This window comes from Xyrauchen texanus, chromosome 23 (genome assembly GCF_025860055.1).
Source record: "Xyrauchen texanus isolate HMW12.3.18 chromosome 23, RBS_HiC_50CHRs, whole genome shotgun sequence".
NCBI lineage: Eukaryota > Metazoa > Chordata > Actinopteri > Cypriniformes > Catostomidae > Xyrauchen > Xyrauchen texanus.
Genome location: NC_068298.1, coordinates 3,988,866 through 4,060,954, shown reverse-complemented (window position 1 = coordinate 4,060,954; position 72,089 = coordinate 3,988,866). Strand labels below are relative to the sequence as shown.

The 72,089-nt window shown below is 40.2% G+C and overlaps 4 protein-coding genes and 1 pseudogene across 8 annotated transcripts in view; 2 read left to right on the top strand and 3 right to left on the bottom strand.

Annotated features, from left to right (window-relative positions):
- The window catches only part of LOC127663372 (protein transport protein Sec24B-like), a 37,481-nt gene extending 36,731 nt beyond the window's left edge, over positions 1 to 750 (top strand). For both annotated transcript variants that reach the window (XM_052154928.1, XM_052154927.1), the window contains one exon: positions 492 to 750. In XM_052154928.1, the coding sequence (XP_052010888.1) occupies positions 492 to 606 (115 nt within the window). In that variant the 3' untranslated portion in view covers positions 607 to 750. The remainder of the gene's footprint in view (positions 1 to 491) is intronic.
- An 18,745-nt stretch (positions 751 to 19,495) lies between these two features.
- On the top strand, positions 19,496 to 30,693 carry LOC127663386 (homeodomain-only protein). The gene is made up of 3 exons (XM_052154948.1): positions 19,496 to 19,541; positions 19,721 to 19,987; positions 28,137 to 30,693. Exons 2-3 carry the CDS (start codon positions 19,826 to 19,828, stop codon positions 28,212 to 28,214), a joined length of 240 nt encoding a protein of 79 aa, XP_052010908.1. The 5' UTR covers positions 19,496 to 19,541; positions 19,721 to 19,825; the 3' UTR covers positions 28,215 to 30,693.
- A 3,052-nt stretch (positions 30,694 to 33,745) lies between these two features.
- On the bottom strand, positions 33,746 to 42,915 carry LOC127663380 (testicular haploid expressed gene protein-like). Of its 2 annotated transcripts, none has more exons than XM_052154940.1 (8): positions 42,846 to 42,915; positions 42,734 to 42,764; positions 42,457 to 42,513; positions 42,163 to 42,279; positions 38,502 to 38,729; positions 37,576 to 37,717; positions 35,467 to 35,601; positions 33,746 to 34,303 (listed from the first exon to the last, which is right to left on the bottom strand). In XM_052154940.1, the coding sequence occupies exons 1-8, from the start codon at positions 42,862 to 42,864 to the stop codon at positions 34,190 to 34,192; spliced, it is 843 nt and encodes a 280-aa protein (XP_052010900.1). In that variant the 5' UTR covers positions 42,865 to 42,915; the 3' UTR covers positions 33,746 to 34,189. The 2 variants fall into 2 exon arrangements, with proteins under 2 accessions (XP_052010900.1, XP_052010901.1); XM_052154941.1 differs by having other exon boundaries at positions 38,502 to 38,630.
- Positions 42,916 to 46,004: 3,089 nt separating this feature from the next.
- On the bottom strand, positions 46,005 to 53,710 carry LOC127663382 (ADP-ribosylation factor-like protein 9). Of its 3 annotated transcripts, XR_007972980.1 has the most exons (5): positions 52,955 to 53,710; positions 51,863 to 52,031; positions 49,112 to 49,287; positions 46,833 to 47,194; positions 46,532 to 46,674 (listed from the first exon to the last, which is right to left on the bottom strand). XR_007972980.1 is itself a non-coding variant. In XM_052154944.1 (4 exons), exons 1-4 carry the CDS (start codon positions 53,147 to 53,149, stop codon positions 46,498 to 46,500), a joined length of 663 nt encoding a protein of 220 aa, XP_052010904.1. In that variant the 5' UTR covers positions 53,150 to 53,708; the 3' UTR covers positions 46,005 to 46,497. The 3 variants fall into 3 exon arrangements, 2 of the variants coding, with proteins under 2 accessions (XP_052010904.1, XP_052010903.1); XM_052154944.1 differs by lacking the exon at positions 46,833 to 47,194 and having other exon boundaries at positions 46,005 to 46,674; positions 53,009 to 53,708; XM_052154943.1 differs by lacking the exon at positions 46,833 to 47,194 and having other exon boundaries at positions 46,005 to 46,674; positions 52,955 to 53,707.
- A 2,378-nt stretch (positions 53,711 to 56,088) lies between these two features.
- LOC127663376 (signal recognition particle subunit SRP72-like) lies at positions 56,089 to 69,123 on the bottom strand (annotated as a pseudogene).
- Positions 69,124 to 72,089: the final 2,966 nt, after the last annotated feature.

Sequence of the window (72,089 nt, the reverse complement as noted above, 5' to 3'; positions counted from 1 at the left end):
CTAAGGGTATTTTATTGTTTACCACGTTATGTATTCGCGGCAATGAAGTTGTACAATTGGCTATAACTTTACACAGAAAATGTTAGTAAGTGGTTTTATCACTAAAATCATATTAGCATGCAAATTGGCCCCATTCGCTTCCATTGTAATCTATAATTTATTTATTTTTATTTATTTTGTTTAATAGAAGAGGATCAAGTCCAAATAAATTTTAGTGGTAATCAACATTATTCCACAAATGTTGTGTGTGTTTTTTTTTTAACCCAGAATATTCCTTTAAACACATTGTGAATGCTGTTTCATGTTGTTTTGTTGTTAAAGTCAACATAAAATGTGCTTCGCAACCCATTTTACTTCCGTAATGCGCCATCATTCTGAGTGAAGCGGGATATTCAACAAGAAAAAGTCGATTTTTATTTCATGTTGACTTTGAAAAGACTAAATGTTGCTGCTTTGTTCTCACCTCTCTATTTTTCCGTCTTTATTTCTAGGGATGACACTTCAGCCAAGACCAGTTTTTTCCAACACCTGGTGGAAGACCGAACTGAATCTGCCTTCTCTTATTATGAGTTTTTGCTTCACGTTCAGCAACAGATGTCGAAGTAGAGTCCGAGATCCCTGTAGAACCAGCCCTAGATTTATGGATAGCTTCTGTTCCGTGGCTCAACTTTAGCAAGGAGCTCCTTGATTGGACCGCAGAGAGGCGAAGACACGCCCCCTGGCCAGTCGCAGCCTGTGGCTCCTCGGGTGGGGGGGGTCGAGGGGGGAGTGGGGTGGGGGGGGTCGGGGCAGTGCTTAAAGACATTTAAGAATAAAAGATGTTAAAAAGTGAAATATTAGTGGACTGTTATGGCAAAAAAGAGCAGAGGACAAAATAAGATATGCAGTCGAGCAGATTGCACATAAGAGACACACTGAACAATCTGTTTTCAATCATTTTCACATTCAGCTACTGTGTGTAGCCCGAGTCAAACACAGTGGTTTCTAACTATTGACATAACATTTCTCCCATTGTCTGTGTGTTTAGTTTCTGCTTTCTCACGCTGTGGTCCTGTTTTTGTTTTGTCACAATCATAGAAAGCATTTATTTGTTTGTTGTTTTTAATACAATCACACGTCAAAGCTCCATGTTGTGTATTTTATTATTCCTCAACATCTGCTCGTATACATTGCTTTTTATTACTTTATTTACTTGTATTGATTTCGCTTCAGTTTTCCCAGTGTCCTCCGCTTGTGCCACCTCCTCTTTCATTGTTGCTTCCTTTTTCCCTTACAGTTGAAATCAGACGTTTACATGCACCTCACCCAAATACATTTAAACTCCCAATTCCTGACATTTAGCCATAGAAAACATTCCCTGTCTTAGGTCAGTTAGGATCGCTAGTTTATTTTAAGAATGTGAAAAGTCAGAATAATTGTGGAGAAATGTATATATTTCAGCTATACATTCTCAGTGGGTCAGAAGTTTACATACATTTTGTTAGTATTTGGTAGCATTGCCTTTAAATTGTTTAACTTGGGTCAGATGTTTTGGGAAGCCTTCCTCAAGCTTCTTAAGGTGTAACGGAGTCAGGTTTGTCGGCCTCGTTGCTCGCACACGCTTTTTCTGTTCTGCCCACAAATTGTCTATTGGATTGAGGTCCGGGCTTTGTGATGGCCACTCCTATACCTTGACTTTGTTGTCCTTAAGCCATTTTGCCACAACTTTGGAGGTAAGCTTGGGGTCACTGAAGAACATTTGGAAGACCCATTTGTGACAGAGCTTTAACTTCCTGTCTGATATCTTGAGATGTTGCTTCAATATATCCATGTCATTTTCCTTCCTAATGATGCCATCTATGTTGTGGTGCACCAGTCCCTCCTGCAGCAATGCACCCCCACAACATGATGCTGCCCCCCCATGCTTCACAGTTGGGATGGTGTTCTTCGGCTTGCAAGCCTCACCCTTTTTCCTCCAAACATAACGATGGTTATTATGGCCAAACAGTTACATTTTTGTTTAATCAGACCAGAGGAAATTTCTCCAAAAAGTAAGATCTTTGTCCCCATGTGCACTATTTTATGATGGTTTTGGAGAAGTGGCTTCTTCCTTGCCGAGCAGCCTTTCAGGTTATGTTGATATAGGACTCATTTTGCTGTGGATATAGATACTTGTCTACCTGTTTCCTCCAGCATCTTCACAAGGTCCTTTACTGTTGTTCTGGGATTGATTTGCAGTTTTCACACCAAACTATGTTCATCTCTAGGAGAACGAATGCGTCTCCTTCCTGAGCAGTAAGATGGCTGTGTGGCCCCTGATGTTTATACTTGTGTACTATTGATGAACATGTGACCTTCAGGCATTTGGAAATTGCTCCCAAGGATGAACCAGACTTGTGGAGGTCCACTGTTTTTTTCTGAGGTCTTGGCTGATTTATTTAGGTTGTCCCGTGATGTCAAGCAAAGAGGCACTGAGTTTGAAGATAGGCCTTAAAATCCATCCACAGGTACACCTCCAGTTGACTCCAATTAGCCTATCAGTAGCTAATTGCCAAAAGCTTGTCATCATTTTCTGGAATTTTTCAAGCTGCTTAAATACCCAGTTAACTTGGTGTATGTGAACTTCTGACCCACTAGAATTGTGATATAGTCAATTAAAAGTGAAACAATCGGTCTGTAAACAATTGTTGGAAAAAGTAGATGTCCTAAACGACTTGCCAAAACTAGTTTGCTAATAGTAAATCTGTGGAGTGGCTAAAAATAATTAGTTTTAATGACTTCAACCTTAGTGCATGTAAACTTCTGGCTTCAACTGTATTTGTCCTCTTGCCTGGTCTTTTTCTTTTCCTCTTCCATTTTCCTTTCTCCTTTCCTTCTTGCTTTTCCTTTCCCTTTGTTTCACTTTCCTTTTGCCTGTTTTCCTCTGCTCTCCTGATTTTGTAAAGTGAACTGTGAAACTATGTCTCTCATGATGGTGTAATGGATCTGTTTTCCTTCAACATTATGACTCAACAGTGGCTGCTCAAAATTCCCTCTCCTGATCCTCAGCTGCTTGAAACTGTTTCATGAAGCTACAATGAGATTCCTCACTGACAAAACTCATTGTTTTCTTTGAGAAAACAGATCAGGCTAACAAGAAATGTTGCTATCCAATTTGTAACGCTCAACAAAATATATTTTAATGTGCTATAATTTATGACAAGCTTATTGAATAAAATGTATTGATAATTCTTGCCTTGGCTGAGCTTGACTTCATAATGTTTGAACAGTGATAGCCATCTTGTTCTTACTCATTATTAACCAACGTTTCTCTAAAATGTAACAGACTTGTTTTGTTCTTTATTTATTTTAATTTTTTTTAAGAAAATGTGAGTGGAGCACAAGTGGTCATGCATTATTTTCATCCATAGCACAAACAGTCAGAGTAAGGGGCCGTTCACACAGAACTCGTATTTGTGTTTTGTCTGCACAGTGTTTTTCTTAAATATGCAACATCATTTTAAGTTTGTGAAGTATCTATATTTAGACCATTTAAAGGGAGTTTGCCTCCTGAGGGTGTGAGAATGATGCTGAATTTGTACAAATATTCATCAAAGGAGAATTAAAGGAAAACACTTCATGTTTTTTGCTCTTAAAAGCCTCTTAAGAATAGAGCAACAATGTAGAGAGGAAAATCAAACGTTGTAGTTTGGAGGAAACTGAGCACATGGTTGTTATTGCTTACATTTTCGGTTAATCGCTCCATAATTAGCTAACCAAAGACTATAAATACTTGCCTCTAAACTAAAAAAAAATAAAAAACTATTGGGGGGGGGGGGGCTTACTTTAAAAAAATAAAACCAGGACCTTTCCACACAGAAAATTCGAATAAAATCAGCAGACTATATTTGCAAGTAAAGGCTACTACACACAAAGTTTGGTGTCTTTAATTAGAAATTCTCAGTTTAAGTTTACTTTGCAGTACTAGTCAAATTTACTCACTATTTGTACAGATTACTCAAGCAATCTAGCACTAAATTATGCCACGCTTACAGTACTGGCATTTTCCCTTCCCCTACAGTAGGGTAGCACCTATCTGACAGGCCATGGACGGCGGTCCGTGGATGGCCCACGTCATCCCCAGGCGGACCGTGCCCCCCGTCAGCTGCTCTAAAAATCGCCAAAGCCTCCCTTGCGGAAACCCCATTCTGTCGCAGTTCGGTGCTGTCCTGTGGGGTAGCGTCAACGAGTGACGCCGTGGATGCTTTCTTGGACAGGGAAGGATGATGGTGGACCTTCTAAACGTCCATCTACTGCCTATCTGTGGGTGCCACCCCCCAACTGAGGCGTACGGGAGGGGCGGGGCTGTCCACCAACAGCTTATACTGTCCGATTACCACATATGCTACGTCACTTTCTCCCTGAGGTCCAGGGGGCCCACATCCCACAGACAGTCTATACGATCCCATATAGACTATCTGTGGGACTGGCCCCCAACCAAGGACTTTGACTTGCCGACCCAAGGGGCGCATCCTGGAGAGGGGGGGCTGTCCGCAAACAGCCTGTTGTGTCCATTTACTGCCTTTATTTCTCTTATTGTTCTCACAGTGAGACAAAGCCCAAATTTAAACATATTTATTACTTTAATTACAAAAATGTAAACGATTGTTTGAATAATTTGCAAATATAATTGTGAAGACATTTTTAAACAATAAAAATAATATATAAATCTGGACTAGATCTGGACATCCCACTTACAATCTATCCTATTAAAAAAAATAGGCTGTTCATGGACAGTGTAATTTTGAGGTTTTGATGGACGTACATGCTTCAGGAGAAGGTAGAGAGCCACCTAAATATGTTTTTAATATTTTTTTGATTACGGAGCTTAAACAATGTGTCAAAAACACCTAGCACTTACATAAAAAACGTAAAAAAACAGCCTATCTGGAACCTGTCAAATAAGTTGCAGGTGGGCACTTCTTGTATGAATAGGCAAAAAAACAGGAAGTACCCACCTGTAACTTATTCAATGGGTCTTGAATAGGTTGTCCTTGGACAGTTCATTTACAAGACATATTTCATAATTACACTGAATTGTATTGATAAAAACACATGTACAGTACTCAAAGACACCCCGCAGAACAATTTGCAATAGCTTGCAGGTCAAAAACACCTAAAACTTGCATACAAAATATTTCCATGGACAGCCTATCTGAAGCCTGTCAAATAAGTTGCAGGTGGACACTTCTTGTATGTCTAATCAAAAACACAGAAAGTGCCCACTTGTGAGTTATTTGGACCATTCGGAGTGCTGTACATGAAAACCCTATGGAAGTGAATGGAATAAGCTGCAAGTGGGGCACGCTCCCAAGTCACACGTCCTACGGGCCCCAAGTTTGACATGGTGTTGCGTCACGTGCCCCTTAATGACGTACTAAGGACCGAGCCCTTGAAAACAAGTATTTTTCATATATCTCGATCTCCAACTTAGGACGCTATGAGACAGTCTGTCTGGCAGGCCCATTTGCAGCAATATATTCAATGGAGGCTAGTAGACTTGGCAAGCGTCTACAGCCTCTGAACTCTGGGACTGGTCGGGGGCCCATGATGGTCGAGGGTGCCGAATCTCAAGGTCCTGTGACCTTTTGAACTCACTTTTCTAGATGTAGAGGAGTTTGTTGAAATAACTAAGCCTAAGTATTAGCACCGTTTGTACATGAAAGACACTAGAAGGTGGGCTCTTCTGACTTGGACCAGTAAGAGAACAGCTAACAACACCTTAGCAACCTTATCAAACCACACTGGCATTGTGGCAGTGAGTTTTGTATAAGCAACAGTCTCATGTTTTCTTCAGAATATGTTCTGTTTACTGTGGCTTTTACTGTATAAAGGTCTTTTCATATGCCACGTCAATGTCGCATAAAGACCATCTTGTGAGATTGTTTGCGAAGAGTGAGATAAGGGTCTCCATTTGTGTAGTCATGGGTAATGCACCATAAACAAATAATCATGTAATGAGCTTTCTCACTCTCTTTCAATGCGCCATTAGTAATGAAAAAGGCCGTTCATACCCCCACAGGCTCTCAAGAGTTGGTGTGTTGTGGTTTTCTTTTTAAATGCAATCCATGTTCTCATGGAGAAATGGAAAGAATGTAAAATGTGGGGGGAAATAAAGGGCTTATGTCTTGTTGAAGACACAAGTTGACTATACATTGACTATAGTGCACAACGGTAGGGTTCCAGAAGTAAAAGAATAAATCCTCACCATCCGAGATAAGTGATGGGATCAACAATCTTCCTGAGGAATCACAGGATGGCTCCATGATGATTCTGATTGCCGCTGGACTGTTTTCTGGTTCTGGTCTCCATAAGAAGCAATATATAAACGACCTAAACGAGAATGTAAGAAGCATGGTCAGAAACCGTTTTCTGCCGCTGGAGAGCAATTTCGCGTAAATTTCCCGTCTCCTTCCAAGGAATGCAATTTGAAAATGGTACAACATATATCTTTAACAACACTATCAAAGTGAATGGCAGGCACAACAACGGCACTAAAACTTCGGCATTGTTTTGATTGTTTTGGGTTGAATGGATCACGTGATGGCATTATTTTCGAAAATGTCCTTTTCTTTGATTTATCCATCGCGTTTTCGAAAAGCTCAGTTTTCACTTGATTAAAACGCTGTCTCGGTGTGAACAGCAGGCCAAAACATTGAGGAAAAAGATGCATAAAGGTCTTACTGTTACCACTGTTTTTGCTTATATATATAAAATCTTTTTTTTAAATAAATGAGGGACATTTCAAGAAACTTTTATGGTAATCAATATTCATTGCTGTTGATTATGCTTAACTTATATCAAGCCTGGAACGTTCCTTTAAGATATCACCACACTTACAAAGTAATCTAGAGTCCTGACAAACTTTTCCAATCATTATTTTCACATGCAAATGAGCTTGCGATTCGCCACAGTTGTTTGCCAGAGGTTTGCAGCTCTTCGCCGTTAGTGGTGAACCTGCAGCAAAACTTTAGCAACAGTGGACAATTAGCCACAAGTTTGCCACAAAGCTCATTTGCATGTGATAATAATCAGATGCGAATTTGCCGAAAATTTGCTATGAACTCTCGATGTTTGTAAGGGCACAAATCGGAAGTTGCTGTTACCATGGAAATGGGATTCACAGTGAAAGACCTCAGCAGCAACCACCCACTCCCAAGCATTACGAATGAATTGAGTTGGTCTCCCTTTGCTGTGAAACAACTATACTATCTATATATATATATATATATATACAGTGAGGAAAATAAGTATTTGAACACCCTGCTATTTTGCAAGTTCTCCCACTTAGAAATCATGGAGGGGTCTGAAATTGTCATCGTAGGTGCATGTCCACTGTGAGAGACATAATCTAAAAAAAATCCAGAAATCACAATGTATGATTTTTTTACTATTTATTTGAATGATACAGCTGCAAATAAGTATTTGAACACCTGAGAAAATCAATGTTAATATTTGGTACAGTAGCCTTTGTTTGCAATTACAGAGGTCAAACATTTCCTGTAGTTTTTCACCAGGTTTGCACACACTGCAGGAGGGATTTTGGCCCACTCCTCCACACAGATCTTCTCTAGATCAGTCAGGTTTCTGGGCTGTCGCTGAGAAACACGGAGTTTGAGCTCCCTCCAAAGATTCTCTATTGGGTTTAGGTCTGGAGACTGGCTAGGCCACGCCAGAACCTTGATATGCTTCTTACAGAGCCACTCCTTGGTTATCCTGGCTGTGTGCTTCGGGTCATTGTCATGTTGGAAGACCCAGCCTCGACCCATCTTCAATGCTCTAACTGAGGGAAGGAGGTTGTTCCCCAAAATCTCGCAATACATGGCCCCGGTCATCCTCTCCTTAATACAGTGCAGTCGCCCTGTCCCATGTGCAGAAAAACACCCCCAAAGCATGATGCTACCACCCCCATGCTTCACAGTAGGGATGGTGTTCTTGGGATGGTACTCATCATTCTTCTTCCTCCAAACACGGTTAGTGGAATTATGACCAAAAAGTTCTATTTTGGTCTCATCTGACCACATGACTTTCTCCCATGACTCCTCTGGATCATCCAAATGGTCATTGGCAAACTTAAGACGGGCATTGACATGTGCTGGTTTAAGCAGGGGAACCTTCCGTGCCATGCATGATTTCAAACCGTGACGTCTTAGTGTATTACCAACAGTAACCTTGGAAACGGTGGTCCCAGCTCTGTTCAGGTAATTGACCAGCTCCTCCCGTGTAGTTCTGGGCTGATTTCTCACCTTTCTTAGGATCATTGAGACCCCACGAGGTGAGATCTTGCATGGAGCCCCAGTCCGAGGGAGATTGACAGTCATGTTTAGCTTCTTCCATTTTCTAATGATTGCTCCAACAGTGGACCTTTTTTTCACCAAGCTGCTTGGCAATTTCCCCGTAGCCCTTTCCAGCCTTGTGGAGGTGTACAATTTTGTCTCTAGTGTTTTTGGACAGCTCTTTGGTCTTGGCCATGTTAGTAGTTGGATTCTTACTGATTGTATGGGGTGGACCGGTGTCTTTATGCAGCTAACGACCTCAAACAGGTGCATCTAATTTAGGATAATAAATGGAGTGGAGGTGGACATTTTAAAGGCAGACTAACAGGTCTTTGAGGGTCAGAATTCTAGCTGATAGACAGGTGTTCAAATACTTATTTGCAGCTGTATCATACAAATAAATAGTTAAAAATCATACATTGTGATTTCTGGATTTTTTTTTTAGATTATGTCTCTCACAGTGGACATGCACCTACGATGACAATTTCAGACCCCTCCATGATTTCCAAGTGGGAGAACTTGCAAAATAGCAGGGTGTTCAAATACTTATTTTCCTCACTGTATATATGAGTATACTTAATACCAAAAGTCAACAGTTTTTATATTGTATATTTATATTTGTATTCATTGTTTGCTTATGTCATTCCTAATGCTTCTTGGGTCCTCCGATATCCAAATACTTCTTGCTTTAAATATCAATGTTTATAAAGTTGTAATTTACAGTATCGTTGAGCTGGTTGGTTTCTGAATGGGAATCAAGGCTGCTGTAAAAGTGGATTGTCACTGTTTTGCTCTATGAGGGTGGATTCCAAAAGTAAAAGGTTAGCAGAATCTGGGAGCACGCACACGAGATTCATGGTTGCCCAGTGTAGTTTAAAACACATTTCCCCAGTTTTAAGAGACTCTCTGCGGGCTTGTTCATTGACGGAGCACAATGTTCAAGGCTCAGCCACCAACAAACAAGGTATTTAGAAACGGGTAGGCCGTTCTCACTCTGTCCCACTAACACACACACACACACACTGGTTCTTTCTGCTGTTGGCGTAGCCTCTTTTCCACTACAAAACTCTTTGATATTTCATGGCAATGATGTCACATGTTTCCTCTTGCCCAGATAAATGATCACATTTTCCCTTTTCAAAACCCAAGTTTTTCCCCCTCTGTCTGTCCGGGTTTGTGCTTTGTGTGCAACATGACCTTTACAAAGATGTTTTATCCAGTGCAACATTTTGCATAATCTCATAAGCTTGAAAACTGGGGGCACTTCCTGTTTGGGCACAATATGTATTGTTTAGCAGGATACGGCAGAAGATTGTGGTATTCCTCACAATGGGCAGATTCAGTAAAAATGGAGCTGTTTCTTTAAACAAACATAATTGTCAGATTACAATATGATTACAGTCTTCACATGGCCTGGACTGCGGTAAAATTGGATTGGTCATGAGTGTTCTGGATAAAATAACAAGATGAACGTATCTGGTTGAGTGTCAATTAGAGCAGCATCCAGACCAGTTCTGCTCTGAGAAAACAGTGGTTTAGATTCACTACAATTTAATGGGATGGTTCAAACATCATTTACGGACCATCATGTCGTTCCAAACCTGTATGAATTTCTTTTGTGAAACACTAAAAGTAAAGTAGTGAAAGACTTCTAAATCCTTATGGTTGCTTTGTTGAGGAACAGACCAAAAGTTGTCATTATTTACTGAAAATATTCCCCTCTGTGATATGTCTACAAAAATTAGGCTATTCTAGATATAACCCTTGCACTTATTACAGGGACAATCCCCCTGGAGCAATGTGTCTTGCTCAAGGACACAATGGTGGTGGCTGTGGGGGTTGAACCGGCAACCTTCTGCTTACCAGTTGTGTGATTTTTAGCCCAATACGCCACCACCAGTTTAATATGATATAATACAAATTTTAATTATTATAATGAGACCCAGTCAAGTTAATCATTATAATATATACAACAGTTCTTACAAGACTCACGTCATAGACTTCAATGTATTCTGCAGCGCTGACGCGAGTCATGTGATGACCATTAACGCCTATAAATATCACTCACTTTTACACATTAATCATTGCTCTGAACAATCACAAAAGTGACCGATTATGCTTTCATAATGAAGAATTTCTCCCAAAGGTGAGGAGTTTGGATCCCTGAAATTATTATTATTATTTTTGGAATTTGATAATTTTCCACGGCACACCTGACAATCTTTCACAGCACAGTGGTTGGGATGATGTTCCAATTGCAGTGTTGCCAGATCTCACAAGAGAAACATGCGTCTTGGTTTGTAAATGATTTGTTTTAATTACAGATCTGCTTCTCGGTCAGAACCCAGCAGCATCAGATCTGTATTAATGCATCATATCTAACAATAATTCAGTGAGGACTTGGAAACAACTGAGAAATTGTGACATTTTACTTGAATATTTGTCCTTGTATCTGGATTAACTGTGCATGTATATGCAGTAATTATATATAGTTGTCTGAAAGGTCCTCTGCATGTCACAAAAGGCTTCATCCACAATGTGCATTCATGCAAAGAAATGCGTAATGCAGCGGTTTCCTTCAGTATCAAAGCACATGCTCATCATGTTCAACTAATGAGAGAGAAGACTAGCAGGAAGTGCTGCATTTCTGGAAATGTATTGTGATAAACAGTTTAGACTTTGGTTTCATGACAACAATTATCGGAACAAAATTTGCCAACATTTAAAAAATAAAAATGTCACTCTGAAAAAATCGAATAGGGCCTTTTTAGTAATGTTCTGCACAAAAATGTGTCTGTTTTCATTTTTGTTCCTTGGAACATTTTCAGTCCCTGCTTATCACCATACAGACTGACTCATGGGTCACTATCGGTAGAAATACACAAAGGAAGCACACGGTACAGTGTTATTTCTACAGCAGCGGAAACATTTAACACACACACACACACAAAGATAGGCACACCTGTGTGTACACACAAGTTTATTTATGCATTAAGAGTCAATTACGAGATCAAAGATAAAATGTTTACACGGCTTTCTTGCTGTCCTGAAGAGGAACGACGAAAGAGAAAACATGACGAGTGTTTTTAATGAGCAGTCCTTTTAAAATGAGAAGCATAAGAAGAGAGGAGAGAATAAGAGATGATGAGATTGTTCAAATAAAGCCTATTTATATACATTCTGGCATTGATTTCATGACAATTAAGCACATTTTCCACATATCTGGAATACAAAATCATCCTGTTTGTAAACAACAATAATAATAATAATAATTAAATTCCATACAGACAACAAATGTGCGACTATACGTAAGTACTTAAAATAAAATAAGCAAATCAATAAATAATTCAACCAATAACAGACCGATTTATTTTGAAATAATTGAATAATTAAATAAATCAATAATTAAAACACCCATTTATTTTGTAACAATCTACGAAAAAAAAATGCATTTATTATTTAACACATTTTATAATATACACTTTCAAAAAATCTCTATATTTTTCATCATTAAAACTACTAACAATTTCCAAAAAACGTATTTAATAATAAAAGGCTGAATTTTCGGACGAATTCAATCCCAATTTCTCCAAAGATTTTTTTTTTTTTCACTTAAATCCGTATGAATCCATACTAATATTGTGACGTATACTTAGTTATTTATAATTGAATTTAATTGTATTGTAAATTGTACAGTTCTACAGTACTCTCATATTATCTGTTTACACCCCATACGGTTAATAAAAGCTAATAAAAGTTTAACCAGAATTGTAACTATCCCGAATTGATTGTCTGACACATATAGTGCTTGCTATACTATAGGTACTATTACATGCATGTCAATAAGTGACAGTGTGTACTAATTTTTAGATGTTAATTTCTCTCTCTCTCTCTCTCTCACTCTCACTCACTTTCTCTCTCTACCGCTCTCTCTCTCTCTCTCTCTCTCTCTCTCTCTCTCTCTCTCTCTCTCTCTCTCTCTCACTCACACACACTCTCTCTCTCACTCTCACTCCCTTTCTCTCTCTCTCTCTCACTCTCTCTCTCTCTCCTCTCTCTCCCTCTCTCTCTCCCTCTCTCTCTCTCCTCTCTCTCTCTCTCTCTCTCTCTCTCTCTCTCTCTCTCATTTCCTCTGTTTGGTTCTGGTCTGTGTTCCAGATGTGTTCAGTTGATCAGTGGAGTTATGTAACAGCCATGTGCCGTTTCTACACGTCCTCCTGTGTGCCAGTCTCTCTTTCTTTTTGCTGCTTACACGATTCTTCCACCAGGATGTCAACCACCAGATTTTCATCAAAGGTGTTAGAACTTAAAGAAGGAGTGCATGTGTCTGAATATGCCTGGTTCTGTCCGGGGCCTCTCTGATGCATTGAAACTGGGCTGAGTGTGTGCAGTAAATCTTTGCATTTTCTGATGAAGAAGACTGATGCTTGCCTGGGCAAGACTCTGCGGCCAACGGGGTGCAGAGTGGTTTTTAGCTCATTGAAATGCAGTTACTAGGGCGTTTTGGGTGGGTCCTTACTGGTCCAAGTCAAAATATCCCACACCTAAGTTTCTAACATAAGCCCAAATTATACTTCTGTTTGATGCAAAAAAGTTTGACAGTATGCCAATAGAGACATACTATATACATACTGTATATATATATATATGTATGTATGTATGTGTGTGTGTGTGTGTGTGTGTGTGTGTGTGTGTGTGTGTGTATAAAATATTATGGTGGAAACACACATTTCAAGAGTGTGGTCCATCAATAGACAAAGGTGATGCTGGTATAGATCAATGAGGTGCATCACAGTTCAGCCTTGGCCGGTAATTTCGGTGAGGTCTATCCTAAGTCGTTCATAAGCACCTGCACCATTACTGTAACATAATGAGGAAATTGTCTGTGTCCAAACAAACCGTGTGCCGTCATTTGATCTGGTTAAAAGCACACTGAATTCCTGGCATCAGCGAACCTATTTTCTGATGAGTCATGCTAGTCACTCTCTTTCTTTTTCTCTGTATCTCTCTTCTCATTGGTAATCAGGGGTCAGAGAATATTTCAAACCACAGATTCACTCATTCTTGTTAAATGCATGAACTTTGGCTCTGTCGAGTTATGAAGCTATGCTGGTACTGTATGACCATATACTGCAACTTTATCACACGGCAAGTCGGCATGTTGTTTCCGAGAGTTCCAGTACTCAATGATCTGCCAAATGATGCCGACTCGCCAACAAGCCGCACCTACTATCAGACATTTTTGCATTGGCTCCAACGCCTTTACCTTCCCGTGTGGTGCAACTGGAAGCGCGGTGCTTCAGTAATCGCATAATCAATGCCGAGCATGATTCGGAGGTTGCATTTTCCCCACTACCATAACATTTTACTCCACTGATAGGTTTAAGTTTGAAGTTTAGGTTGGGTGTTTAGTTTATAAAATATGCATTCCTCTTCACTGTATTGCAGCCTGAACCGCTAAATACAACTTGCTTTACAACTCTCTTTTGGCGCCCCCCTGTGGACATTTCACCTGAAAAATGGAGCTCACTCGTGCTCATACGCTCAACAACACTTACCGATTTGGCCACCGGGGGCAGTGTTTCGCATTTTGATAAGTACAGACCAATTTTAGTTCAAGAAATGTCGATCTACTTTTTCCAATTTCACAGTGTATCTTTCATGAAAGGAGAAAAAAAATGAAATAAAGGGCTTGTGCTCGCAGGAGCAAGTGTGGGCACTGGGATCCACACCTTTAGAAATCTGAGTCATTCAAAACACAACATCGTCTCCGAAGGCAATGGAAAAAACAGTTAGGGTTGAAGGAGGTGTAGACAATAAGGCGAAAAAGAAAAAGGTAGGAATGAACGTCATTAATGGTGCTTGTTAAGGCAAGCATCATTGTTACTCTACAGAATATCATAGAGACTTGGAGATGTTTGGACTTGGGCCAGTGAGTAACCACCTAGCCACATAGCAATGCCCTGCCAATCACAAACAACACTCTAGCATCATGGTGGGGAGTTTTGCCTGAGACTATTTAGCCAGCGACAGAGCACTTGTATTAAAATGAATGGGAGAAATGGGAAAGCTCAATATGGCGGATGTAGAACAGGACCTTTTAGATGCAGACATCGCCTCCCTTACAAAATGGCAAACTAGCCATAAACTCTTTCGAAATTTTCACAAGCAAATGAGCTTATGATTCGCTGCCAATGTTTGCCATAATTTTGCAGCTCTTCACTGGTAGTGGTGAACCTGCAGCAAACCTTTGGCAACAATGAATAATTTGCTGCAAGTTTGCGGCAAGGCTAATTTGCATTTGAAAATTATTTGTGGCACGTTTGCAGCATGGTTTTTATAAGGGCTGTCAGTCAACTCGAGAATGCGCATTAGATGTACCGGCCTGAAAATGAGCTTTTTAGTATCATCTCTGCTACAGATGCACAATTTATGACGCTATTGTAGTTCGATTTTACTGCTAATTTGAAATATGTTCTTTGATCGTAATCTTGATCAATCATTTTGAATATTTCAGTCTTTCCCCATTCAAGTATATAGGAGCTGTACTTTATGCCACTTATAGAAAATAGCTGCCCGGAACCGCTTCAAAGTCGTGGGTAGAGTGGACTGACTTGCCTTGAAAGAGGCTTTGGTTTTGCACAGCCAAGTAGTGCTCACCAAATCTATTTATGGCAACAACAACAACAAAAAAGATAAAAAGAAATGCCTTAAATAACTGCTCTGGTAGCAGTCAATGACACACAAATTTGCTTTCGTAAGTATCTGCTATGCTTTAAATAAAAATGCAAACGTTAAAAGCAATAGAAAGTGAGATGCAATGCCTAAAACAATAAGATTCACTTCTTCATGGGTGCACAAACAAGCATGTGACATACTCTGCCTTCAAGTGGACCTGGAAAGAGTTGGGCATTCGTTACTATGACATCACGTCACGCATTCAAGTGAGAAAAAAATATGAAAGAAGCCAAACTTACACAACTGCACAATGGCAAAAGCTCCTTTTTTCTGTTGTACCTGTAAAAACAAATGTGAATAAGTGAATAAACCTGTGACACTTATACACTACATAAAGTATCTCACAAAAGTGAGTACACCCCTCACATTTATGTAAATATTTGATTATATCTTGTCATGTGACAACACTGAAGAAATGACACTTTGCTACAATGTAAAGTTGTGAGTGTACAGCTTGTATAACAGTGTAAATTTGCGGTCCCCTCAAAATAACTCAACACACAGCCATTAATGTCTAAACCACTGGCAACAAAAGTGAGTACACCCCTATGTGAAAATGTCCAAATTGGGCCCAATTAGCTATTTTCCCTCCCCTTGTCATGTGACTCGTTCGTGTTACAAGGTCTCAGGTGTGAATGGGGAGCAGGTGTGTTAAATTTGGCGTCCCCTCAAAATAACTCAACACACAGCCATTAATATCTAAACCGCTGGCAACAAAAGTGAGTACACCCCTAAGTGAAAATGTCCAAATTGGGCCCAATTAGCTATTTTCCCTCCCTGGGTCATGTGACTCGTTAGTGTTACAAGGTCTCAGGAGGGAATGGGGAGCTGGTGTGTTAAATTTGGCGTCCCCTCAAAATAACTCAACACACAGCCATTAATGTCTAAACTGCTGGCAACAAAAGTGAGTACACCAATGAATTTGTACGAGATGGTGAAATCTTAAGATATCGTTTGACTTTGCACGAAAAGGTCTGACTTTTCATGGTTGGGTTTAGGGTTTGGGAAAAATCGTAAAAAACATTGTTGATTTGGGATTGAAAGTCAAATGTGTTTGTATGAGCCAACACATACGATTTCGCCATGTTGTAGCCGACTATTATTATTACGACTTTTCATGAGGCCAGGTTGTGACAGACCTACACTATTTAAATGTCTAAACCGCAAGCATTAAAACAAACAATTTTTACTGTGAGGGATTATTGTTCTTCCCCTAATAGCCTGCCAGGGGCAGCACTCTTGTGTTGAACCTCACATTGTGTTTCAATCACCTGTGCAGTTGACTTAGGCAGATATACATTAAGTTAGGAGAATATATATGTATATGTATATCACAACTTCTTAAGCTAAACCACAATTCCAATTGTTATATAACATATCCACAAACCTCAAGTGTTACTATAGTTGCACAAGTTAAGCTATAAATGCTGAAAGAAACTCTTTCACTTTGTGTGTGTTGCAAGTCTGTAGGCGGTTCTGTAACATTAGTGATATATGATCAGACCAGAGGGTCCAGTACTGTCTTTGTGGGGGTCTGGAATCTCCTCCCCAACTTCCTCTCTTCCTGTCATGTCCAACCAACAGCCATCTTTTACCGCTGCTCCCCCAAAACCTCCCATTCCCTTCAACTCCCCAGTCAGAAATAGTCAGCAGGCTTCTCTTAACTATGGCACACGTGTTAGTTCAGTACATGACAGAGTGATGTATCTGTCCTTAAAACTCACCGTTCAGCGTTCTTTCAAAGCTTGACAATCCATGAACAAACACAAGAGAAGTGCTGTAAACTGGTACGTTTGCATTATTGACCATAAGCACTGTGATGGAGGAAATGTGTTCAAACATTCCAAGGAGTTTCGTTCCAGTCTAAGCACCTGGAATGGAGAAGAGATACTCAATGGAAGAACTCATGAGTCTGTATTTGTACAAACCGGACTGTATTGCTGACTGGACAGTCGAAGCCTTTATCTTTGATTACAGCATGCATTCATCAATTCATCATTGCATTGTGATGCAATGTCACAATATTTATTCCCGTCCAGAGTTGCATTAATTTTTGGACAAGATTTGTATCATTTCTTCAGATAATCATGTACGGTTTATTTTCATTATGAAAGTAACATTAGATGTCAAATCAAGTTACCAAATGTAACAACAAAATCAACAATAACAATTGTGTAAATAAACTTGTGAAAGCATGCAAGCTCAATAATTAAGCCCAGTGCATGCTGGGAACCAGCCTCCAAAAGTTAAGTAAAATGTACTTATTTTATTTACCTGTAAAATTGAATCAAATTATCAAATAATATGACAAAGTTTTCTAACATGGTGATGCGTTGTAAAGATAACAAACAATAATAATATAATAATAATATATACTTATAAGCTAATACATAAATGTTTATAAAATGAGTACAAATGTAGAATTGACTCAGTATATTTAAGTTCATGTTTAAACTAACTTATTCAATGTAAAAGGTTCTTCATCTTTTCTGCTAAATTTACTTCAGTACAAAATTATATTTCTGTTCAGTGTAGGCCCCTTATCGTAAAGAACACTCCAAAATAAACATTTTAAGATTTATGCATTTCAATTCCATTGTAACCCGCACACACACACACAAGACGAGACAGTCACAATGTGAACACTGCTTTTATTTAAAGAGCAGGCGAAGGTACAGTAGGGAAAATCCAGAGGGAGAATCGTCGGGGTGAGTGTTGGGTCAAAAGCCGGGGAATCAAGATACAAACAAGGGGCAAATCCGGGAGAGAGTGGTCAACGAGAGCGGGAGGTCGAAGCCGGGAAACAAGCACAACTAGACGGGACTAGCGGGATGAAAAACAAGGGGACTAGGCGAATACTAGAGCTGGCAAAGCGAGGGGGAAAGCTAAACACAGTGGAGATCAGAACTAGATGAGACTAGCGGGGGGCAAAGACAAGGGGAACTAAACACAATAACCAACCAGCGGGAGACGAATGTGCTGTGATATTTATAGAGGAACAAACGAGTGGTGCAGTGGTGGTCAATGGGCAGTTTCAAGGCAAGGTCAGGGGGGACATAGCGGACAGGCGGGTGGTCGGGAGATCTAGGGGGCATCAAAAGGGCAGAGACTGGGTCAGGGGGTCTGGAAGGCGACTGGAGGACAGGGACTGGGTCCGGGGGTCTGGAAGGTGACCACCGGACAGGAATAGGGTCCAGAGGCCAGGGAAGAGGCCACAGGACAGGAAGGGGGTCAGGAAGTACGGGCTGAGCCGTGAAAGGCGGTGCCGTCAGAGGCGGCACTGTAGGCGGCTCTGGAGGTGGGGTTCTGGAAGGCTCTGGAGGTGGAGCCGAAGGAGGCTTTAGGGGCGAAGGCCTGGAAGGCTCTGGAGGTGGAGCCGAAGGAGGCTTTAGGAGCGAAGGCCTGGAAGGCTCTGGAGATGGAGCCAAGGAAGGCTTTAGGGGGGTAGGTCTGGAAGGCTCTGGAGGTGGAGGCCTGGAAGGCTCTGGAGGTGGAGCCGAAGGAGGCTTTAGGGGCGAAGGCCTGGAAGGCTCAGGAGGTGGAGCCAATGATGGTGGCGCCGTGGGAGGCTCTAGCGAGGTAGGCCTGGAAGGCTCTGGAGTCTCGGGGGGTAGAGCCGTAGGAGGCCCGAGAGGCGGAGCCATAGGAGGCTCGAGAGGCGGAGCCATAGAAAGCTCTGGAGTCTTTGGGAGCAGAGCCGTGAGAGGCTCGGGAGGTGGAGCCGTGGGAGGCTCTAGTGGCAGAGCCCTGGAAGGCTCGAGAGGCTTGGGGGGCGGAGCCCTGAGAGGCTCGAGAGGAGGAGGAGCCCTGAGAGACTCGAGGGGAGGAGGAGCCCTGAAAGACTCGAGAGGGGAAGCCCTGAGAGGCTTGAGAGGGGGAGGAGCCCTGAGAGACTCGAGAGGCGAAGCCGTGAGAGGCTTGAGGGGTGGAGCCCTGAAAGACTCGAGCAAAACGAGCGTGCGAGCTCGGAGGGGCAAAACGAGCGTGCGAGCTCGAGGGGGCAAAACGAGCGTGCGAGCTCGAGGGGGCGGAACGAGCGTGGAAGCTTGAGGGGGCGGAACGAGGGAGCGGGGTTCATGACATCCATATTAAAATTACCTCAAATTGAATTGATTAATCTTTTAAACAATAAAAAAAGCAAAATATTTAATTTTTTTTAATTTTGTTTCAATTTGATAGAATTTTTTGTGAAATTGAAATGTGTAAATCTTACAAATAAGCTAAAATATTATTATTATTATTATTAACAACATGAGCATTAAAATGTCACACACACACACACACATATATATATATATACAGGTGTGTGTGTGTGTGTGTGTGTGTGTGTGTGAGACACATAATTATTACATGTTAATGCTCATGTGGTGATTAATAGCTTCTTTCAAAGGTACACACCTGCTGCAGGTAAACACTGCTACACTTAAGCCCCGCGTGATGTCAACTGCATTATATAAGGGTTAAAATGATCGAGACAGAGCAGCTGGAGTTTGAACACCATCGCAGCAGGTACAGTATGTACACATGTTGTGTTTCCCTTTAAAGATTCTGCGGGGCTGTCAATGAATTGTCTTTAGAAAAGGGGCGTTCACTGTTGTTGAACTTTCACTGTTGGTGCAGTTTCACACGCATCAGTGGACTGAAGTTTGTGTGTCTCACACTGACGTTTCTGTTCCCCCTTTCTACAGCATTTCCTCGCGGAGACTGGTGTTTTTAAAGACGTTGGAGTTTATTTGCATGGGACATTGTGACTGTGATTGTTTCAGTGATATATCTGTGTTTGGAGTTGAAACATGACAGCGAATGGAAACGCGATGGCGATGCTTGGGATGCATTTAGCGGAGGATCAGATTAAAGTTCTGGAGGAGAATTTCACCAAAGTCAGCAAACATCCCGACGAAACAACGCTGATGCTGATCGCGGCGGAGTGCGGGCTGAGCGAGGAGGAGACAGCGGTGAGTTTATGGAGAGGTGCTGTTCACACCGAACGCGTATTACGTCCGTCCGCGCAAGAACACGTTCGGTCTGAACGGCCCCTCAACATAATAACACCACTAAAACCTAACATAACACAAAACAAAGGCTAGATCTTTAAACGAAAATCCTGGGTTTAATAAATTCAGCTCAGTCGACAGAATTGGTGGCATAATGCTGATTACCCAAAAATATTTTGGCTCGTCCCTCTTTTCTTAAAAAAACAAAAAAACAAAAGAAGAGGCAAAAATCGAGGTTTGACTGGGGCACTTCCAACAGAAGTGAATGGGGTCAATTATTGTAGGGTTTAAAGGCAGACAATTTCCCTCTGGGTTTATAAAAGCACTTGCATTAATTCTTCTTTTAAAACATTATTTAAGCTGCAAAGTTGTTTAAATTGTAATTTTACAGGGTTTTCATCTATACGACATTGTGGCAACAAAGTGGTACAATTGGCAATAACTTTACACAGAATTAGTTAGTAAGTGATTTTATCACACTAAGATCATGTTTATACGCATATTTGTTTACGTCTTGTGAAACAGTATTTTAACATATACAGATTGACCCCCATTGACTTCCATTGAAGACTTTTGCTTTATTGTTTTCTTTTCTCTTTTTAAAGAAATTAGGGCAAGTCAAAATATTTTTTTGTTGTAATCAATATTATGTCACAAATGCTTTCAATTGAGCTTAACTTGTATTGAACCCCGAATATTCCTTTAAGAATGCATTATGAATATTCCTTTGAGAAAACATTCCAAATATTCCTTTAACAACACATTCCAAATATTCCATAAAGAACACATTCCGAATATCCCTTTAAGAACACATTCCGAATATCCCTTTAAGAACGCATTCCGAATATCCCTTTATTAATGCATTCCAAATATTCCTTTAAGAACGCATTATGATTATTCCTTTGAGAACACATTCCGAATATTCCTTTAAGAACGCATTCTGAATATTCCTTTAAGAACACATTCTGAATATTCCTTTAAGAACGCATTCCGAATATCCCTTTATTAATGCATTCCAAATATTCCTTTAAGAACGCATTATGATTATTCCTTTGAGAACACATTCCGAATATTCCTTTAAGAACGCATTCTGAATATTCCTTTGAGAACACATTCCGAATATTCCTTTAAGAACACATTCCGAATATTCCTTTAAGAACGCATTCTGAATATTCCTTTAAGAACACATTCTGAATATTCCGTAAAGAACACATTCCGAATATCCCTTTAAGAACACATTCCGAATATCCCTTTAAGAACGCATTCCGAATATCCCTTTATGAATGCATTCCAAATATTCCTTTAAGAACGCATTATGATTATTCCTTTGAGAACACATTCCGAATATTCCTTTAAGAACACATTCTGAATATTCCTTTAAGAACACATTCTGAATATTCCGTAAAGAACACATTCCGAATATTCCGTAACAAACAGATTCCGAATATTCCGTAAAGAACAGATTCCGAATATTCCTTTAAGAAAACATTCTGAATATTCCGTAAAGAACACATTCCGAATATTCCGTAACAAACAGATTCCGAATATTCCGTAAAGAACAGATTCCGAATATTCCTTTAAGAAAACATTCCGAATATTTCGTAAAGAACACATTCCGAATATTCCGTAAAGAACACATTCCGAATATTCCTTTAAGAACAGATTCCGAATATTCCTTTAAGAACACATTCTGAATATTCCGTAAAGAACACATTCCGAATATCCCTTTAAGAACACATTCCGAATATCCCTTTAAGAACGCATTCCGAATATCCCTTTATGAATGCATTCCAAATATTCCTTTAAGAACGCATTATGATTATTCCTTTGAGAACACATTCCGAATATTCCTTTAAGAACACATTCTGAATATTCCTTTAAGAACACATTCTGAATATTCCGTAAAGAACACATTCCGAATATTCCGTAACAAACAGATTCCGAATATTCCGTAAAGAACAGATTCCGAATATTCCTTTAAGAAAACATTCCGAATATTCCGTAAGAACACATTCGAATATTCCGTAACAAACAGATTCGAATATTCCGTAAAGAACAGATTCGAATATTCCTTTAAGAAAACATTCCGAATATTTCGTAAAGAACACATTCCGAATATTCCGTAAAGAACACATTCCGAATATTCCTTTAAGAACAGATTCCGAATATTCCTTTCAGAACACATTCTGAATATTCCGTAAAGAACACATTCCGAATATTCCTTTAAGAACACATTCCGAATATTCCGTAAAGAACACATTCCGAATATTCCGTAACGAACAGATTCCGAATATTCCGTAAAGAACAGATTCCGAATATTCCTTTAAGAAAACATTCTGAATATTCCGTAAAGAACACATTCCGAATACTCCGTAAAGAACACATTCTGAATATTCCTTTAAGAACAGATTCCGAATATTCCTTTAAGAACAGATTCTGAATATTCCTTTAAGAACAGATTCCAAATATTCCGTAAAGAACACATTCTAAATATTCCTTTAAAAAAACATTCCGAATATTCATTATGCTTGACTATGGCAAGCATAATATGTTATAAGTGATGCAAAAGTTTATTCTTTTGTTCACGTCACGTTGCTTGGTCGAATGGGAGTGTGTTTTTCCCACATTTGTCGTGTCAATTGCAGTGATGTGACAATAAATATGATTTATTTTTATATATTGTATTTATATGTAATATGGTATTGACATGGTATTTTGATAGGCTGCAGAATAATTACAAGGTCCATGTACCATAGTATTTACATGCAACACATAGTGTAAAGAATAGGCCTACCATGATGATACCATCGTAAATAGCAATGGGAGTAACAACATCAGGACATAGTTTATGAGCCAACGGGGAATTATTGCAATGCAACCTGACTGACTTTATTTGAACAAGGAATGTTTTTATGATGATAATACATGTTAAACTACATAATAATCAAAAGTTAATGGTGAGTTACTATTACAGGTTCAGTCTCATGTAGGAGCGTCTTACTCAATAGTACAGTGGAAATGCATAGATCAGCCCTTGTTGGGTTTGAACCTACAACCTTTTGGTTTCCACCAGCTCAGTCTTTAACCACTAAACCACACCACCCCCACAGCATGCAAGCTCTCTTCCCCGTCTCATGGATTGTTGTCATTCTTGTTTTGTCACTAGCTCAAAATAGCACGATGACATCATTAAAAGCTGCTGGATCTGTGCTTTTGTGAATGGGAGAGCTGACACTGACCATAAACTAAGTGTTCAAGCACAATAGGTGACCCGGAGCGCCTCCGGACGCACCTTTCCTCGAACGGATAAGGTTGACGTGTTCAAACACATTGTGTCTGATTTCTAAACACACTCCTTTAAATTGCAAACCCATATGGGAGGTGTAATAGAGCGAGTTGGTGTATGTTGTAATGTCTACATTACAATGCATATTTCAGGGCTGGTGAGCAACACTTCTAGTGTGAATTTTGGCAGAATGCATCTGGAAACACATTCCATTTTGAGGCTGGTCTGTTTCTGTCTCCATGACTGTGAAAAACTGAGTGCATCTACCCAAAATGAAAACTCCTTTTTTAATAATTCATCCCACAGAATAGAACAAGCTCAGTTATTCGTAATTTAAGGGGTGTGTGATTCTATACAAAAAAAAAAATAAAGCCTATTTTTAGGGATAAGATTTTTTGTATTGCAACATTATTTTCATGGATAATTATGCAAATTATTTCCAGATTCTCATTATCATAATGCATTGGGATGTTTTATCCAATATTTATTATTATCAGTGTTGATTCTCATTAGAATGTCCTTTTCTTTGATACGGTAATATGAATTTTATTACAGTAAAATTAGTGTAATATAGTGATTTTATTTAAATCAGCAAAAAAAGGCAGTATAACAGATACTACTATGATGTATGTAAGGGGGTTAAGATGGGCAAGGAGGAGGCGAGAACCGGCTTGTCAATATAAATAATAATTTAATTAAACTCAAAACAAAAGCACAAACACACACATGACGGACATGCCCGTAATTCTCTCTCTCTCGAACCGTCGTCACTGGCCGCCTTTATCCCTCGCGCGCCCCATCAGGCCGATTGGGGACTGGGCGTGCGACATTCCAGCCCGGCCCCACCCTCTCGGCAACCCATCTGCCGGCTGGTTATCCCCGCCTTCCTCGACCTGAGAGGAGCCAACAATATAAAAAAATAAATAAATAGGCGAGGGAAAAGGCCAACACGGTGCGAAAGAGAGAGAGAGGAGAGAGAGAGAAGAAGCTCACTCACCGGTTCTCTGATGTACCGTTGCACGGTCCTCGAACACTCCGCCACACTCTCCGGCGGACGACAGCCACTCCTCTCCGGGCGAACCGGAGTCAAACCTCCGACCCCCAACGGACAGAACGCCCCTCTGCTTTTCTGGCGGCACCTGGGGACATTCCTCTGCTCCTGGCAGCGGCCCTACCGCTCCAGGCGATCGGGGAGTTACTTCACTCCTCCGCTCGTGGACAGTGGTCTTCCCTTGACCCTCCGCGGAAGGCAGGGCACTCCTCCGCCCCTGGCAGCGGCTCCATCGCTCCAGGTGGTCGGCCGTTCCCCGTATCCGGACGGTCGGGCTACTCCGTCACCTGGCAGATGGAAACGGCACTCCCCGGGTGGACGGCAGTGTCGAGGACTCTGTGACGGGCATCCCTCCTCCTTCCCGGATTTCGGCACCAGTAAGGGGGTTAAGATGGGCAAGGAGGAGGTGAGAACTGTCTTGTCAATATAAATAATAATTTCATTAAACTCAAACATAAACACACACATGACGGACATGCCCGTAATTCTCTCTCTCTCTCGAACCGTCGTCACCGGCCGCCTTTATCCCTCGCGCGCCCCATCGGGACATTCCAGCCTGGCCCTGCTCCCCTCTGCTCCACAATGTATAAATACATTACAAATTAAATAATATTTATTATTGGGGGATTTACAGTAATCAGTGTTGGGTGTAATCTGATTACAAACTAGTTACTGTAATCTAATTACATTTATCTAAATAAAAAGTAGTGTAATGCATTGCAATTTCAATTCTTGTGATTAGATTACAGTTACTGACTTTCAATTAAGGTAATTCCATCAAACTGAATCGTGTTTTGTTTAACAAAATTTAAGAAATAAAACTGTAGTGGATTACTATTTTTGAGTAATTTACACAACACTGTCAGTAATTAGACTATGGTGGGAAAATGTGCAGGAAGATGTGCTTAATTATCATAAAAATATTGTCATATGGCAAAAAATAACAAATGGTATGGTCAAAAAATAAATAAATCATTTATTTTTACTTCGGCATTTTCTGATGTGGAAAAGTGCCCAAAAGTGGCATTTCCGATGTCCCAATGTCTCATATATGGGTTTATTTCTTGCAAAATGACCCGGGTAAATCGCGTTTGAATAACAAACTCTGTCCTTGTTCTGGGGTTGATGATATCACCGCTTTGCCTTATTTGAATGTTAAGACAATACACGCAGAGGGCGCGGTATGATGAACAGCGGTAAACACAGGCATTGTGTGTGTGTGTGTGTGTGTGTGTGTGTGTGTGTTATGTCAGAGGTTTAGCTGTGATGGGTGGATATCACTGAGGTAAAGTGTTTGGCTCAGAGTCAAGCACCGATCTCACCCCCACTCAAGCCTCACGCCGGTTACTCACACCCACTACAGATGTCCTGGTCTGTTTTAAAAACCTGCAGCACTGCGAGGTTGATGTAACAATCTAAGATGAGCTGTCAAGTACATTGTGTCCTCTGGAGTCATGAGTTTGAATCCCAGCCAGGTCTCCTAAGCAACCAAATTGCCCTGTTTGCTAGGGAGGGTAGAGTCACATGGGATAACCTCCTCGTGGTCACTATAATGTGGTTCGCTCGTAGTGGGGCACATGGTAAGTTGTGTGTGGATACCGTGGAGAATAGCGTTAAGCCTCCCCACGCGCTATGTCTCCGTGGTAATGCGCTCAACAAGCCATGTGATAAGATGCGCGGGTTGACGGTCTCAGACTCGGATGCAACTGAGATTCGTCCTCCGCCACCTGGATTGAGGTGAGTCACTACGCCACCACGAGCACTTAGACCTGCCGGCAGGTCATCACCGCCTTCCTGAATCTGGAAGGGGACTGGAGGAGGGAAACAATAATGAAAAATAGGGGGGTACTCCCTGTAAAAGTGCAGTACCCCCAACCAAAAACAGTAAAATTTAAAAGAGAGGGAAAAGGCCAACGCAATGGGAGAGAGAGGGAAAAAAAAGCACTTACTCCCCGGTTCTCCGATACGCCATAGCTTTGTCCTCGGCCACTCCTCCACCCTCTAACGGATGACAGCCGCGCCTCCCCGGGTAGACCAGAGGCAGTCCTCCAGCCCCTGGTGGACGGAATGCTCTACCGCATTCTCGGGGAACAGAAGGGGTCACCCCCGCCCCTGGCAGCGGTTCTCCTGCTCCAGGCGGTAGGCAGTGAGCCCCTCCCCGTTCGTGGTCGGCGGTCTCAGACCCCGTCGCATTTCAGCTGCTGGAAGGGGACTCCTCCAGCCCTGGAAGTGGCCCTGACCACTCCAGACGGTCGGTTTGGAGCCCCTTCTCCCTTCGCGGTCAGCAGCTGTTCCTCAGCTTCCAGGCGGCAGGGCTCCTCCTTACCCCGCAAGATGGACGTGGCTGCTCCATTGGGGTGGATGGTAGCAGCGAGAACTCCACTACGGCGTATCCTGCAACGTCAGGAAACACGGACAGTGGGGTTCAAGTAAGATGACACAAAATGCTTGTGTAAATACATATAAATGTGCAATAAATAACATTACATCCATATATATATATATATATATACACACACATGCAAGACTGTTGCATGTGTCTCTCTCTCGAACTGGCGTCCCCGGCTCCTCTTTATCCCTCTCCCGGCTGATTGGGCTGATTCAGCACCGGGTGTCTATCGTTACGGCCTGGCCACGCCCTCCATGTGTGGTTATTTTATAATATGTGTGTCTTCTTAACTGTTAAATGACCAATTGTCATGAATAAGGACGTAACTTTCGCATCTTGTACGCTTTGCACTCGAGCACAACCGAAAGCATACCTGAGGTCAATTACGCTTAATTTAAACAATAGTGTCTCAAACTTCTTTAGTTTATTTGATTTTAGTGTTTATTTTTGAGAAACTATGTCAGTACTCGGCTGGTTCGCAATGGCTGTTGGGTAAATTTCCCTCTCCACTTCTGTGAAGTGATGTATCGATGTTCCCTATGCTGTTTGAAATGCCCTTCCAACTGAACATAAACGTTCCCTTCGGATTGGAATCTCCCTTAAGATGGCTGAATATCGTGTGAAGTCCACTTAGGAGGACCCTAACGGTCAATTGGAACGCACTTAGCGTGTTGCAGACCCGGGTTCTAGTTCCATGGGAACCAGGAAGTAATCAAGATCACATATGCAGGGATTAGCGTGATTCGGGGGTTGAAATTTGTCTCAAAAATGTATGTTTTTCTCCACTGACTCTTAGGTTTATTTGGGGTTTGGGTTTGACGTTGGCATTAAAAATGCATTGCTGTTGACTGTATTACATGAATAATGACTAAAAATGCAACTCACTTTTGGTGCAACCCTGATGGCATTTCACCCGTAAACTGGAGCTCACGCATGCTCATACGCTCGGCCATGAGGGGCAGTGTTTCAAATTTCGGTTAGCACAGACCGATTTTGTGTTTGATCTACTGTTACTGAATGTGCAGTGAAATCAGTCTGAAAACGGGAGAAACATCCATACTTAGAGACCAGGAAATCATACAGTATATACATGGGAGTGGGCTCTTTTGACTTGGGACAATACATAACCACCTAGCAACCACCTCTGACACCCTAGAAACCACCAAGCAAGATGCAACACCAGAGCATCTTAGCAGTGGCATAGCAACACCCTAGCAACACGAGCACCATTCAAAATATTTATAAATCGAGTTTCAGGGGTACAATACTTTGATTGTGTCTTCTGTTCATACACGTTGTTTATGGAGTGGATAAAGATGATCCTCTGACTTACATAGTAGAGGATGTACTCTAGCCTGTCTCACACTCTTTGTTTCTTCTATAGAAATGGTTCAGGATGAGAAACGCTCAGTGGAGGAAAGCTGAAGGACTTCCTGCAGAACTGGGATCAGTGAAGGACTGATAGAAGATCTCCATTCTTCATGATTTATTTCTTCCTGCTCCACTCATTGTTCAATAGACCAGCTCTTTGTCTCTCATTCCTTCTCTATACTTTTTGAGGACATTGTCAGACGATTGAAGATTGACATTGGTCTTTTATTTTAATATTTGTTCTTTTGCCAAAAGCTAAGTGTATGTATGCTGCAAATTGATTTTATTGCCAAAATGCCTGTCGCATGTACTTAAATAAACTGAATGTAAACATCTGTACATACAGCAAAGAATTACATAGTTTGGATGTGCAGTTTTATTTGAAGTGTGGGATACTTTCATTTCTATCCATCTATCCATCTATCTATCCATCCGTCCGTCCGTCCGTCCGTCCGTCTGTCTGTCTATCAATAATTGTCTCATGTGTATTTATTTTTATTTTTTGTCTCAAGTCAATTTTATTTGTATAGCGCTTTTCACAACACCCATCGTTTCAAAGCAGCTTTACAGAAAATCATGCGTTAACAGAAAATGAAACTGTAATATTTATAAAGTCATATATAAATATAGAGTAAACATTGTGTAGTTGACTATATATACTGACTGTAAATAGAGTATAAAAATAAACAATTCAATAATAATTGTTATTTAGCACCCCGGTGAGCAAACAGAAGGCGACTGTGGCAAGGAACACAAAACTCCAGAAGATGTTGATTAATTGAGAAAAATAACCTTGGGACAAACCAGACTCACTGTGGCGGCCAGTTCCCCTCTGAGTCTATGTATATCTTTTAAGAGTGTAGTCCATCAATAGTCAAAGGTGATGCATGCAGAGATCAATGAGGTGCATCGTAGTTCAACCGGCTGGTCATTTTGTTAAGGTTCGGTGAGAGAGTTCCATCCTAAGTCCAAGGTTCAGACAGTGGCATAAGAAGTATCCCATGTCTTACAGTTGGAGTTGGCATCAGTTCATCCTCTGAAGTCCATCGTAGTAGACTGAAGTGATGTCTGGCTGGCACAGGCTGCAGTTAGTCATCATAACTCAGTGACACGTAGCAGTGAAATCTGGATCCAGCCGGTTCTGGTGACCTCGAGATATGAATCCCGATGTTGAGAATGATATTAGTGTAGATGCCAATCAATTCATTTCAGAGTTGTAGATTATGAGAAATGTCTCTGAGAAATGTTTCTGGTTCTGGCAGACTAAACTAAACAGCCTAATTATGAGTTGATGGATAAATTTGGTGTATGCCTGGCTGAATAGATGAGTCTTTAGTCTAGACTCAAACTGAGTGTGTTTGCATCCCGAACAGTGTTAGGGAGACTATTGATATTCTAGAAACTATTAACAGACCAGAATTTTGTGAGCGTAATGAACATGATGGAGTATAGTGTGACAGAAGGTCACTTAAGTATTGCAGAGCTAACGTTTTGTACGTAGTAACAGAATTTTACAATTAATAAGAAATTTAACAGGTAGCCAATGTCCATCCATCCATCCATCCATCGTCAACCGCTTATCCTGTGGTAGCCAATGTAACGATGATAAAATGGGGCTAATATGATCATATTTCTTGGTTCTCATCAGTACTCTTGCAGCTGCATTTTGAACCAATTGAAGTTTATTTATTGAACTTGCTGGACTTCCTCCCAGTAATGCATTACAATAATCTAGTCTTGAGGTCATGAATGCATTCATTCGTTTTTCGGCATCAGCAACAGCGAGCATGTGTCATAAATTAGCAATATTTCTGAAGTGGAAGAATGCTGTTCTACAAACACTGGAAATGTGATTTTCAAAGGACAGATTGGTATGAAAGACGATGCAACATTATATCCATCGAGAGTCAATTTAGATTTTAGCGGCTTATTTTTAGAGGTTTGGTACAATAATTAGTACCTCTATTTTGCTTGTATTTGGTAGGAGGAATACAACGTTTGATTTTATTGATACACACATTGTGAATTTTCGTTGGGTTTAGAAGAAATATAAAGTTGTGTATCGTCGGAATATTAGTGGAAACTTATTCCACGATTCCTGATATTATCTCCCAGGGGAAGCATATATAAGGAGAAAAGTTGAGGCCCTAATACTGATCCCTGAGGCACTCCATACTTAACTTTTGTTTGATTTGACAATTCCTCGTTTTTCATAAAAACAACAGTGGTATTATATAAACACACTGGCATTTAAAGGGTTAAAATCTTGAAAATGTATGAATATTTGGTCATTATGATCAGGACTGATGTTGGTTAAAAAATTAACTAATTGAAATTGGAATATAATATTCATATATAATATTATTTTGGCAGTTGTTTGGCGCAGACCTCTGAGTAACTTTTTATTGACGCACAAGTGTTAAATACCTCAATTAATTTGGATCATTTAGAAAAGGAACTCTTCCGTTCCATTGAATTTGCTAATGTGAAACCATGTGCATGAACTGAACAAGTTTAGCATTCTCATTTATTTAATTTAATTTTTTGGATGTTTAAAAGACAATACACAACTGCTTGAAAAAAAACTTTGTTTGACTCTTTATTTTTGAAACAATATTATTTTCACACCTGAAATCTCTTTTTCTGTGTATATTTATTGGTTTTGCGCCCGATTATTTTCAATCCGTTTTTGGTTAATTGAATTATTTATTTACATTTATTCTGGTGGTCGCCACCGTTACACTTGATGAAGATGAGAGAGAAAGAATATTGTGATGGATGCAAATGGATTGGATGTGAAAACCAAATTCATGTAAGAAATAGTGAAAGCAGAGAGAAGCTCAAAAGCAATAAATAGTTTTAATTCCCAGAGGAGAATAAAAAATGATAAAAAGTAACTTGCTGATAAAAAAACAGGAAGTTATGAAACGCATAATTTTGCAATATAAAGACAAAAATGCATTCAGTCAAAGTGAAATTAAAATGAACACCATTTACTTTTAACTTCGTGTTTCTGTTGGTATTGTGTCCGATTCATCAGCACGAGTGCGCTGTTCAAGAAAAAAAGTTTGTTTTTCTACATTTCAAATTCAAAATTCAAATTTGCTCCGCCTCTAAAACTACTTTCTACTCTCTTAGTTCTCAGTCCCTCCCCTTCAACCACCTGACTCTTTTTTTGGTACGTAACGCCCACTTTCCCGATCCAATAAATTCAAGTTTGCCCAACTCAATATCTGGTTTTACTCAAAAATACGTCAGATTACAGAAATAAAAGGGGTTGTGAACTGCAAAGATTTTGAATCGCAATAATGTTCAAATTAGTTTTAAAAACTAGCCCAATTGGAGCATAGAGTAATGACCCCTGTTTCACTCCCCGTTTGTTCTCAAACATAATTTACAAATGAACATTTCACCTCTGAGCTTGTCTGATGAGGTTTTGTCTTGTTTGACAGAGAGAAATTAGATCTGTTTGCAGAATTTGAATGGCTGATGGAAAGCCGGTGCATTGTTTGTTACTACTAAAACAGGCCCAAGTGGAATCTGTCACACACAGATAAAATGAAAATAGAGAGAAGAGGATCATGGGAATAATAAAGATTTTAAGAGAATAGCAGGAAAAGAAATAGGAAGATAAAGTCAGTGTCTGTATGGGCCAGGGGTGTGTCAGTGACCATGGCATGGGTAACTCGCCCACCTGTGAGAACACCATGAATGCAGACGGATATGTACAACCTTTGGAGCAACATATACTGCCATCCAGCACCGTCTTTCCAGGGACGTCCTGGAATTCTCAGCAGGACAACTTCAAACCACACATTGGCCGAATAAGCAGAGTGTGCGGGTGCTAGATTGGCACGCCTGCAGTCCTGACCATCTCCAATTGAGAATGTGTGGCACATTATAAAGCGCACAATATGGCAAGGAAGACCCCGTATAACTGTGCAACTGAAGACCTGCATAATGGGTGAATTGGGGAAAATTCCACTTTCTAAACTTAACAATCTTCAGTGCCTAAATGCTTAATAAATGTTATTAGAAGAAATGGTGATGCTTCACAGTGGTAAACACTCGACTGTCCCAACTTTTTTGGAGTGTGTTGCAATAATCAAATTTGTTCTCATCAGCTGTTGACCACACGCGACTACCACCGGACCGACCAACAGTGTAGGGAAAAGTTAAAAAAACTTAAAAGTGACTACAGAACCATGAAGGAAGACTGGTTCGACCAAATGGACGCTATCTAAACTGCGAGCAATGGGAGGGAGAGCGCCCTGGACTTGGCCACGATGGAGGATGGTACGTTTTGTTACCGTAACTCTATACTCTGTTTAAAAGCTTCACTTTATTTAGTTGACCAGCTACTGGAAAGCTTCTAAAACAACCAATTTAACTGTTACACTCGTGTAAAGTCACCATGCAACAAATGCTTTATGCAGCACAATGAGCTAGTAGCTAACAGCTAGCGGTCGTGTTATTGTTTTGGTCAGTTTGTGTCGCGTTTATGATGTCACGGCAGTAGAGGCGCCGCAACTATGATGATCAGCCTATAATCCCGCCCACATTGAAGGGCACTAAACTGCAGGGGAAATGCAAGCTCAGAGCGAGTTGAGGCATGTCGAACCATAACGTGTCATAAGTGGTGTTGCCAAAGGATCCTTTGTTTTTGTAATTCCCTTTGGTGCCACTAGGAGCACAGAAATTGCACAGTTCATTATTGCTATATTTTGTACTGCAGCATTTCCATTCTTTTTACTGTTAAAATTACTGGGATGGCAAAAAAGATTTCCCAGCTAGATTCAAACAGTAAATAATGGCTTAAAACACTATGACCATAATAAGGTGGGTAACTTGCATGAATTTATTTCATTGAAACCCTTGAAAAAAAATTATTTTGAGACTATTATTATTTTTTGGCAAAATAAATCTCAGGATGTAAACAAGCAGGGTCAAAAAAAAAAAGAAATAATAATAATGTGTTGATAGTCCAATGATATAAACAGTTGTAACACTGGTGGCCTTTTTGATTTTTATCCCAAGTGTCCCCAATCAAGTATTCAGGTGTTTTACTGAACAATTAAACTACTTATTTACATTTACATTTATGCATTTGGCAGATGCTTTTATCCAAAGCGACTTACAGAGCTCTTATTACAGGGACAATCCCCGCGGAGCAACCTGGAGTTAAGTGCCTTGCTCAAGGACACAATGGTGGTGGCTGTGGGGATCGAACCAGCAACCTTCTGATTACCAGTTATGTGCTTTAGCCCACTACGCCACCACCACATGGTCACCATTCACTTGCATTGTATGGACCTACAGAGCTGAGATATTCTTCTAAAAATCTTAACTCATGCTCCGCAAAAGAAAGAAATTCATACACATGTGGGATGGCATGAGGGTGAGTAAATGATGAGAGAATTCTCCTTTTTGGGTGAACTGTGGATGGTGCATTGCTGTGGATGGGTGTACTGGAGGATGGTGATCCATGTTTTCTGAATGCAAACATGTAAAAAATTATAAAATACTTGAACTTGCAGCAAATAATGAAAAAAAAATAGAGAAAGACTGAACATTGATGAGGAATGAATTAAACAAAGGGAGGTAAATGAAAGAGATGCGTGTTATTTTTATTACATCAAGCGAAAGTAAAAGAAAACGAGAGAAAACAACAGTGAAATCATCGGGAACTGTGCAGTCCAGCCTACAAAACATTGATCTGGAGGAGATCTATAAACCACATGCTGATTATTTTATCGTTTTTTCCTCTTTCAAAGAGATGTCTAGACAGAATGTGAGGAAGAGAGAGTCTGGACACACTTCACAAGCACAGAAACACAAAACTCAGTTTTGAGAAGTCAGGCGGGTTTTGGCAGAAGGCTAAAAATAATGTCATACTTTAATTCAGTCAAGAATCACTCCAGACGGTGATTAGGAAACCAGAAGAAATCCAAGGAGTCCAATCGGCCAGTGTGTATGACGGGGAAAAAAGCAACGGCTAAATAAAATAACTGTGTCGGAAACCTTCCCAGGGCTTCTCACACTGGACTTCTGTGGTCTCTCCTTATCTTAGGACCGCCATGCTGGTTCTCTGGGGGGGATGTAGTCTTTAGAGAGGGGTTTAGGGGTGGATAAACCTTGGATCCGAGTGCTCACGGTGGCATTTCTTGCCCCTCTAGACACCTGTAAGAGAAAACACAACCGAACCATCAAACTGAATCAGTCCATCCTTAAATCTATATACAAGGTACTACTAACTGATATGACTATTATCTGTTCTTAAAGGGACAGTTCACCCAAAAGGAAAATTCTGTCATCATTTACTCACCCTCATGCCATCCCAGATGTGACTTTCTTTCTTCTGCTGAGCACGAGTTAAGATTTTTAGAAGAATATCTCAGCTCAGTTGGTCCATATAATGCCAGTGAATGGTGACCAGAAATCTCCGAAGTTCACATAAAAGCAGCGTAAAAGTAATCCATAATACTCCAGTGGTTTAATCCATGTCTTCTGAAGCGTCATGATAGGTGCGGGTGAGAAACACATCAATATTTAAGTCTTTTTTTTACTAGAAATGTCTATATTGTGCATATCACCACCTACTGGGCTGTTGTGCAAATATGATGTATTTATTTGTTTCCTTTCCTTCATTCCTTCCTTCTTTCATTTCTTTCTCCTTCCTGCCCAGTAGGTGGTGATATGCACGGAGAATGTGAGTCGTCAAAAATACAAAAGAAGTTCTCGGCAAACTCGGCCTTCTCGTGAATGTGCATATGAGGGCTGGTTGAAAGTAGAGATTCATAGTACATTTACATTTACATTTATGCATTTGGCAGACGCTTTTATCCAAAGTGACTTACAGTGCACTTATTACAGGGACAATCCCCCCGGAGCAACCTGGATTAAGTGCTTTACTCAAGGACACAATGGTGGTGGCTGTGGGGATCGAACCAGCAACCTTCTGATTACCAGTTATGTGCTTTAGACCACTACACCACCACCAGTAAAAAGGAATATTGATCTGTTTCTCTCCCACACATATCATATCTCTTCTGAAGACATGGATTAAACCACTGGAGTCATATGGTATACTTTTATGCTGCCTTTATGTGCTTTTTGGAGCTTCGAAGTTGTGGTCATCATTCACTTGTATTGTAAGGACCAACAGAGCTGAAATATTCTTCTAAATATCTTCATCTCCATTCTGCAGATGACAGAAAGTCACACACATCTGGGATGGCATGAGGGTGAGTAAATGATGAGAGAATTTTCATTTTTGGGGTGAACTGTCCCTTTAAGGCACAAAAGAATGACCAGCAGTTTCATGGAAATTTTTCGGCCCTCACAGGTCGGATGGGACTCTCTGGTCGCCGATGGTCGTAGAAGTGTCTATTTTCTCTCAGTTTGGGAAGTGAGAGCAGCTCCAGTCTGGGCGTCATCTTGGCTGTTTTAGCTGCATAAGAGATAAACGACGGTTCATTCTAGAAGACAAACACAAAATAATGTCCTTTTACTTTACTTTTCCCAAAACACTAAATAGCATCAAGACTGCCACTGGACTGTCCGAAACACCTGTTTGTCACTAAACATGGCAAAACTTTCTGAGATCAACACGTGTAATGTCTAAAGTTAGATTTTTATTCAATTCGGGCTAATTAGCCTGATTAGGGGTAGGGTGTGCGGAATCGCAACCTGGTCTCGCCCTCCGCCCTGCCACATTCCTCCCTCGTTCTCTCAGGCCCCACCCCTTCTTTCCCTGGGGAGGGGCGTGCCTTCAGCCCCGTCTGCCAGCAGGTCATCCCTGTCTACCTGGATCAGAGGCAAGGGAAGGGAAACAAAAAAAAAATTGGCACCTACACGGCGTAATGGCGATCGTGCCAAATTAACAAAAACATTTTAAAAAGAGAGGGAAATGCCAACATGGAGCGGCATTGGAAGAGAGAGAGGAGAGAGAGAGAGAGAGAGAGAGAGAGAGAGAGAGAGAAAAAAAATGTAAATGTACTCGCCGGTTCTCCGCTACACCATAGCTTGGTCCTCGGCCACTACTCCAACCTCTAATGGACGACAGCCGCGCCTTCCCGGGCAGATTGGAGGCAGCCTTCTGGCCCCTGGTGGACGGAACGCCCCAGCGCATTCTCTGGAATCAGAAGGGGGTCTCTCCCGCTCCAGGTGGTCGGCCGGGAGCCCCTCCCCGCTCGCGTTCGACGTTCATCACCACCAGCACCTTTAGCGGCTGGTAGGGGTCTCCCCCACCCCTGGCAGCGACCCTGACCACTCCAGGCGGTCGGCTAAGAGCCCCTTCTCCATTCGTGGTCGGCGGCCGTTCGTCCGCTCTCAGGCTGCCGGGCTCCTCCGTCCCCCGGCAGATGGCCGCGGCTGCTCCGTTGGGGTGGATGGTAGCGGCGAGGACTCTACTACGGCGCATCCATCCTCCTTCCCGGGTTTCGGCACCAGTGTAAAGGGATTATTGGAAAGGAGGCGAGAACCGGCTTAACAATATAAATAATATTTTTGTTATAAACGTAACCAAAAAGTCAAACACACACACAGGTGTTGGACAGCTGTCCTTATATCTCTCTCTGTCGCACTGCCGTCTTCGGTCGGCCTTTATCCCTCTTAAGGGTTAATTATCCTGATTAGGGGCCGGGTGTGCGGAATCACGACCCGGAAACACCCTCTGCCCTGCCACAGTGATTATATAAAAACATTAAATAACTGTCCAATAAGTGAAAGGATCGTATTTGGGGTAAAAAGCCCCCCTCTTGCAGGGGCTAAAGGCCCCTATTAAACACGTTGTTGTGATTGCATGGGGCGAATAGATTTGTGATGAAAAAATGAAAGTGGGCTCACACTGACTGATCCAATTAGTTTGAACAAATATTCCATGATTCGTCATTCGCCTTAAAGTGCATTTGTATTTGGGAACCGTCAGGGTTCCTGTTGAAGAAGTTTAGAATAAGACTGTAAATAGGAACGTAAAACCAATGACGCACCTGCTGCGTTTACACAGGACCCACCTGCCTTCCGCCATCTTGGACCACAATGAAATACCCTATAATCGAAAATGTCCCAAGAAACTCAGGGATGGATTATGACTTGCAAAGACCACAGTGCCAATTCTCTCTAAGGGCCCCCCTACACCCAAAAGTTGTTGAGCGGTGGGGGGGGGGGGTCGTTGTTCATGCCCAAAAGCGTTTTCAATCAGGGGGATCACCAAGCTAGATCGTGCAGCCTTAAATCCAAGGGCACCCCCCGTGCAGTCAAGGGCCACCTTGTAGTCCCGAATGGCCCGGCTGGTCAAACCGCGTCAAACCGCATCCCTGAAGAAACTTAGCCCAAATATAACAATTGAAAATGAAGGCCATTTCAGAGGCGAGTAAGATATTGTCTTTTTAAGACTTTTTCCCCTTTGGGATAGCATGCACAATGATTACGAGTTGATGTAAAGTTCTGACCTGTCTGTTACCGGTGAAGTTGGGGTGGTTGGTTTTGGGGTTGGCCAACTGAAGGATCCGGGGGGAAATGATTGCATTCCTCACACAGGGACTCAAGTGCCAAATTGGACAGTCATACTCACACAACTCTGAGTGCGAAGAACTGCAGAAATACATGCATTTATAATTTACTTTTATTTCTAGCATAAAACATCCAAATATCTGCAAATCATGAACGGCTGGTTTTATAAAAATCAAGACTAAAATCCACAGAAGATGCATCTTAGATGATTTATTCCCTCTTGGAATGTTTTTGAAGCTGGAATTGCCATAAATACAAGCTGCAGTATAACATGAAGACTTCGCAAATGATATTACACAACAGCTTACACACACACACACACACACACACACACACACACACACACACACACACACACACACGAGAGACACACACACACACACATACACACAGACACACACACACACACACAAACACACAGACAGACAGATACACACACACACACACACACTCACACCCACACACACTCACTCACACACAGACACAAACACACAAACACACACAGTCACACACACACAGAAACAGACACACACACACACACACACACTCACAGACACACACACACACACACACAAACAGAGACACACAAACACACATAGACACACACACACACATACACACACAGACACACACACACAGACAGACACACACACACACACACACACACATACACACACAGACACACACACACAGACAGACACACACACACAGACTCAGTACTACTGAAAAAAGCAGCTGTTGAATTCTTGGCTTCCTCCTTAGCTGGTGCTAATTTTAATTCTGGGACCATCTGAGATTTCTCATGAATATGCGCTTGTGTAGGTCCAGATTAGTCAAGGTCAGGTTCCCCCACGTGACCTCTTACCTCACTTCCTGGGAGCTTCGAACTCTGGTTTTGGGAGTCGCTAGACGGACGATGTTCTCGTACTGCGCTATGTGGGAGGAACGCCGGGGAATCTTCTTCATCATTCTCCACTCCTCCTCTTCCTCTTTCCTACAGGAAGATGCGAAGGGGATGTCTGACATCTGAGAGAAAATCTCTTGGACAGTAGCACTAGGTGCAGTGGCAGTGGTGGGGTAGAGGGGGTGTGGCCTAAAAAAAAAACATGTGCCCAGATATGACCTCTGACTATTTATGCTAATTACAGCCAGATTTCTAAGTACAGTTTTTAATAAGGGCAATGTTATGCTCCCTGGATGAGAACAGGGCTGGAAACAGTCAGACATCAGTCATGCAGATGTGCACTCACAGGAAATGCATAAACCGTGTGCCAGCCATTGAACACTGTTGGAATTAAAGGGACAGTACATCCAAAAATCATTTTCTCACCCTCATGCCATCCCAGATGTGTGTGAATTTCTTTCATCTGCTGAACACAAACAAAGTTAGTGGAATATCTCAGATAGGTCCATACAATGCAAGTGAATGGTGACCAGACATTTGAAGCTCCAAAAAGCACATAAATGTAGCATAAAAGTAATCCATAACACTCCAGTGGTTAAATCCATGTCTTCAGAGGCAGGCAGGGGTGAACATAGGGAGAACGGAGAATTTTCCCGAAGGCAATTATATTTAAATTACAAGTACCATAAAAGTACTTGTCCCCAAGGTCATGTTTCGATGTTCGGGGCTCTATTTTGAGTTTTAAGGTACATTTCTCCCTCATTTTAAATGCAATAATGTATACCTCAATATCCCACTTTACATGGATGACATAACTCAATTAAATTTCAAATAAATATTATTTATAATATGATGTAAATAGTTGTCCCCTGGAGTCACTGCACTATTGTTATCGCTTAACAAAACCCCTTATTTGGGAAAACAATATCCAGATTTTGACATCACTTACTAAATCCTGCATCCTACTTGCTGAAGTTCAATCAAGAAAGGCACATTTTAAGTTTTCTGTCCCTTTTCAATTATGAGAAATGTCCTCATTTGTTCCATGATTTCATTTGAGGCTTTTAGATGATGTCAAAAAATATAATACAGATGGATTAAATGACATGATCTTACAGCATGATTAGCAACAGTTGGTTTGAGGTACTGCAACTGCCAGTAACACCAGTGACAGCTTTGTGTGAATAAGCTTTAATAAAAGCTGTTCATGTAGTTATTATGCATAAAATTGTACCGTACTATATTTGGCCAAACATGGTATAGAAGTGCTTCTGGCAAGATCTAGAGATGACGCAGTGGCGGATTTAGGCATAGACGACATGGGCAATTGCCCAGGGCGGCATCTTGCGGGGGGTGATTGGGTGCGGCACAAGGTGGCATGTCATATTTGACATATAACTGATTTTAAATGAATTCAAGAGTAAGGATATTAAGGATTGTATCTTTCTATTTTTGACTGTCTTTCAATATTTTTATACTTGCAGCAAAGATATGATGGTGCAAAAGACAATCACAATTTTCACAAACATAATTTAAATTAGTTAATCATGATCATGTATTACTCATGATTAACTAATGCACAGTATTAACTAACTCAGTATTATCTGTGCATTAGTTAATCATGAGTCATTAACTCATTATTATCTGTGCATTAGTTAATCATGAGTCATTAACTCATTATTATCTGTGCATTAGTTAATCATGAGTCATTAAATCATTATTATCTGTGCCTTAGTTAATCATTAATTAATGGCTTAGTTAATCATGAGTCATACATTAACTCATTATTATCTGTGCATTAGTTAATCATTAATTAATGGCTTAGTTATTCATGATTCATACATTAACTCATTATTATCTGTGCATTAGTTAAGCATTAATTAATGGCTTAGTTATTCATGAGTCATACATTAACTCATTATTATCTGTGCATTAGTTAATCATTAATTAATGGCTTAGTTATTCATGAGTCATACATTAACTCATTGTTATCTGTGCATTAGTTATTCATGAGTCATACATTAACTCATTATTATCTGTGCATTAGTTAATAATTAATTAATGGCTTAGTTAATCATGAGTCATTAACTCATTATTATCTGTGCATTAGTTAATCATGAGTCATACATTAACTCATTATTATCTGTGAATTAGTTAATCATTAATTAATGGCTTAGTTAATCATGAGTCATACATTAACTCATTATTATCTGTGCATTAGTTAATCATGAGTCATACATTAACTCATTATTATCTGTGCATTAGTTAATCATTAATTAATGGCTTAATCACGAGTCATGCATTAACTCATTATTATCTGTGCATTAGTTAATCACGAGTCATACATTAACTCATTATTATCTGTGCATTAGTTAATCACGAGTCATACATTAACTCATTATTATTTGAGCATTAGTTAATCATGAGTCATACATTAACTCAGTATTATCTGTGCATTAGTTAATCACGAGTCATACATTAACTCATTATTATCTGAGCATTAGTTAATCATGAGTCATACATTAACTCATTATTATCTGTGAATTAGTTAATCATTAATTAATGGCTTAGTTAATCACAAGTCATACATTAACTCATTATTATCTGTGCATTAGTTAATCATGAGTCATACATTAACTCATTATTATCTGTGCATTAGTTAATCATGAGTCATACATTAACTCATTATTATCTGTGCATTAGTTAATCATGAGTCATATATTAACTCATTATTATCTGTGCATTAGTTAATCATGAGTCATACATTAACTAATTATTATCTGTGCAGTAGTTAAGCATTAATTAATGCATATTAATGCACCCGTATTGTAAAGTGTTACCACAAAATTTATCTTCAGGCATTTTGCTACCCCAAATGTGACAGTTTCTGTAGAATGACCCAAAAACAAAAGAAGAACTCTTAGTAGGAAGGACTGCTTGAATGTGGAGATTTATCAACTTAAATATTCATCTGTTTCTCTCCCACACTTATCATATTTCTTCTGAAGACATGGATTAAACCCCTGGAGTCGTATGGATTACTTTTATACTGCATTTATGTGCTTTTTGGAGCTTTACATTTGCATTGTATGTACCAACAGAGCTGAGATGTTCTAAAAATCTTTGTGTTCTGCAAAAGAAAGTCACACATCTGGAATATCACGAGTGTGAGTCAAGGATGAAAGAACTTTCCTTTTTGGGTGAACTGTCCCTTTAAGAGATGGAAAGAGAGAGGGAAATTTGATTTAGGGATATTTTGCATAAATGTGCATGTGATAATGATCATATTAATCATCTTACATACAACGTGTTCCTCCGAGACCACAATTGAAAATGTTCAACTTAAATTATAAGTCAACTTAAGAAGAATAAACAGTATTGGCTGTCATCACATGTCTGTTTCTGTACACTGACCTCAACTTCTCATTCATTATTAACCTAAATGTTCCCTTGAATCCCTTCATACCTGCTGAAGCAGCTGAACCTGAGCTCACATAACTGCTTTCATTCAACATATACACTTCAGCAGCAATTAATAAATAATATGGATGTTTTGTGCAATCATTGACAGTCGTAGCCATTGTAGCCTGTTTGGAGGACTCTGTCTTAATACAGCATGTACCTGAGCTGAGTGTCTTGTTTGTGCTGGGCCAGAGCTTTTATTCTGGAGCTCGGAACAGCTCGCAGTGCAGAGCGGGAGACGGGCCAAATTGAGTCCTGGTTTCCCCATGTCAATGCCCTGAAGCCCAGAACACAAGCAGAACAGAAAGGTCAAAAAAGGGCACAGGCCGTGGAGGATGAAACGTAAATGTGCCTGTTTTGTATTTTTTTTTTGAAAATGCATTCATTACCATACATGAAAAGTTAATGGATGAAGTTTATATTTAAATTAAATTACACAGAAAAAGCAAGTTACCAGGGTGTTGTGGCCCAAACTGTCTTAGAGTTCCTGGGTTGAGCTAGAAATGCATTCCTACAATCAAAAATGCAAATGATAAAGAAATTAATAGAAAATGTTTTTCTCTTTACATGCACTTTATATCAGAAGTTGAATCTGAAAAATATCCTTTTATGATTGTTTAAATTTCAACATAAAAACAAGATGTCGATAAAAATACCCATAAACATGTTTTGCATCAACTACCCTAATAAAATATGTCTCTATCAAAACTGTAAGTGATATATTTACATACCTGTTCCATTGGGAGGCATGCAATTCAGAACCTTTCAAGAATAAAAAATACATATATTGCAAACCATCTTTAAATGAAAAAACAAGGATTTTCTTTAAAAGGCCGATATTACCTGTGCTAACCGAGTCCATTCTGTCCAGGTACAGACCTCCTCGGCCCAAAGAAATCACAATAGAAACCAGCTGTTGCTAAGGAAGCTGTAAATATAGCAACAGGTGTCACATGGTCCTGCAGCTTCATCAAAAAGCTGAAGCCTATGGAAGGCCATTTTATCTTGTATGTTCCCAGCGTTACTCGTCATAATGGCATTCCAGTTACAGAGCTGCACTGTAAAAAATGTCAGTCATTTGAACAGTAAAAGACTGTAAAAATGCTACAGAAATAAAATGTTAATTGATTAACAAATCTTAACTGTAAAATCTACAGTAAAATTTTTTAAATATATTTTAAAAGGCAATACAGTAGTTTTTACAATAAAATTATGCAAAAATGAAATAATTTAAATGTAAAAAGTAAGATTTTCCTGTATAATTAATGGTAAACAGAACTAGAGAGTACACATACTTTTTTTACAGTAAATTATTGTTAAAATTACAGTAAAAAACAGTAATCGGGCGTTCCCAGAATCCCCTGCGTGACCCATTACATTTCATCATATTTTATGGGAATAGTTGTTTCATCATATTTTTAATATCAGTTACGTACACTGTGTTCATTTTGGGTGTTCTGTGTTATATTTGATGTAATTTAGTTTATTAGCATTATTTAAATCTCACATGTGTTACCATGATGGTGTTTAGTGTTTGTGTGTCTCTACATGTTTATTGGTCATTATTCCTAGAAGAGCCGCTTCCAGGAACTCTGTGTCATCATGTGTCCTTCTGTAGTTACTATGGTGATTAACAAATACCTCATAAAGTAAACAACAGATTTTTACAGATTCAGGGGCCGGTTGCATAAACATAGCCATTAATTTAAGACTGCATCTAACAATTAGTTTGACTAGCTAAAGACGCCATAGAAAGCCTGTTGCATAAAACAAGCTCACAGTTGTCTTTAGTAAGACAGTCTAATTTGCATTGCATTGTGGGAAAAATAAGACACTGAACAGCTTAGAAAAAATGGCCGACAGTGGACGCTCAATACATTTCTTATTCGCTGAGAATATTTGCTTATTAGAGGACTACAATGCTTCAAAATGTATTTTAATAAACACATTTAGTGATTTAACCCAAATAATTAAAAACAACATTTTGTTTCCATTTTTGAAGTCAAAGTCTTCAACCAAGTCTCAACTCAAGCCCCTTCCAGCTGACAGTTATTTTCAATGGCAAAATGGAATGTAAACAAAAGTTAGCCTGAGGTGTGCGGTCTTACATTTTGGTCTTTAATTAGACTGATTTAAGTTTTTATGCAACTGACTGAAAAAATGAAGACCAACATTTTAGACGACTAACTAGTAAGACTAGTCTAAAACAGTTTTAAGCAGCCGGCCCCAGAAGGCATGTTTATGGATTTTTTTTTTTTTACAGTGCCAGCGTGTAAATTACAACCATTTTAAACTGTAAAATGTGGTTGTGCTGTAAAGTGGTTCGCATTTTAACTGTATTTTTTACATAATTATTCTGGCATCCACAGCTGCCAGATTTGTTTTTTACAGTGTGTATAATTAATTTTTTTACAAGTCAGAAGTCCAATTAGAGAGCTTTTCAATTAAATGTTTACTTGTAGGATTTTCAATTAAAGAGCTCTCTAACTTAATTTTTACTTGGAAGAATTTGAATTAGCGAGCTTTACAGTTGGATATTTACTAGTAAAAAATTTGCGGTAAATGTATGTTTAATTGCAGAGCTCTGTAATCGAATTACAAAGGGGGCTGGCAAAATTAATCACGAATATATATCTATATTGTACATTTATTAAAAGCATTATATCAAACACACATAAACCCCGTCATCTTGTTCTCCCCATTAAATAATAATAATAATAATACTAATAAAACGCAACAATTTGTCTTTCTACTGATTTGTGATTACACCTTTGCACCATTAACCATGTGTGAATATTTGACTGGTAAAAACACATTTAAACTCATACAGTATAGAAATTTGGTATTTATTGTGATGTCATTTATTTGAGCATATTATAATAATATATTCTTATATTGTATAATAGCAAATGTTGCTTGTTTTTTTTGTTTTTATTTTCGCTCTTAAATAATTTTCAAGAGTATGCAGGGGAATTAATATATAGCAATTATATTATAACATTCAATGTATATCCAAGGATATACAGTACTGTGTCAGTCTTTTTAAAGGTGGTTCACAAAAGCATTTGTCTTAAGATGGTTCTTTATATCTTCAGCTTTAGTGTGTCAATAGGAAATATAAATGTTAGACTCACAAACATTACTTTTGCGAATAGAAGAGATTAGAAGAACAGAGAGCCCTGCAACAGATGGCATGACCCCCACAGACCCCCCACTGAACATTGAGTCACTCTAAGATAACAGAAGTAATTAAGACAGCCGAAATAGATAGAAGAACTGTGGAGAATTCTCTAAGAAGCTTGGGACATCCCGTTTGCCAACAACCAAGAAAAACTGTGTCCAGGTGTATCTAGGAGAATCGGTGCAAATGTGGTCACATCAAATATTGATTTAGCTTTTGTATGTTTACTGGACTTTGCATGACATTAAGTGATAAATGAAAACTGTTTGTCATTATTATTATTTTAAGAAATCATCACTATGCAACATTTTTCACCGGTGCCAAAAACTTTTGCACAGTTCTGCATATACAGCATGTGCAAGTTGTCATCTCGATATTACAGTAACGCCGACACAATGTGAATGCAATTAATACGATATCTTAATAAGCGTTTACAAATATTTAATGATAATATCGAACCATGCCACACACGGCTTTTATTTACAAATATAGCCTACCTCAGACGGGATTTGAAATCTAAAGTAAACAAGTGTTTACTAATAAGAATACAATTGTAGAGCTGTTATTGCATACTAGCATAAATGTGAAGAGTTTTCTCTAATTGAAATATTACCAGTAAAAATCCAATTATGAGGAGCAACACTGGGAACATTAAAAGCTAAATCGGCTTGCCATAGAAACAGCCATTGAATAACCATGCTGGGTAAGATTAACAACACAGGACATAAGATAATAGATAGTTACAGATATAAAAATGATGTTATGGATGCTACAAATACTGTGTTATACTGTGACAAACCCTCAGAAAAAATATTCAGTTACTTCAATATTTATTAGTTATCAAAATAGACAAAATACACCAAATATTTACGTGGCATTTTAAAGCCACAAATCTGATGTCAAGTGGAAATTAATTGCAGTACAGCCAAGTTAAACAAGCATGAGATCATCTAGCAAATACATAACACAAATACTTAAATAAGTCTTTATACATCTCATAATACACTATCAAAACAGCAGCAGCAATTAACTAATATACATCTTTATCTTTGGCATCTTTTCCAAAATGCTCATTTTCCCCCAAAATCTCAATTAAAGAGATGATAACAATTTGATCTCATTAACCCATTTAACTTTCTTTTATAAGAACTACATAAATCCCTTTAACTCTACAAAAACACGGACTTTTGTTGCCATTCTTTGGTGATCTCAAAGCCCTGAACGTTTTCGGGACATTCGGGGTTAAGTAGTGCCACGGAAACCAAAGGAAGACTTCTTTAAAGACACTCCTGAGTCTCAGCAAATGAAAGTGAGTCAATTATTTGACATCATCTCTATGATGAGGTCATGGGCATCTCGTACTCCGGCGTTGGCCGCGGACTTTCCCTTCTTCACTTGAGTACCGACGACGCTGAGACGGTGCCCGTCGCCAACTTTACCCAAATCCAGCGCCTCGTAAAGATCTGTGATGCCTCGAGCTCCGGGTACGTCCTGTGTGTGAGAGAGAAAAACAAATTTAAGACCTTGGAATTGAGAATTGTTTTCAGTATTTGTCCCAAAACGCACTCTGCGCAAATACAGGAATGCATACGCTTCTGGATCCACAAGGCCCCCCTTTCCCTGGGGAGGGACATGCCATTTAAACTTACTCGCTGGTTCTCCTATACGCCGTAGCTTGGTCCTCGTCCACTCCTCCACCCTCTAATGGACGACAGCTGTGACTCCCCGGGCGGATCGAAGGCAGTCTTCCGGCCCGGGGAGGTGGACAGTAGGGGTCTCCCCCACCCCTGGCAGCGGTAACCGCTCCAGGCGGTTGGTTGGGAGCCCCTCCTCCCCTCACGGTCGGCGGCCGTTCCTCCGCTTCCAGGCGGCCGGACTCCGCCGGATGGCCGTGGCTGCTCCTTTGGGGTGGATGGTAGCGGTGAGAACTCCACTACGGCGCATCCCTCCTCCTTCCCGGGTTTCGGCACCAGTGTAAGGAGGTTAAGGGAAAGGAGGCGGCGAGAACCGGCTTGAAAATATAAATAATAGTTTAATATAAAACTGAACCAAAAAGACAAACACACACACACACACACACACACACACACACACACACAACACACACACACACACACACACACACACACACACACACACACACACACACACACACACACACACACACACACAGGTGTCGGACAGCTGTCCGTAACTCTCTCTCTGTCCCACTGCAGTCTCCAGTCGGACTTTATCCCTCTCGGAGGCTTGATTAGAGGCGGGTGTGGAATCACAATTCGGCCCCGCCCTCCGCCCTGCTACAGTTACATTGTTAGGACAGAAACGTACTTAAGCAGATGTGAACACTTGGCCAACGCGCTAAGTTTATATAACGCATGGTCTTGTGTTACAGTGGCGGTGACAAACCTCAGTACTCAAGGGGGCGATAGAGTTACCATGAAATGTCTGTGCGATTAAACTGGATGTGTTATTATTCAGGTAATACACTATAAATATACAGACTTTAACTTACTTGCTCAGCAATATTCCATTTGAAGCATTGCTCCGCCATGACTGTAGAGAAAATTCACCATAGAAGTGGACAGTTTACACTAATGTCCACTATAGAGCCCTTTGTGGCAACACTGGGAATGCAACGCATACTTGCGTTGTGTTATGCCTAGACATCTGGTTACCATTTTAAACATTCGGGTATCTGCATGGTTTCACGAACGTTTATTCAGTTTTTCGCCAGGAGTCAGGACGTAGTTTTAAAGAATGTTTACTGCAACGGAATTTGCCTTGCGTGTGATGACATTACATAGTCCGCTAGTTCGATTCCCAGGGTGTGCTGAGTGACTCTAGCCAGGTCTCCTAAGCAACCAAACTGACCCGGTTGCTAGGGAGGGTAGAGTCACATGGGGTAACCTCCTCGTGGTCGCTATAATGTGGTTCGTTCTCTGTGGGGCGTGTGGTGAGTGGATGCGGCGGACAAATGCGTGAAGCCTCCACACGCGCTATGTCTCCTTATCACGTGGCTTGTTGAGCGCATTGCCACGATGCGTGGATTGATGATCTCAGACGTGGAGGCAGCTGGGGTTCGTCCTCCGCCACCCGGATTGAGGCGAGTCACTACGCCACCACGAGGACTTAAAAGCACATTGGGAATTGGGAGAAAAAGGAAATAAATAAAACATTACATAGTAAAACAGCGCAGAAGCACACAAAAGCACGTTTGAACAGCCCCTAACTCGCCCTATACTTGACAAAACTGACCCAAACCTGGCCAAAAACTCCTCGAGTTCGGGTGGGGTTGAAGCCCTTTAATGCACGTGCAGAATAGCCAAATAGTTATTTTGGTCTTCGAATCGTTGCACGCCTGAATTTTGACTATCGGTGCAAAATCCTAGTTATGACTTGCGTTCTCATACATTTCGTAACGCAATAATGTACGAAATCAAGGTTGTGTAGCCAGAAGCATCTGCGTTCATGTGCTTACATAATGTATGTTTCAGCTGTTAGCTTTGCCACAAGAGGCACTATAGGATAAAAAAAAAGCTTAGACATGACATTGTTCTCTTTCAGGTCAGTTTTAGATAGGTACTTGACACATTTAATGGCACATTTGAAGGTTTGCTATAATAAACCTCAAGAACACAATGCATACAAGAATGCATGCTTAGTATGTACAATGTGACTGCACGCTTGTGATGAATGTTAGCAAACCTCTTGCGTTTGTGTACTTGCGAATGATAGATTGGAACTGAATGTCTTAAAAAGAAAGGAAATAGGGTAAAGAGAATTCTCCCTGAAACTAACAGCTCAACAAGAAAAGCAGCACAGTCTCGGCTTGTCCATCTCCTGTTTGACCAGACAGATGGTCCTGACACGCGCTCAGACAGAACGTGCTGAGAGGGGATTAGAGAGCATGTGCGAAATACATTCTCACCTGTTTGTTGGCGAGCAGCACCAAGGGCAGGCAGGGGTCAGAAGACAGGAGCTGATGTAAGAGACGTTTAGCCAGAGGGAATCGGTCGGCGTCAGTCGAGTCCACCACATACACCATCACACGTGCTTTACACAGGTACATGAGCCAGTAATCACGCAGCTTCTCTGAGCCTCCAACTGCAAGACACAAACACAAAGGACTGTTAGACGGTTCGCTTAATGCAACAATCAAAAAAATGATAAAATATATAAAATACCATGGTCTTACCATGCATTTTTGACATGGTAAAATCATGTTTTTTGCACATATACCACAGTCCTACCATAGTTTTTTGGAATGTAATATGATAATACCATGGATTTTTGGAATTTACCATGGTGATACCATTTTCACACATGTGCATTGATACTACCATGGTTCTGGACATGTACCATGGTAATATACCATAGTGTTTTGGAAAGTAGCATGTACCATCATGGTTTTTGGCCATGTACAATCATTTTTGGACATGTGCCATGATAATCCCATATTTTTTTGTAAAGTACCATGGTATTACCATATGGCTTTTTTTGTGCCATAGTAACATCATGGATTTTGGACATCTACCATGGTAATACCATGGTTTAGGAATGCACCTTGGTAATACCATAGATTCTGGACAAGTTTTATGGTAATACCATAGTTTTTTGGAAAGTACCATTGTATTATCATAGGTTTTTGAAATGTGCCATGATAACGATGCATTTTGGACATGTACCATAGTTTCTGAAAACTGCCATGTTACTACCATGATTTTGTTAAATGTACCGTGGTAATACCATGTTTTTTTTTGTGGAACTTACCATGGTGATGCAATGGGTTTGGAATGTACCTTGGTAATACTATGGATTTTGGACATGTACCATTGTTTTTTGAATCTGCAATTGTCATACCATAGTTTATTATTATTATTTTTTATATGTATCACGGTAATAGCAAGGTTTTTTGGAACTTACCATGGTACCATTGTTTTCGGACATGTGCATTGATACTACCATGGTTCTGGACATGTACCATGGTAATATACCATAGTGTTTTGGAAAGTAGCATGGTACCATCATGGTTTTTGGCAATGTACAATCATTTCTGGACATGTGCTATGGTAATCCCATATTTTTTTTGTAAAGTACCATGGTATTACCATAGGGCTTTTTTTGAGCCATGGTAACATCATGAATTTTGCACATTTACCATGGTAGTACTATGGTTTAGGAATGCACCTTGGTAATACCGTGGATTCTAGACATGTTTTATGGCAATACCATAGTTTTTTGGAAAGTACCTTTGTATCATCATGGTGTTATGACATGTACAATTTTTTTGGACATTTGCCATGGTAATACCATATTTTTTGTAAAGTACCATAGTATTATCATACGTTTTTGAAATGTGCCATGGTGACGATGCATTTTGGACAAATACCATGGTAATATATGGTTTTTGGCCATGTACAATCATTTTTGGACACGTGCCATGGTAATCCCATATTTTTTTGGTAAACTACCATGCCATGGTTTAGGAATGCACCTTGGTAATACCATGAATTCTGGACATCTACCACCATTTTTGGACATCTACCATGGTAATACCATGGTTTAGGAATGCACCTTGGCAATACCATAGTTTTTTGGAAAGTACCATTGTATCATCATGGTTTTTGGACATGTACCATTGTTTTTTGGACATTTGCCATGGTAATACCATATTTTTTGTAAAGTACCATAGTATTATCATAGGTTTTTTAAATGTGCCATCGTTTTTGGAAACTGCCATGTTACTACCATGATTTTGTTAAATGTACCGTGGTAATACCATGTTTTTTTTTGGAACTTACCATGGTGATGCAATGGGTTTGGAATGCACCTTGGTAATAATATGGATTTTGGACCATTGTTTTTTGAATCTGTATTTGTCATACCATAGTTTATTATTATTATTTTTTAAACGTATCATGGTAATAGCAAGGTTTTTTTGGAACTTACCATGGTGATACCATTGTTTTCGGACATGTGCATTGATACTACCATGGTTTTGGACATGCACCATGGTAATATACCATAGTGTTTTGGAAAGTAGCATGGCACCATCATGGTTTTTGGTCATATACAATCATTTTTGGACATGTGCCATGGTAATCCCATATTTTTTTGGTAAACTACCATGCCATGGTTTAGGAATGCACCTTGGTAATACCATGAATTTTGGACATCTACCACCATTTTTGGACATGCACCATGGTAATATACCATAGTGTTTTGGAAAGTAGCATGGTACCATCATGGTTTTTGGTCATATACAATCATTTTTGGACATGTGCCATGGTAATACCATGGATTTTGGACATCTACCACCATTTTTGGACATGTACCATGTTACTACCATAGTTATATATTTTTTAAATGTACCATGGTAGTATCATGTTTTTTTTAGTAACTTACAAAGGTGATACCATTGTTTTTGGACAATTGTTTTGATACTAGCATGGGATTGGAATGTACCGTGGTAATACAGTGCATTTTTGGAAAGTACCATAATGTTTTTTTGGATATGTGCCGTGGTAATAGTATGGTATTCTTTGAAGTACCTTTGAGAACCATGCTCTGTGAATATGGTAATGGTACAGATGCATGGTATTACCTAAATACATACATATACAGACATTAAAAGGTGAACATGTATGTGTTTTCAAAGGTGAAGATGAGACGAATTTACTCTCTAGAAACTCGATCTGAAGCGCTTCCTTGTTTATGGAGACTGCGTTGAAGCCCTGAGTCGGACTCGTGTCCTGTTCCAGGCTGCCCGTGGCAAAACAGTGAAGTAAACTGGTCTTTCCGGCCCCGTCCAGGCCCAAAACCAGCACCTGAGTCCCTGCAGACCTGGGCTGAGAACATGCAAAGACAAGGACAGTATGAAGCCGTTCTGACTCTTGATTCTCAGAGCATGACCTCTGGCTGCTTTACTGCAGAATTCACAGCATGAGGTCAGTGAGAGTAAAGCGGCTTCACAGGATGAGGCAGATTAAACTACAGGAGGTCCATATATTAAAATTAAAAACAGTTTACCATTGCATTAGATCAAACAGCTTGTTCTATAAACCAAACCACTGCATGCACATTTTATGAGATTTTTGTGTGTGAGGGTAGCACTTTGTTATAATTAACCAACAAGAGTTGACAGCTCTTTATATTGACTTTTATTAAGTAATTAAACATCATACAAAATATACATAAAAGCTCAGTTGCTCATCCATATACTACAATAATATGTTAAACATATGTTTCAGAACATATGAATCAGTTGCATATTTCTCATTATATGCATGTACTTTAAGAGCCTGTTAAGCGTTAAATACTGCAATTATGTTTATTAAGATATTATCAAATATGTACCAAAGCTGCATTATATTTCGAACTATTTGCATGCACTTTTATTAATTTATATTAATTCTCAATAAATATATGAATCAAAGTTACATAACATTCCTATTTGCATGCACTTTAAGGATATGTCAAGCAGCCTACACAGTAATAAATTGTATTATTGAATATCAATATATTGCATGATTTTAACTATTGATATATTCGTTAATAAACAATGTTATTAACAATAACAACCCTCCATGTGAGAAGGAGTAACAACTGTTGCTACAGCACACTTGACTGACATTTTATTTCTGCTGTGCATTGGATTGAGGCCTCTCGTGCAACACAAAACACTGCAATAAATGCATATCTATGCTAGCAAAAAACTGAATAAACAACAACAACAACAACAACAACAACAACAACAACAACAACAACAAACCTCTGATATAATGGGCGGCTTTAATGCATTTTTGGTTCTGGTCGATTTACGCACTTGTTCTTGTTTGCGTTCGTCCTCTTTCCCTCTTTTCTTGGGTTCTTGTGTTTTGTGCATCAGATAGCACACAGCGCACGCGACTCCTCCCGTCAGCGCGAGCGCGGCGCCCAGCAACCCGATCTCGCGCACACCTGGCATTTGTAAACTTAATTTAAGCCTCAAAATAAACGTCAACTAAAATGCAAAGAAATTAAATACTTTTTTCACATGCACACGAGCATGGTGCGCCACAGAAAGGCCTCCGTGCGGCTCCGCGAGTGGATTAAAAACTCTTGCTGTGGATTTTTCCGGGAAGACGAAGAAGCAATGCGCGCGAGGAAGAGAATCACTGACGCAAATGTATTAAGAGCAATAAATAAAGGGGTTGTCAATTTCGTTGTCAACGATCGATCGTCCCTGCCAATAGAAATGTGAAAAAGTGTTTGATCGAAGCTGTTGCGTTTCCTGGAGATCAACAACAAAAGCGTTGAATGTTCTCGTGAGATCACGAGATAATCGCAACAAGTCGCGAGAGATTTAGATCTTTAGTGCATTAGCGGGGAACAGGGAGCTCAAATAACCCGCTTAAGTAAATAACCAACTTGCTCTGAGAGTCAGTCTTATTTAATAGTTATTATACGAATGTGCCTTCGTTGGTGAAATGTTTGATTCGCCCTCTGTTGGAAAAATATATCACTAACAATCCCAGCTGTACAGAAATGAAAGACAACATGCTGTGTTCTCCACCCATCTCACTGTTGTGGGGAAAATGTGTTTCTTGGTTTTACAGACTGTCTTAAACCTTAGAGACCCACTGTAGCAGAATTATAATGCTTGTTTAAAGCAATTAAATTATACATCTTCTTATTAGAAATTATAAATACGCATAACAGTAGTTGATGCACTGTTACGGTTTGGAGGGAAATGTGTGTCATAGCAGTCTACAGTGAATACAGAAATCAATATTTGGTGGAATAACCCTGATTTGTCTTGGCATGCCCTCTATAAGTCATTCACATTGCTGTTGGGCGACTTTATGCCACTCCTGGTGCAAAAATTCAAGCATCTCGGCTTTGTTTGATGGCTTGTGGCCATCAGTTTTCCTCTTGTTCACATTCCACGTTATCAATGGAGTTCAGGTCTGGAGATTGGGCTGGCCATGACAGGGTCTTGATCCGGTGGTCCTCCATCCACATCTTGATTGACCAGGCTGTGTGGCATGGAGCATTGTTCTGCTAGAAAACCAATCCTCAGAGTTGGGGAACATTGTCAGAGCAGAAGGAAGCAAGTTTACTTCCAGGATAACCTTGTACGTCGCTTAATTCTTGCATCCTTCACAGAGGCGAATCTGCCCGATTCCAGCCTTGCTGAAGCACCCCCAGATCATCATCCAGATCCAAATTGCACAGTGGGTGCAAGACACTGTGGCTTGAAGGTCTCTCCAGGTCTCTGTCTAACGACCAGGTGGATGATCGGTGATGATCTGGGGGTGCTTCAGCCCAATTTCCAGACCTGAACCCCATTGAAAACCTCTGGAATGTGATCAAAAGGAAGATGGATGGCCACCCAACTAATCTTTTGTGCCAGGAGTGGCATAAAGTCACCCAACAGCTATGTGAATGACTGGTGAGGCACACTTGCTCTCTACAAGCCCTCAAAAGTGAAGCCAAAACGTCTCGATCGCCCCCCGGTGACTGGTCCTAGTATAGGTCATAAACCCCGCCTCCCCATGTTATTCAACGGGACGTGAGACCAACTAAACAATTAAACTACCCTTCACATATCTTTTTTCCAAAGATAGTTTCTGTCATTTACTGTCGTTTCTATCACGTTGATGTCATTTCAAGTGTTTGTTTTCAAAATAAGTTTGTTTTTAGTTATTTGATGCTATAAAAACGGTGCTGTGACATCATGATTGAGCTGTGATTGACAGGTTCTCTGAGCGAAGTAGTCACTGAAGCACCAACTGACTTTTTTTCGGGATTTTCGGAGGACTGAGGAGATTGGAGCTTTAAATTTAATATCTAAATTTCTATAATTAATTACTTCACACCGTCATAAGTCAAAAGTCAAAAGTGCAGGGGTGTGTGCTTGCGATTGATTCAGCGAGAGTGAGGGCGGGGCCTTGATTTCGCGGCTTTACTTCCTGCTCACTACTGCGCAGGTCTGGTCCCGAAATCGCAACTGCGCAGACTCAAGTCCCAAGATGTCAGCGCCATATCGGGACACTGGCGGCTTCAGTTCTCACCAATGGAAAAGAGCGAAGGGGCGTCGGCCATCTTTTTTTACAGTCTATGGTAGAGAGCATGCCAAGACGCATGCATTTTTGGAGCCCTCAAGCGTCCCATGGAGGAATAGATTCCTGAAACAACGTTCTACTGCTTTAACAACCAATACTGGCATTTATCTAAATAATTAGGATAATATATATATATAGTGACAGATCTTTAAGAGTTTTAATAATACATTAAGATAAAAAGGAGACACTCAATTTCAGGAAACTCTTTATTAAGACATAACACTGGTGATCTGCTTCAGGTCTTCTGACTGTGGAGATTAGTCTCAAAATCATAATTCGACTTGAGCTTTATTTAGAAATGTAAAAGATAAATCTCTCAACTTAGCATAAACGGCCTGCATTGTTCTCAGATGATGCTTGACATTCAAAGCATCCATTTATCAAGCAAGGAAAAACTGAAAAATCATCTAGATCCAGAAAATAGTAAGTGGGAAAAGGAAAACATAAATAACAGATTAAAACAAAGAAATGAGAAATGCCCTAGACTCGTTACCATTTATAGTAATGCATGAGCACAGGGGATTGTATGGTTAAGTGTGCTCGGTTAAGCTCTTTAATGATTCCCGTTTATTCCAAACGGCACTTTCGCTCACCTTTTGACATTTAAAACACACCCCTTTATTCATTTTCCTTCATTCCTCCATTTATGACAAAGACGGTTACACAATTTTTCTCCAGGCCACTAGAGGGGGGTGTGGCATCATCGCCATTACAACTTTTTGTTTGTCAGTGATTCAAAACCAACAAGCAATCTAAAGAGAAATAATTCATTTGGGATCTTATCGTAGTGTCTTCCTCTCTACCATCCTCCCTTTCCACCCTTCTTCTGTGGTGCCTTTTCGAGCAGCTCCGGGTGCCGCAGGTTTTTGTTGCCGTGGTGGCACTGCATTGCTCGCGGTGCCGGTTCCTGAGCCGGGTCGAGGGGAGGTGGGTGGACTGCTGGCTGTTTTACTGGCGTCACTGTAAAACGAACGCAATCAGTCTCACTAAAACACATTTTCATAGGTTAATGCTCGATTCTGACGGGTCAATCGTGGCATCTTAGCGGTCAAATATCTCTAAAATGGACTAATTAGGCGGCTCACAAGATTTTGGAGCAAAGTTGGTGACTTAACCTTTCATTTAGAATCACACTTGTACTCTTCGGAAACAAAAACAAGTATTTTTTTGTATTTTTATGAAAGAATTGTGAAAACAGTTACTTCGATAAAGTAATAATAAAAAAACTGAAGTTGTGCATTTTTGGGGATTTTATGGTATTTAGATCTTATTTATCTCTAAATTACAGCATTCGTTGTCATATGCAGTAACAGACTTAGTTATTTTCACGTAAAAAATATTTAAATGTCATGCAAATGGGGCACGTTGCTGCCATCTGCTGGGAAAAACAAATCAAATGTAATGACATGTTTAAACACTAGATGGCTTCAGAGATCACAAATTCATCCCTGGTTGTAGAGAAGATCAGTTCTAGATACAAGTTTTGCATTTGGATATATATTAAGACATTATCCAAAACTACTTTTCATCAAAAGTTTTGCAATTTTTAGTTCTGAAGTGTCAGTTTTTGCAAAGATGCCACATTATAATTAGTCAAACCTGAACACGGTGTTACAAAGAGAAGACAACGTATGTTACCTATCATTTATTTCAAACATGAAAATTTATAAAAAAAAGTATATTGATAAAACGGTCAAGAAAATGAACAAAAAAAACCCACCAGAAATGAACAGGAATGGGCATTAATATTTCCAACTGAAGACTTAGGAAAAAATATTTTGCAATGGCAAACTGGTCATTTGTGTTACAAAATGCATATGTGTGTGCGTATTTGAGGTATTTGCAACTTTAATCTCGTAACATTGCAACTGTCTTCTCGTAACATTGCAACTGTCTTCTCGTAACATTGCAACTTTAATCTCGTAGTATTGCAACTTTAATCTCGTAGTATTGCAACTTTAATCTCGTAGTATTGCAACTTTAATCTCGTAGTATTGCAACTTTAATCTCGTAACATTGCAACTGTCTTCTCGTAACATTGCAACTTTAATCTCGTAGTATTGCAACTTTAATCTCGTAGTATTGCAACTTTAATCTCGTAACATTGCAACTGTCTTCTCGTAACATTGCAACTTTAATCTCGTAGTATTGCAACTTTAATCTCGTAGTATTGCAACTTTAATCTCGTAACATTGCAACTGTCTTCTCGTAACATTGCAACTTTCTTCTCGTAGTATTGCAACTGTAATCTCGTAGTATTGCAACTGTAATCTCGTAACATTGCAACTGTCTTCTCGTAACATTGCAACTGTAATCTCGTAACATTGCAACTGTAATCTCGTAGTATTGCAACTGTAATCTTGTAGTATTGCAACTTTAATCTCGTAACATTGCAACTGTAATCTTGTAGTATTGCAACTTTAATCTCGTAACATTGCAACTGTAATCTCGTAGTATTGCAACTGTCTTCTCGTAACATTGCAACTGTAATCTCGTAGTATTGCAACTGTAATCTCGTGGTATTGCAACTGTCATCTCGTAACATTGCAACTTTAATCTCGTAACATTGCAACTGTAATCTCGTAGTATTGCAACTTTAATCTCGTAACATTGCAACTGTCTTCTCGTAACATTGCAACTTTAATCTCGTAACATTGCAACTGTCTTCTCGTAACATTGCAACTTTAATCTCGTAGTATTGCAACTTTAATCTTGTAGTATTGCAACTGTCTTCTCGTAACATTGCAACTGTCTTCTCGTAACATTGCAACTGTCTTCTCGTAACATTGCAACTGTCTTCTCGTAACATTGCAACTGTCTTCTCGTAACATTGCAACTGTCTTCTCGTAACATTGCAACTTTAATCTCGTAACATTGCAACTGTCTTCTCGTAACATTGCAACTTTAATCTCGTAGTATTGCAACTGTCTTCTCGTAACATTGCAACTGTCTTCTCGTAACATTGCAACTGTCTTCTCGTAACATTGCAACTGTCTTCTCGTAACATTGCAACTTTAATCTCGTAAAATTGCAACTGTCTTCTCGTAACATTGCAACTGTCTTCTCGTAACATTGCAACTTTAATCTCGTAACATTGCAACTGTCTTCTCGTAACATTGCAACTTTAATCTCGTAACATTGCAACTTTAATCTCGTAGTATTGCAACTTTATTCTCGTAGTATAGCAACTTTAATCTCGTAACATTGCAACTGTCTTCTCGTAGTATAGCAACTTTAATCTCGTAGTATAGCAACTTTAATCTCGTAACATTGCAACTTTAATCTCGTAGTATTGCAACTTTATTCTCGTAGTATAGCAACTTTAATCTCGTAGTATTGCAAATTTAATCTCGTAGTATAGCAACTTTAATCTCGTAGTATTGCAACTTTATTCTCGTAGTATAGCAACTTTAATCTCGTAACATTGCAACTGTCTTCTCGTAACATAGCAACTTTAATCTCGTAGTATAGCAACTTTAATCTCGTAGTATAGCAACTTTAATCTCGTAACATTGCAACTTTAATCTCGTAGTATTGCAACTTTATTCTCGTAGTATAGCAACTTTAATCTCGTAGTATTGCAAATTTAATCTCGTAACATTGCAACTTTAATCTCGTAATATTGAAACTTTATTCTCATAATTCTACAATATTATTCTGTATTTTAGACTTTCCATTCATTTCCTATGGGGTCAATTTTGACCCAAAGAGAACAATAGATTTTTTATGACCGCTTAGACTCATCAAATCAAGTCAAAAAAATGATGTGTGTTCAGATAGCCTGTGGAGAAAAAGTCACAAAATCTCATATCAATCAGATAAAGGACATCATTTAATTACATGAACAGAAATGAAACGGGTCAGAACTGACCCGAGGAGTTTGTGAAGGTTAAAGCCAAAGTATACTTCAGTAGTCCACGTTGGTGATCGTTCCATGCACGTATGCGTGCCAAAATTACAAACTTTGACATGTGGCCCAGATTTTCTCAACATGTGGACAGTCCTCGTCTGTGGACAGGGCTGGACTGGTAATCTGGCATACCGGGCATTTTCCCGGTGGGCCGACGCACTTTATGGCTGATCAGGGGAGGGCTTGGCAAAACGGTCCATATGGGTCACAATAAGCTAAAATGGGTCGCCCCGTTATGCAGAATGGAGCACAAAATGGTGCCGCGATATGCAGAAAAGGACAGCGAATGCCCCCCTCCCACTCAAAAACGTTTGGGCCAGTTGCAATGTAAGATCCTGGGCCGATTTCTCTTCCCAGTCCAGCCCTGTCTGTACACATCATTGGTATATCGTCGAACGCATTTGTATTTGTTCGTGGTCAGCAGAGTATAATTTGAAGGTAACGCGGTGACCGGGCGCTATCCGAAATGCCCAAAAACGAAGTATACCCAGGCCTTTAATGTTTTTCAGGTCTACACAGCTCCCTCTAGTGATAGAATTAGAAAAAACATGTTTGGAAACTTACAGCTCAGCAGAAGCTCCGGAAGTCGCGCCCTGTGTGCCACGGCCCACCTGCTCCTTCTTCTTGCCCTTCTTCCTGCCGCGGTAGTACGAACGCTCTCGCATCGGCAACCAGCGCTCAGGGACAGGGGTCGATTTGGGGTCACAGTTCTTGGGCAGTTTACCTGAGAAGGAAAAGGTGAAGCAATTATCGGATTAAGCGAAAGATAATGAATGATCAATTAAAAGAATAACGATTAGTAAAGAACATACCTTTCTTCTTTTTCTTCTTCTTCTTCTTCTTTTTAACATCCCCTGGACTAAAATCAAGTGACACATTTGTTAAATTAACGATTTACAGGGTTCCCACGGTCAAGACAAAAACCTGGAAATATTAGGACATTTTAGAATTGGGATTTCCAGGCCTGGAATAGCCACGGAAATGAGTAAAATCTTAAAGAAATGGAGATATCTATAATGAAATGTACATTTTTCTAGATATGATCTGCTCTAATGTACTTCATTGGCTAGAAATCACTCTTTGAGGGGGTAATCTATATGAAATATTTTAAATGGAGAGTTGTGTTACCCCTGTCCTTTCGGTTGGCTTTCTCCGACAACTTTGGCAGCTTTCTTTCTGATGTACGTGGCTCCGTGTGAGTTTTCTAGCTCATCAACGTCCAGATTAAAGGACATGGCGTCCGGGGACGGGAGGTGTTTACTCAGACTGAATAAAATAATGCTCAGGAAAATGCATGCATACAGTTCAAGAACAATCAACACACTACATACACATCTCATGCTTGCATCTCACGTGCAGTTTAGCCCACAGGTTACATCTACCTGGAATGCAACCAGAGAACTTGACCGTTTCAACAGATGCGTGTTCGAGGATACGCTTTGGACTTGTCCTGATCCACGAGTGAGTATGCGGAGATGAGCTGCGCCAGCGTGTAGATGTCATTTGTGTTCTGTTTCCACAGCTGTTCTAGATCACTGATCGCCTCTTTCTTACGGCCGCATTTCAGCTTGTAGTTCGCAGCTTCGCGCACCAGAGAGAGGTGGGCCGCAGACCCCGACTGACAGAGAGAAAAACAACAATCACACAGTTCTACGCTATTGTGTCTCTGTGTTAACTGTTATCATATGCCTTTACCTGCTCCCTCTGGTAATACCCTCCTCTGGAGTGTGTTTATTCAGTACAGATGTACCTAGCGTCAAGTACAGTTGTGCCATGGTGAGCTTAATACCAACAGCGCTTTCTGGGTGCTGATCTGAAAACCGCTACAGGAAGAAAACACTTAGAGACCTCCACTGAAACCTGTAATAAAACGAAGAGAAACACCAGGTATAAGTGTTTGCAGTACCTGTAAAAGCTCTATGGCTTTATTATGCTGTTTCTCTCTGCAGAGGAGTGCAACCTGGATCAGAACGGGTCTGGGGTGACCGGGGTTCTGGGTCTGCAGGTTTGATGACAGCTTCCTGCACTGATCAGCCTGTGGGGCGACAACCGAGAGGTCACAGAGAGATTCAATCATTTACTTCATACATAAAGCAGACTAAAGCGAATTACAAAACAGAAAATGCTTACAAAAACAGTGCTACATACATACTTTGTGCATGTAAATTCGAAAAGGATTTTGCAATTCTACACTACCCAGTGATGTTAAATGCTTGTTTACCTGGTTAGTGTACATGGCCAGCAGGGCTTTGTTGATCTCGATGGCCTGTAACTGTTTTTTGGCCAGTTTGTGGTCCACACCCTCTGCATTGGTCAACTTTACTTTCTTCTTGGAGTCAAACACATTTTGGTCCTGGAAGTTCACAGAGATAAAAGAGCAGAGTTACCACAAATACACAAAGGCACAACAATGGCTGCAGAACTTGAGCCTAATTTACTTATTATATCTCTGGCTTTTACCCTAATAAATAGAAACTCTTTATTTCACTGTATGAATCAATTAAAATTACGGCAACACAAAATGTCATGACTTTTAGAATTGGCTAATACTTGAAATAACCTTGTAATGACATTTTATTGCATTATTCACCTTGTTTATAGTGATGATGTTATTGGCAGTTACAGCTAGCAGACCCACATCAGACGGTCTAAACGCACAGAGAAACCAGATAGAAGTTTAAAAAGTCTTGCATTTATTCATATATACACAAGAGGTCGGCCGATAGCGGATTTTGCATTAATTGGCCGATAGTTCACGAGACAGCTTTTCACCTCGACGAGAAATATCGTCATGTTGTAATATCGTCACATTGTAATATCGTCACATTGTAATATCGCGAGATCTCGTGGCACGTCTAGATTTTAATGATGTGGTTAGCGTATGAGCGGCCGGCTTCTCCCATTAACTTACTGTTGGAGTGCAGCTCATGCAAACAGTACATTTATTTATTAAATCTCAGCTTTTTGTGGTTTAATCATCACACTATGACATATTACGTCATAATTTGATTGTGCATTTCTAGATTCATTTTATACCAAATGTCAAATTTCGTGACATTGCGCGTTTTATAATTAATTCCGTTTTTATGACTGGATTACATGATTCCATAGGGCCACATAACAACACAAAGGAATTATGGGTTTTTTTATGCATCAATTTTTGCCGATAACCGATAGTTCCATAAAGCGACTATCGGCACCGATATATCAGTCTATCTCTAGTATATACAGTACATGCTAAATTATTTATTTATAAAACATCTCTTGAGCTGTGCAATTTTCATGCATGTCGATTTTAAACTTCTGTCTGCAGTTTTGATTGTGCATGTATTGCTTACTTGAGTTTAATGACCTGATTGTAGAGCTGAAGTGCATCTTCATTTCTGCCCTGCAGCTGCATCACATAAGCCATCTGAGAGTGAATGATGGCCAGCTCAGCATCCACATCCTCCTCCGTCACATCCTACATAAACAATTCACAATAAATCCCAATGTTCAGCATCACTACAAACAGAAACAGACTGTCGGGCAGCATACAGAAATAAGAGTTACTTACGGAGTCCTCAGCCAGGGACTTCCTGCACAACTATGGAGAAATAAAGAAAATTTAAACATTCATGTTTTACTGAGAGAACTAACATTATTCTTTAGTCACAGAAGCTTAAAATTAAACAGCGAGGGGGGATCTCAATTAAAGCTGATTGACCATAACTAGCACAACAACCACAGCACCAAATTAACCCGAAAAAAAGATTTGCCGCATAAACGCAGTACTTTTACCTAAAAACAAATCTGAAAAATGCAAGGACTCTTATTTTGAAATGTTTGTGCTTCAAGTTCCTCGCACAAGCAGAGAAGGTGCACAAAAGTTTTGATTTCACCTCCAGCGAGGCTGCCGTAGTCTAGCACTCCGCTCACAGAGGAAAACAAAAATATCGGCAAGCTATCGGTGTTTGCTGATAACCGATTGTTAGCCGATTAATCTGCAAAAAGGACAAGTCTGTCGACCTCTAGTTCTGTTCCAAAAATTATCAAGCTGCCTACCTATACAGCATTTGAAGGCATCAAAGAGATTGATAGACCGATATATCGGCTAGGTAAGATTAATGTATTATATTAATTATTAATATATTATAACCATGTTTGCTTGGCCAATTATCAGTTCCAAAATCTACTAATAGATTGGTCAAGTTTAAGTAATGTAGATATGAGAGTAAATATTTCATAAGTGTGCATTTCACTTTTGGTTGTGTACAGTACATCTGATTTGCTGGTGTTAAAATGTAAAAAGTATATCGGCTATCCTGCACGCTAGATATCGGTATAGGCCAATGAATAACCCATATCGGTCAACCCCTAATCAATGGTGTGTCCCAGACACAAAGGTCATTCCAAAATATAATGCTGCCTTCTAAGGCCACGTCACCACCAATCCATTTCCCCTTGAAAACTAATCAATTTTGCAATGTTTAAGCCACTCATCCACACTTGAGTGACATCTTCCTCCACCGAAAATTGAGACTTTGGGGCCTGGGTAGCTCAGCGAGTATTGATGCTCAAATCCAGGGTGTGCTGAGTGACTCCAGCCAGGTCTCCTAAGCAACCAAATTGGCCCGGTTGCTGTGGGGGGTAGTCACATAGGGTCGTGATTAGTGGTTCTCGCTCTCAATGGGGCGCATGGTAAGTTGTGCGTGGATTGCGGGGGGTAGCATGAGCCTCCACATGCTGCGAGTCTCCGCGGTGTCATGTACAACGAGCCACGTGATAAGATGGAATCTACTGCAAGTCTAATTTCTCATTTGATTCAAGCGTGGAGTGCTAAATGTTAAGCTTGTGGAGTTGCTGCCTATGTAGGGCGTTCCATCTCAGTCACTTTTGAGGTTCAATTTCCATTAGGACGCTGCCTTAGAAGGCAGTAGACAGCAAGTCAGCTCAATAAGTTTCGGGACAGAGCCACTATAACCCTCTGAAATAAAGGCATGACCTCTGACCTTCAGCCTTCTGTAGTTTCTTCATGGCCTGACTGAGCTGCCCTTGACCAATCAGACAGCAGGCAGTGTTATAGCACAGCTCATAGGAGCTCTCAGGTAAACCCAGATCCTCCTGAATATAAACAAAACAATGAATCACAGATGTGATAGAATGGGACGTTATAACTTACTGAACCCTCTGATGAATGAATGATTAAATTCTTAACTTCAGAACAAGAAAATAACATTTACCAATCTCTTCCCCCAAAATCATGTATTTTGAGAGTTACACATTTCAAGTCAAGGCCAAAGAGATGAAATAGGGGGCAAAGAGAGGATAGTCATAAAGTATTACTGATTGCAGAATGGTTAAAAATGGCATGTGTGTATCTCACTGGTGTTGTGTTCTCCCAGGTGCTCAGTGCTGCCAAGACAGCGGACAGGTTCGTCTTCCTCTCCTCTTCATATTCATCTTGAGTTTCTGATGAGGTCTTTGTAAACAGCACGACACTCTTCATACCGCTCCAGTCTGTACAGCTACACACACACACACACACACACACACACACACACACACACACACACACACACACACACACACACACACACACACACACACACACACACACACACACACACACACACACACACACACACACACACACACACACACACACACACACACACACACACACACACACACCAATGAGTTATGAACTCTGCGTAAATTATTGCATCAACTGAACACTTCCACCGATCAGCCATAACATTAAAACCACCTGCCTAATATCGTGTAGGTCCACCTCGTGCCGCCAAAACAGCTCTGATCCGTCGAGACATGGACTCCGTAAGACTTCTGAAGGTGTCCTCTGGTATCTGGCACAGAGACGTTAGCAGCAGATACTTCAAGTCCTGTAAGTTGCGAGGTGGGGCCTCCATGGATCGGACTTGTTAGTCTATCACATCCAATAGATGCTCAATCGGATGGAGATCTGGGGAATTTGGAGGCCAAGTCAACACCTTGAACTCTTTGTCATGTTCCTCAAACCATTCCTGCACAATTTTTGCAGTGTTGCAGGGCGCATTATCCTGCTGAAAGAGGCCAATGCCATCTGGGAATACCGTTGCCATGAAGGGGTGTATGTGGTCTGTAACAATCTTAAAGGTAGGTGGTACATGTCAAAGTAACATCCAAATGAATGCCATGACCCAAGGTTTCCCAGCAGAACATTGCCCAGAGCATCACACTGCCTACGCCGGCCTGCTTTCTTCCCATAGTGCTTTCTGCTGCCATCTCTTCCCCAGGTAAACGATGCACACGCACCCGGCCCTCCTCGTCTAAAAGAAAACGTGATTCATCAGACCAGGCTACCTTCTTCCATTGTTCCATGGTCCAGTTCTGATGCTAACGTGGCCATTGTAGGCCCATTTCGGCGGTGGACAGGGGTCAGCATGGGCATTCTGACCGGTCTGCGGCTAGCTGCGATGCACTGCGTGTTCTGACACCTTTCAATCATGGCCAGCATTACGTTTTTCAGCAATTTGTGCTACAGTAGCTCCTCTGTGGGATCGGACCAGACAGGCTAGCCTTCGCTCCCGACATGCATCAATGAGCCTTGGGCGCCCATGATGTCTTCATCGGTTGTCCTTCCTTGGACCACTTGTTTTGATAGGTACGAACCACTGCATACCGGGAACACCCCTACAAGATTTGCCACTTTAGAGATGCTCTGACCCAGTCGCCTAGCCATCGCAATTTGGCCCTTGTCAAAGTCACTCAGATCCTTACGCTTGCCCGTTTTCCCTGCTTGCAACACATGATATTCAAGAACGAACTGTTCGCTTGCTGCCTAATATATCCCACCCCTTGACAGGTGCCATTGTAACCAGATAATCAATGTTATTCACTTCAGCGGTCAGTGGTTTTTAATGTTGTGGCTGATCAGTGTATATACCCCAACAATCATCCGTATGAATACCATCGGTGTCTCTCACCACTTGGCCGTAGAGTTCCTTGAGTTTGTTCGTTTGTTCTGGGATTCCCTGATTAGTTTTCAAAGCGCTTTCCACCCTGTTCAGACGGTATTCACAGTAGGCCTTCTCGAACCCGATCATATCACTAAAAACAGTAAAATGCACAATCTTTTAATACACTGGCACACTCTAAATTGACAGAAGTATGGACTTTCACATCACCACCGAAGTACATACTATTATAAGATACTAGAATTCTGTGATTTGGGATGCATCCTGGGTTTCTGTCTTACCTGCTCAGAGATTTGGTGTGAGTGTTTATTACATTCAGGGCTTCTTTAAAACCTCCATTATGAATCAAACAGACAATTTTACAGTGCAGAGCCGTCACATCGTCCTTATTTTCATGGAGAACTACAACAAGAGAGAAAAGACCCCATCAAAATCTGTTTGTATCATATGGAAAATGTAAACATTGATATTAATATGTTGCTATCGTACAATAAAAAAAACATTTAGCATACAGACTTTTTGCTTCATTATATCCACATAACTGTATTTCCTTATGATGCCATTTATTTTGTGAAGTGCACCAGTCCCTCCTGCAGCAAAGCACCCCCACAACATGATGCTTCACGGTTGGGATGGTGTTCTTCGGCTTGCAAGCCTCACCCTTTTACCTCCAAACATAGCAATGGCCATTATGGCCAAACAGTTAAATTTTTGTTTCATTAGACTAGAGGACATTTCTCCAATAGCAAGATCTTTGTCCCCATGTGCTCTTGCAATCTCTAGTCAGGCATTTATATGGTGGTTTTGGAGCAGTGGCTTCTTCCTTGCTGAACATCCTTTCAGGTTATGATGCTATAGGACTCGTTTTACTGTGGATATAGATACTCGTCTTCCTGTTTCCTCCAGCATCTACACAGAAACCTATCAAATGGTTGGAGTCATGGAATCACCAAAGGTCATGGCTTAATGCTTCCTTAGATTCAAAAACATAATCACTAGTTTTCACCTAACTCTCATGCTTCACGTCTGTTTTCTAACTGATATCAAAGACATGACATCATGATTTAAGTATCCAGTTTAATCCAGTTTGTTTTGCCTCCAAGTAGCATATGCTAGTTTGTTTTTTCTGCATTTATCTATAGTAATTTTAGCTGTGACTTCTCACTGCTGAAATGTCCAAATACCAATGCAGTGATATTGTTACAATAGAAGAGTGGCATGCAGAGACTTTCATGGGGGCAGTGGCAAAAAGAGCACATGGCACACATTAGGGGTGCATCTAGACATTACAAAAACATTTCAAGCACCTGCTCTGCCCTCGTGCGAATTTATCCATGACTAAGCCGTGTTGATAATTGATCCATATAGCGCCATTTCATTCCACAATTGAAGCGAGCAAAATGTGCACCAAAACATACTGATGGTGGGAAAGCGAGGAATATATATTCACGAGGAAAGCGCTAACTGACTGTTCAGTGAAACGTTGCAATCCCCTGCCATCCTATGTTTCAGAAAAGAGTTTGACACGTGTTGTTATGCGGCGACGTCACTGTAAGTGCATGATGCGGTCCCTTTCGCAATGTAGAAAGTGCACAGCTGACTGGGGCTGACAAGCGTTAACGTTGCGTCAAGAATATTAAATTAACCATGTGAAATCCCAAGAGCAGCGCTAATAATTCAGCAGTGGCGCAGCACCGCCGCAAAATTCATATAGGGGAAACACAGGACTATTTAACAGAGAAAGGCAACTTCTATTAAAATGAATGGGCGAAATTGGAACGTCCTACAAAGAAGCTCTAGCACCCAACAGTCAACGGATGTAGAAAGGAAGTCCCATTACAGGCATTGCCTGTCAATCAACTCAAGAATGCGCATTTGCAAAACAAGCCGTTAAAATGTCGTTTTCTGAGCTGCACTGTCATGACTGGAAATAGCCTCTCGGGAGCATTGCAAAGATGGCCGACAGTGGACTGACTTGCTGACAAGACTTTGTGGTACGTTAGCACGTGACCCAAAGATGATGCATGCCAAATTTAAACACATTCAGTCATACGGTTGTAGCGTTTTAAGCAATTTCAAGCTGTAGCACCCTCAAGAGGCGAAATTGGCCAAAACTTTGCATGCATTCTCAAAATGTTTTGGTATGAATGTTAACCAAGTTTCGTAAAGTTTGGACTTTGCGGTGAGAAGATATAGCCCACCGAGGTAATTTGGGCCATGGCCAAAGAATTACTTAATATATTCGAAGAATCAAAAATCAGAAGAAATTTTTTTTGTCAGGACCATCCCTAGATGATACATGCAAAGTTTCAAGTAAATCGGAGATATGGCAAGGTCTAGTTCGCAAATGTAGTTTTTATGGAATATTTCTAAACGGATATAAAATCTGAGATCTACGTTTTGTTCGTCTTGACTCAAGGAATCAGAGCAGACAAGGACTTTGATTCTAGCCCCTACAGTTGCAAAGATATGAGCCAAAACATAAAAGTACTTTTTATAGCGCCACCTAGTGTCGGATGGTGTGTTTGTATGCGCCCGAGTAGTGGGGGGGATTTAGGACCATCCTACCATCAGTGCTTGGACCCCTAAATCTATAAAGGACACATAATCACTAATAATAAACATCTGAAGACCCCCAGAAAGTCTTAAAGACCTCCAAGACATCGTTTAAAAGCCTCAACGAGTTAAAGTGTTCAATGAAACGATCACATTTGCACTAATAAAATATGAATTTGATTATAAATATAGATATTTATGACTCGACTCCAGTGCAGGTTGGACACATGCTACAGCAGAAGAAGAGCACAAAGAAAGGTTTCATTCAACAGAGAATCGCAACAGATATAGATTAAAGTGTTTTTAATTTACTTTTGTTGACAGCTTTCAGGGCTCTGATGAAGTCGCCGTTCTGTCCGCAGCGGTTGATTTCGGTCCAGAGAGCAGAAACGGTTCCCGACCCGCTCGCCATCTTTAGCCATATGAGCGGAACACACCAGGACAGAATAAAAGTCCCCTGTTACTCTAAAGGAACTAGCATGATAAAAGTCCCCTGTTACTCTAAAGACACTAGCATAATAAAAGTCCCCTGTTACTCTAAAGACACTAGCATAATAAAAGTCCCCTGTTACTCTAAAGACACTAGCATAGTAAAAGTCCCCTGTTACTCTAAAGACACTATCCCCTGTTACTCTAAAGACACTAGCATAATAAAAGTCCCCTGTTACTCTAAAGACACTAGCATAGTAAAAGTCCCCTGTTACTCTAAAGACACTATCCCCTGTTACTCTAAAGACACTAGCATAATAAAAGTCCCCTGTTACTCTAAAGACATTAGCATAGTAAAAGTCCCCTGTTACTCTAAAGACACTAGCATAGTAAAAGTCCCCTGTTACTCTAAAGACACTAGCATAGTAAAAGTCCCCTGTTACTCTAAAGCAGCGTTTCTCAACGGGGGCGGTACCGCCCCCTAGGGGGCGTTTGGACAGTGTTGGGGGGCAGTGTGAACGAGGCAGCAGAGAGGGGGGCGCTCAGGCACAAATGGGGGGCATTACTCCGAGGTACTCAACAGGCGGCCTGCGCAAAAATCTTTTCAGCTCTTCTCCTTAGCCTATGTCTTCGTCTTGCTCGGATTACTGCTGCCACTTCACCAGGAGGATATGCCAGGAGAGCCGCTTCCTAAGTTACACATGCTTTTAATAGGCGGAGAATTTTCAGCGCAAAATAGAGGCGCGCTTTCACCGGCTTTTTCTGTACATAACGCGGAATACATAATTAGGCGCAGTTTACGCTTCCCCTTCCATCTATTTATGTGACACTCCCACTTTCCCCTTGTCCATCCCATGAATGCATATGCATGACACAAAAAGCGAATTTTGCCATTTTCAATTGAGACAGGCAGTCTGCGCTTTCATCTCGGTGCGTCCCGTTCTTACATACCTCGCCATGGTTTTATGCGCACTTTGCGAAACAAATACGCCTGAAGTGGGCGCAAAAGCGTTAGTACATCTGAGAATTTTAATTGTAATGATGATCGGGTGCGGATATCTAATCGGAGAAAATCATTGGTGATGGTTTTTAACAGCTGATTCGGGTGACGTTAGAGCTGATCCGCGCATCTCTACTCGGCAATGTGTAATTGGCCGATGGGAATAATAAAGTCATAATAATATAAATATTGATTTTATGTTAGATGTCTTTTTGCAGTTATTCACCTAGTATATTAATAGTAACTTAAGTTCTCTCCCTCTTGTCCCGCAAAATCAGGTCTGCTGACCTGCAACAGAGCAATAGCCAGGTGGTCACCCTACATTACTCACTGTTATTCATCACAACGTTTAAGCCTCTGACAACTCATACAATGTTCATTTGAATGTAAAATAAAATTCTGTGCAAATTAATGAATTCATATTTAAATGTTGCTAATAACCCACTCGGCTAGTTACCGGCAAATGATCTCCATAGCAACGCCTAAAAACAAATGCCGCAGCTGTCAGAGTGGTAGAAATGACCGTTTGTAGGCTATTCAAATTTGAAGCCTAGTATATATCGCCTAATTGAGTGCGCGAACGACCGCTGCTTTTTCATTGGCCATTTAGGTTAGTTACGTTATTGTTCACGTGATTGGTTCATCTTAAAAAAAAATTGTGTGTGAGCCTGAATTTGTTTGAATTTCTAAATACATTTGCAATACCTTTCAAACAATCCATGTGTTTTTGCATTTTTTTCCAAACACAATATTACTCAACTTGAGGCTTTTACATGTAGTTTAAATACAATAAGAAACTTCTGTTTCAGTTTTTTTTTTACCAAAAACTCAGGCTTCAGATATCAGTGTTGCAATTGTTTGGCTGTAATAGTATTTCTGAAGGGGGCGTTAAGAGGATCATGAAGAGGTCAGGGGGGCGTTTGTTCAAAAAAGGTTGAGAACCACTGCTCTAAAGACACTAGCATAATAAAAGTCCCCTGTTACTCTAAAGACACTAGCATAATAAAAGTCCCCTGTTACTCTAAAGACACTAGCATAGTAAAAGTCCCCTGTTACTCTAAAGACACTAGCATAGTAAAAGTCCCCTGTTACTCTAAAGACACTAGCATGATAAAAGTCCCCTGTTACTCTAAAGACACTAGCATAATAAAAGTCCCCTGTTACTTTTAGATTTAGTTTAAACATTATTACATTTGGAGATTGTGTTTCGCCAAAGTGACTTACAAAAATGTGCAAATATAAAATATTTATAATTTAATTATAAATATTTTTAATGGAAGGAGCATTTCCAAGAGTGTCATTTAGATAATTACAAAATTCAAGGCACAATTCAATTTCATGTTTTTTACTTAAGAGTTCACAAATCACAATAATATGACATTGAGTAATTTTACTTCTATGTTGAAACTTTTATGGACATCTTTAAACTACAGGCAATATTATCAGAAACTGTTGAGAACCAAATTAATGAATTAAAGGGACAGTTCACACAAAAATTAAAATTCTCTCATCATTTACTCACCCTCATGCCATCACAGATCTGTATAACTTTCTTTGTTCTGCAGAACACAAGTGAAGATTTTTAGAAGAATATTTCAGCTCTGTAGGTCTATACAATACATGTGAATGGTGACCAGAACTTAGAAACCCCAATAATGAACACATCCACATTTTCTGGAGCAATGTGATTGGTGTGGGTGAGAAACAATATTTCAATATTTAAGTCCTTATCCATTATCAATCACCACCTTTGACCAGCCCCAACCAGCAGGTGGCAGAATGTGAAAGTGAAGGCCACTTCCACACCAGAACGTAGAAGTGAAAGTGAAAGTGTAGATTTACAGTTCATGTTATTGCAATTTAAACTGGTTCAATTGAATTATTTAACCTTAAAGGATGACTCACAGTATTTTATATAGTTAGAAAAACATTGAATTATGGTAACGCCA

Excerpts from the sequence above, each read along its gene's own strand:
- LOC127663386 (XM_052154948.1), top strand. The coding sequence starts at position 19,826 with ATGACAGCGAATGGAAACGCGATGGCGATGCTTGGGATGCATTTAGCG. Across the intron at positions 19,988-28,136 it reads TGAGCGAGGAGGAGACAGCG|AAATGGTTCAGGATGAGAAA; the intron begins GTGAGTTTATGG and ends TTTCTTCTATAG.
- LOC127663382 (XM_052154943.1), bottom strand. The coding sequence starts at position 53,149 with ATGCCAGGTGTGCGCGAGATCGGGTTGCTGGGCGCCGCGCTCGCGCTG. Across the intron at positions 52,032-52,954 it reads AGCCGCCCATTATATCAGAG|CCCAGGTCTGCAGGGACTCA; the intron begins GTTTGTTGTTGT and ends GCATGTTCTCAG. Across the intron at positions 49,288-51,862 it reads TCAGATCGAGTTTCTAGAGA|TTGGAGGCTCAGAGAAGCTG; the intron begins GTAAATTCGTCT and ends TGTGTCTTGCAG.
- LOC127663380 (XM_052154940.1), bottom strand. Across the intron at positions 42,280-42,456 it reads GTTTGGGCCACAACACCCTG|GGCATTGACATGGGGAAACC; the intron begins GTAACTTGCTTT and ends TCTGGGCTTCAG. Across the intron at positions 35,602-37,575 it reads ACTTCACCGGTAACAGACAG|AATGAACCGTCGTTTATCTC; the intron begins GTCAGAACTTTA and ends TTTGTCTTCTAG.